The following is a 72,089-nucleotide window of genomic DNA, read 5'->3' as shown; positions in this document are numbered from 1 at the left end:
GGCCCTCAAAAAATGTTTAATTGAGTATTTAGAATTCGGGATGGATTGTTTAGTGAATTCCACAGTCTCACCCATAAATAATAACACGTTAATCGCTTTAGGCATGATTTTAATAATAATACATTCTTAAACACGGGTGCGCATTTATGCGACCCAAATCCAAATCCCAAAACATCAAATAAAATATGTTTCGTATTGTGGGTGCATTTCATGTGACACAATCCAAAGATATGTTTTAAGCGATGTTCACATTCCTAAAAAATAATAATTATAATAATAAAGCGGTAAAAGATAAAATTTGCACATGGTTCATAATTGTATTAAAAATCAGATAAATAAGCCGAATATAACAGTTGAGCGACCGTGCTAGAACCACGGAACTCGGGAATGCCTAACACCTTCTCCCGGGTTAACAGAATTCCTTATCCGGATTTCTGGTACGCAGACTGTAATATAGAGTCATTCTTTTCCTCGATTCGGGATTAAAATTGGTGACTTGGGACACCCTAAATCTCCCAAGTGGCGACTCTGAAATACATAAATAAATCCCGTTTCGATTGTCCTTTAATTGGAAAAACTCCTTTGCACCCCTCGCGGGGGCGGAAAAAGGAGGTGTGACACTTATGTTGGAACTCCAGTATATTATACTGGAATTCCAATATATTATACTGGAGTATTTTCCGAATTTTGAATAGTATTTTCGTTCAGATTTATCTTTACATGAAAAGTGGCTAAATTTCGATTACTTTTGAAACTGTGGCTATTTTAGAATGATCACTTGTAAATCTAGCTAATTTTGAATTTCTGCCCATTTTGCTACCGGCTCATTAAGGGGGAAAAAATGGGGCAAGTGTATTTCCCAAAGATGCTATTTAGAGATTGGTCAATACTTATTTTTGTTCTGAAATTTTAAATAAAAAATCTTAATATCAGGACAATTAATGACATTTTTGTTCTAAAAAATTGAATTGAAAAACTGAAATTCATTACGCACCGTCTAATTCCAAAATAACTATTATCTTTTAAAGTGGCTAAGTGGTGTCATTTCCACTCACAAAAAAAAAATCACCTACTTTACATTATATATCGAAATATGTACATTAAGTTATTTCACCAAAAAGGCCAATAACTAGTATATGTTTTTATCCTCTAGTTACGATTCTTGTATTGAATTATAACAATGTAACTGAATCGTTCTTTCTACTATAAGGAAAAGAACAAAGTAATTGTTACATCGTTAACCTATATTCCTTGTTTCTTTCTCTCTGTCTATAACAGAATATATAGCTTTCTCTTGAAGCTTACTTTTGTACTAAAAAAACATAAGTTATAGTCTAAATTTTAGGACATGATTCCCCTAAATATCTTTTTGTTCACGAGAACAATGAGGCATCCCTCTTGTTCGAACATTTACATTTAAATGTCAGCTAGCACACTAGAGATATATAAATGAAATTGAAAGTGAGGTACAAGATGCCAAAGAATATTTATTTGGTGATTCACTCTAGGTCTCCACCTTGAGCCCCTCCCAAAATAAATTCAAGAATATGCAAAATTTGGCATTGACATGATATACTAAAGTAAAAGAAGAAATATAAAGCAACCTTTGGCTATAGAATAGTGAATCAAATTCTTCACTAACTTGAAAGAAACAATGAATTTTCACAAAGAAGGAAAAAGTGACTACCAATATCGTAGAGCTGCTTTTAAAAAAATGGACCTTTTATTTGTGCTGATCTCACTAGAATATCACATGTTTTTGTTTTTATTTTATGTACTATTTGTTGATAATGCTTTTAAAGGAAAAAAAGTTGATATAAATTCATTTGGTTTTGGCAGTATTTAGAAATCAAAAGCAAATGATGGCATGGGGCAATTAGTGAGTGACATCTTCAACAACAAAAGGAAAATGTAATAACCTTAAGCTAAGATTTCTTTCTTACAAATTACTATTGCTACAGCTAAAAAGAGTAAGCAACAATAATAAGAGTTTCCAACTTGAGAATCAATTTTTCCGACCTTCGAAAAGTTGGCATAATAACAAGATCAATATTTTTTATTTTGTTCTTGTTTGTTCTGAGTACACTCATTTACCAAGAAATAAAAACTATTTCTCTTTAATTAATTCATTGTTTGTTTCACACCAACTAAAAAGAAAGGGAATTAATTTCGTCTATTCTTGTATCTTTCCTTCTAGTTTCCCTTCCCTTTCTCTTCCTATCTGTAGTTTCTAAACATAGAGTTATGAATCTGCCTGGCTCGTGAGTAGCAACCCACGGGGTTGAAATTAAATCTGGCTTAATTGTCTTAATATTGTAATAGAGTTGCTAGCATTTTTAAAAATTATTTCAATGAATAAAAAATCACCACAAAGTTCAGAATATGTGGAGATTGGGAAAGTCATACCATCTAAATTAATTTGTTAGTTTTCTCAGTGAAGTACAAGTCTTACCACCTCATATTGAATTAGTAACATTATAAAATAAAAATAAATGGGAAGCATCTTGTAGGAATGTTTAGAAAAATAGTGAATATTCGACTTAATAACCACTATGAGAAACATTGGAATTGGTCCAACAATATCAAGAGAAATCAATGCAAGCTTCGAATTCAGCCATTATTTAAATCTATTATTGATTTGAAAACTGATTTCAGCCTAGATTTAGTTAATCTCTACCATTCATCAATAACAAAGCCCTCATACTATTCAAGATAAGATTAAGATAGAATAAATGCAAGAATAATAATTGTAATTACTTTCACTGTTAAAAAGCTAAGGTACTAGATCTCAACCTTGTCAAGTCAATTATATATCCACCCTTCTCTTGAATGAAAGAAGCTAATTCCAAAAGAGAAACATATGCAAAATAAAGTATATACGTAGCAAAGGAATCGTTCCTTTTAGTGGAATAGAAAGTCGTTTGTTTTTTCTGTCAAAAGGTTAGTAACCTCAAACTCGTTGAAATTCGGCGCCCAAAATGAAGAATAATAATAATACTATAAAACCTCATGTCTTTTCATGAAAATTCATGTACAGTGTTGAAATATTCTTGGAAATTAACGGACGCAAAATTTTATGTAAATGATGTTGATCTATTATTACAATACAAAAGAGGAACTACAAAATGTAGTATCTAGGTGTGTTTTCATCTGGCAACCATATTTTGTCAACCGATTTACGAGATTTTTACACAAATAGCCCGTCGAATTTACTGTTTATTTTTCCTAATCGATATATATAGATTATACACTGATTATATATAATTAAACACATATCATTCATCACTTTTTTTAAATTTAAATGTTGGGTGGGCGCTTATATAGATTAATTCTTCATAGTAAAATTTGCCTTTTATAATACTTTCCAGTAAGATTGTCTATTTGTCCGACTATCCAACCACACAGATCAATCACATTAACCAATTCCAAAAGGCGTATTGGGCCTAGAGAAATGATAAACTAAACGAGAGGTACATGATGCCTAAGAATATGTACATTTTTCTGATCCACCCAAAAGTGAAAAAAATTGTATTTCAAGAACATTGCAAAAAACGCTGAGCACCGTACTTCTTCGATATAACAAAGATTCACACAATATCTATAAACAAAAGGAAAAATAAAGTAAGCACTGGCTAAAGAAGAAATGAATCAAATTCTTCACTAGCTTGAAAAACAAAATAAATTGTCACAAAGAAAACAAAGTGACCACAAACATCGTAGTGCTGCTTCTTTTTAAGAGAAAAAAAAAGGTGGACTCTTACTATTGTGATATCACTAGAATATCACATCTTGTTTTCATGATTTTTTCATATACGTATATGATAAAAATGATTTATGAGGAAAAATTATGTGCGAAACAAAAGGGTTGATTTATGTTCAATTAGTTTGGTTATGATTTTGGCTAGGGGTGTACAAACGAAAATGACAAATCGCACCAACCCGATAATCCGAGTCAACCCGAGAAAACAAAAATCTGACTATGGTTTGGTTTGATTTAGTTTGGTGTTGGAAAAAAAAACCCCCGACCATAATTGGTTTGTTTTGGTTTTAACTAAAGAAAGTCAAACCGAAACCAACCCAACCCAAAATTACATATATAAAAAATTTATATATATTTAATATATAAATATACTTTTTGTAATGTAATTTATAAATATTCCTTAAAAAATTTCATAATTTTATCTTTTAAGGTATTATTTCAAGGTTGGACATAGAACTTTTGAATGTTTCAATAAATTTTATAGTCATTAATATTAGTAAATTAAATAATGCTAACAAAGACCAAACCAAAATCAAATCAATATTAATGCTAACAAAAAACATTCAATTCAATATTACAAAAGGGAATGTATTGAATATTTTTTTTTTTGTTTTGCAATAATTTAGATAAAAATGCATAATCTATTTTTATTTTTTCTTTAGCGTTTAGTCATGTAAATATTACTCCCTTATTAGTCTACTTATTTTAGCATGACTTAGTACTTTTAGATTATGTTTATTTTTATTATGGCTTTTTAATTAGCAATATTTATATTTCATAATTTATTGTCTTTATTGTTGAATATTTTAGGATAATGCCATGGACACATCTCATATTTTGTATTATTTTCTAGGAAAATACTTTATATAGTTGTATCTTACTAGGATTAAAGAAATATTTTGAGCACAAGTTATATGTTTTGTTCTACGAAGATTTTACCGGAAAAAAACCCGAGAAAAATCGAAAAACCCGAAAATCCGAGAAAACCCGAGAAAAACCGAAATTGAAAAATTCGAGTTTTATTGGTTTGGTTTGGTCTTTAGATTTAATAACCCGACACAATTGGTTCAATTTGATAATTGTAAAACCCGAACCAACCCGACCTTTGTACACCCTTAATTTTTGCAATCAAAAGCAAATGATTGCATGGGGCAATTTGTAAGTCTATCAACTTAAAAAGAAAACAAGATTTTCGAACGCGTCAACTGGTATAATTTTGAAATAAAAAATTGAAATATTTGGAGGATTTCATATATGTATGAGAATCGATAATAATCAATAGGTCAACTCCTTAATTTCTTTTAAATTAAAGAAAGTCAAATTGATGTTGGACGTGGTCCACGGGAAGCAAGACCTACTCTAGTCGTTATTCTATCGATCGCCTTCTTCCTATCAGTGGTTGAAGTGTCTTTTCTTAAGAAAAAAATCTCAAATTTCAAATAACTTTAATTCAAATTGTAATATACCGGAAAAAAAATCACATTGTAATATATTATGACTCCTTCTGTAGTTTTGTTGAAAAATAAAAATTTAATTTAACTCTTATTCAACTGTAAGAAAACAATAGTTAAACATATATAGTATTAAAACGTACATATTTTTGTTTGGAAACTAGAGTTAAAAAGGAAAAGCTTAAGATTTTCCTATCTCATGTCTGGTTTGACTTGAAAATGATGGAAGATATATTAAAAGAGAGAAGTCATTTTCTCTTGGGTCCACACTCCACAAATTTAAATGATGAGGAAAATAGTCAAACTTAGGTTTTCCCCCTGATCATCCAAACTAAACAAAAGAAAGAGTTTTTTTAATTTTATTTTCTTGGATATTCTACAAGTCTAAGTCTTACCACGAAACATCTAATAAGTCGTTACTCACTAGCAACTGAATACAAAATGAACAAGTTTCATACCCCTATTAACAATAAATGAAAAATATTGTTATCAACAGAAACAGGTAATGGAAAAAAATATAAAAAACTGAAGAGCGAAAACCTCGCAAACGTTATATATATATATATATATATAAAAGCACGAGTATATTTAGGATCTTATCTATCTATACTATATTAAAAGCACGAAGGACTTTAACGAAATATCGTTCATCTTTTTCACCCTTGAAAAAAGAGTTTATATTGGACAAAATTGTAATTTAAGTTACTTTCCTACTATGTAAAATTTTAAAATTAATTCTCATGAATATACTTGGCCTAATATTGAGGACCTTCCTTAAATTGAAATTTCTCTACGTTAAGCAGTATAATAAAATCTTTAAATAATAGATGTCATATCCAAAATAATTAATGATTCTTTATTAGATGCGTATTTTCTTTTGTTATTTATGTTAAGAAATCTAGGAATGCTTTCCTTTTTACTTTTTCTTATTTTAAGAAATTATACAATACTTTATATTATTAAGAAAACAATTGACTAAACATAGAATTAAAAGTAAATTACAATATGTTCCTCTAATTCCATGTCATCGAAGTTACACTTTATTTAAAACAAGTGACTAAACATAAAATAAAAAGTAAGTACAACTCTTTGTTTAGTTAGTTAAATATCATTAACCTTTTTCATATTCAGAGATTTAAATTTTTATTTAATCTTTATTTTACATCTTTATATCTCACATACATTACTTAATAATATTTATGCAATTTTAAGAAAATATAAATTCATTGTAAGGTATACGCGCAATGCGCGTAGCCTAAGACTAGTACTATATTAAAAGCACGAACGCCCTTAGCGAAATATCGTTCGACTTTTTACCTTTTTAAAATAGAGTTCACATTGGATAAAATAGTCATTTGATTATTTACCTAATATATTTAGGTTCTTATAATCACCTAAAATTTTGTATATTAAATCCTTCCTTATTTAAAATACTACTATAGAAGTCCAAATATTTAGGACTTTTAAAACAATTTATAACCCGTCGGCCCAAACATATATCACCCGATAGCCACAAATTGACTCATACAAGTCATAGCCTAAAAACAATAACAAGGGCCAGCAACAGAAAACCTGAAAGTGGAAGATACACGGCACGAAAACTTCTCACACCAGATTTATATCCCCCTGCCAGTGATTAAATATTTTAGTAAGGCAATATCAACGTGGGTACACAATTGATGCTGAAGATGAAGACGCTGCAGAAGTTGTGTTATTCAAAGAATCAGTGCTATCTCTGTTCACTGAATACTGGATTTAGGCGACAATGATCTGAGGATGATTGGTGTCATAAGATGATGACAATGAAGCAGTTGACAGAAACTGCGATGGACTGCAATATGTTGGCACGGGCATGTTTGGAGGGAGGGTGGGTGTTTACCGTGAAAATGGTAATAACAATTAAAGTTGATTTTATGGTTCTAAAAATATGTGATCTATTTGTATGCTAGTTGTTAGGTAATGGATGCTAAAGTAAAAGGTTAGAAGGCAAGATTATAGCTCAAAAATGATGTAATAGTCAAACCAAACGGCTGGAGATTGGGGCCTCGAACTGTCGTATACGAGGCTTTGAGGTCGAGTTGGATGCCCAGCTTGGAGCAATCGAAGGAGGACTAACAGTTATGTGAGCTAAGACAATGGCTCTTTATGATCCATGATAAGTAATAAATGAAGAATAATAACTAGAACACAATAAATATAAGCAATAAATGGGAGTAATGAAAGCAAGAGAATATGTTAGAGAGCAAAAAGAATGTTCTTGTATATTCAATATTGAGCATTAGATGACTACAAAATGATAATGATCCCCTTTATATATGAGGAGATTCCAACATAGTACAAATACATTTTCTTCTTTATATTGATAGCTACAAGTACAAAATATTGATTGAAACCCTCAATTATCAAGAATCAAAATCAAAGTATCTTTATTTTCTTCAGTTGACGATATCAACAAACAACTAATTGAACGTTGAATAACCTTCTCTTTTCGTGTCGTTATTTACTAAAGTATCACGCAATAGACAAAAGAGAAAAGCGTGACATCTTGTTTTCCACTTTTTTAAAATATTTGCTCTTATGAAAATTCTAAAATTTGGACTAGATAAGGGCAAAAGCATACTTCCACCGCGGTTACGCCGGGACCGCGGCCAAATAGGCCCTCTGAATCTGCAGCCCTGCTCTCGCGCGGTCTTACCGTAACCGCAATTGTTTACCCTGTTCCGTTTGGAATTTGGAAAACATGAAAATTGTAGCCCTTTAAGTTATCTTTCCAACCATATATTATGGAGCCCAAATAGAGTTCTGAGCAAAAAGCTATGTCTATTTTACTAGACAGTGCGCAATATGCCTCTTCGAGTCTTCGTTCGTACTTAATTATCAAATTTGACCTCCGAACGCGATCCCGGCTTAATTCCTTGAGCTCTTACTCAGACTTCAAAGCTCCAAATTACTTAATTTCATTCTATAATATCTATATAGCTCGGAATCACTCCTACAAGGCATAAAACACACCGTTAGTGCAAAACACTAGCGATTAAAGCGCAAACTCAACTAAAGTGCAGTAAATTAGAGTGTAAATTAGCCTATCATCAACACCCCACACTTAAACCATTACTCGTCCTCGAGTAATCAAACTACATTTTTTTTTATAGACACGACCTTTTTAAACAATTCTCCTAATTCATCACACCAAGAGTATTTAAAATTGACTAAGCACAAAAGCGTAACATTTTCACCTCAAGATTTAACTCACAAGTACCATGCATTATTCACAACTCACCTACTTACTCAAACATAGAGGTCACTGACATTACCCTTCATTCATGAATCAAGTGCTCTCACACAACAAAAGAGAGTAGTTCCACACAATAAAATTTAAGAACACTTAGGAACTCAAGATAGAAAGAATTCACTCACTCTCAGAAATAACATTCATATGCCACAAAAATGCACCATAAGCTTGCCCGTAGTGTACTACTCCACTAATCGAGCTCATTCAATCTTGGATCAATTAGGACTTTATTTGGTTGTAATGTAGGCTACGGGACATGTAGGATACATTTAGATATAAGAGTGACTACACCTCCCTAAGCACTTTAATACATATACTTTAAAATTCAAACCCCATATTTATGTCAATCCAAACTCCACCTTCATATCCATGTATATTACCCCATACTTCTTTAAGCACACTTACATCAAGAGCCACCACTTATCAAGGATATTTTTTTTACAACAATCCAGCTATTTTTTTTTCAATTCAAGTGGCTTTTACTTTTTTAAAACAGTGCACCTTTCTCCTTATTTCATTAGTTCCACTCAAAAGCCAAACCAATCACCCCACACTTTAACTTTTACAAAGTTCATAACAATTCAAGTGCTCCTGAGAGGTTATAATGGTTCAAATAGATGGTTAATTCAAACAAATGGCCAAGGCTTGTAATGTGGTTGCCAAAGAAATAGGATTACAGGCTCAAAGGGGTTAACTACAATACATAACAATTAGGTGGGTAAAATATACATATATGGCTCAACAAAGAAACGCTTATATCACTTCCAAGACTGAACAACACTACTATTTCGCTTTGAAAACACACGAGGCAAGTTCTAGACATCAAATGCAATGCACTGAATAACGCATGTCGCACCTCCTTTTTCCGCCCCCGCGAGGGTACAAGGAGTTTTTTCAATTAAAGGACAATCGAAACGGGATTTGTTTGTTTATTTCAGAGTCGCCACTTGGGAGATTTTAGGGTGTCCCAAGTCACCAATTTAATCCCGAATCGAGGAAAAGAATGACTCCATATTACAGTCTGCGTACCAGAAATCCGGATAAGGAATTCTGTTAACCCGGGAGAATGTGTTAGGCATTCCCGAGTTCCGTGGTTCTAGCACGATCGCTCAACTGTCATATTCGGCTTGATTATCTGATTTTATACAAATATGAACTTATGTGCAAATTTTAACTCTTTATCACTTTTATTATTATATTTTTAAAAGAATGTGAACATCGTTTAAAAACATGTCTTGGGATTGCGTCACATGAAAAGCACCCGCAATCCGGAACACAGTTTTATTCAATGTTTTGGGATTTGGATTTGGGTCGCATGAAATGCGCACCCGAGTTTAAGAAGGTAAGATTATTAAAATGCGCGCCTAAAGCAATTAGCGTATTTATTATTTTGGATAAGGCCGTGGAGTTTGCTAAGCGGCCGATCCCGAATTCTAAGTAATTAACTCATGCATTTGTGAGGGCCCCGCAATCTGTGTGTTTTATTTGGCGATGCTCGTCTCATTTATTTTAAATGGACAAATCCTAAAGTGACTACATTTTTCTATTAAATTTAGTCTCTAAAATAAAGAAAGAAAATCCTAATTAATTACGAGTTTTTATTTTATTTATTTAAGAAAGCATGACATACTAATTGCCAGATTAATACAAATATTGATGAAAAGGAATTTTACTAAAAAAAAAATTTCGAAATTATAAATAAAATAAAAATTTGACAACTAATATTCAAAAGAATCAAATACAGCTAGATTAAAACTCAGCATTGTTAAAAAAAACTATTGAGATTAATTATTCACAACCATTTGAAACTAGATTTAACCATAATTAAAGCTTATTAGAAAGTTTATTAGACTTAAACGTTCTTCTAATCTTGCCTGAACTCAAATCATGCCTTAATGCCTAATTTACGAAATTTAATTTAAATTCATGCTTTAGCTAAATTTAGCTACTTGTTCATGATTAACCTACTGTTGATAATCTTGAAACCTTCATAACTAGTGAATTAACCCGTTTTGCCAAACCGATTCATTAAAGACTAACTTATGTTATTTTTTCTTGTTCCAATTATTATTCAGTAATACATGAAATAGCTTAAATACAATCAATAAAAGAAAAAAAACGAAATTAAAACTTCAAAATTTCATTCTTCATATGTATTCATGCTTCCACATTATTAGCTTGCAATAGCTAGTATTACAGTCGTGTACCTGGTATTGGAAACAAAAGAAAATGAAGATGAGAATCAGCGGCAGTAATAACAATACAACACAGCAACAACAGCCCAGCAACAGTAATAACCCAGGAACAGAGTTTGCAAACCGGTGGAGTAGTAATCCCAAAAAAAAAGCTTCAAGCTTCGATGAAACAACAATAATTAATGTTGATTTCAAACAAGGAAGGAAAGTAGAAAATTTTTTTTCCAGTTTTTGTTCTCTCCTTTAGTTTTAAAATTTCTCCAATTTTTATCTCTTTTCCCTTCTGTTTTGTATTCTCTGTTCTCTCTTTTCTTTTTCTGTTTTCCCAGATAATCTCCTCTTTTTTTTCTTCTTCCACTCTATGTATATATATATAAACCAAACAGATCCTCCCTCCTTTGAAAAAAACTTCACTTACCCGACCAAAATCCCAAAAAATCTGCCAATTTTCAACAAAATCCCACTAAGGAATACTTTTCCTTATTTTATTCCGTAAATTAAGGCATGATATAAGGGTTTGTCCTCCACTAACATTAAACTAATATATAAGTTTTTGTCTCATTAGTGCTTGACTAACGGACCATTAATTTAGTCAATTCTGCCTATTTTTCATTCCCAAAATACCCCTTTTAATCCCACTACCTAATGTTTTGTCCCCCACCTTATTAAACAAATATCCCATTATATCTTGTCCCCCATGCTTATATTAAACAAATGCATTAATCCCCACCATTATATCTTGTTCCCCCATTATTAATTACTTTAATATTATCTTAATTTTAATGGAAAGAACACTCAAAATAAATAATTATTCAGAATTTAAATTCCAAAAATACCCCTCTGCCCTTACCGAAATTACCCTTTTACCCCTGAACGTACTACAAATTACCAACCTACCCCCATCAGCTATAACCAATTTACTTAATCAATTTCAACTAAAATATAGCAAATATGACCAATTTCTAACAATGTTCAACAACAAATTCAAACTGAATGATGAACAACAAAGAAACAACTAAAATTATCTTGATTGAACAATATCTTTAACAACAAACAAACCTACTTTCAGATTCAACAACAACAACAACAAACAAGTATATTCAGATCTTTAAATGCAATAATCATTTGAACTTAAAATTAAATCTAACACATTACAACCAATAATTTCTATATTAAAACTAAATAAGATCATGAAACAAACTGAAGAAATAATCATAATGATAAACAACAAACAAGAAAATCAAACTTATACTAATTTCGGATTCAAGAACAATCAAACAAAGTATGGACATAAATGAAAAGATTCATCAACAATAACAAACAAATTTTATTCAAATTCGAATTAAACTTGAACAAAACAAATAAACATATTCAAATCACTAAACTTCAAATAATCAATTGATCTTTTTTATTAACTCCAATAAAATTATAACAAAGATACATGATTCAAAAAATTAAAAACCAAAACATAATTTCTCATTAAATCACTAAATTAACGACGAACTTTAAACAAAATGAACACGAATTTAAACTACAACAAACAACGGATTCAAACGATTTAAACTAACATTCTTTTATATTAACATTAAATCCTCTTAAAATTAATAAAAACAAACTGAAAAATAATTTAATTGAATCTTCAACTTAAATCTAACAACAATATAATTAAACTAACCATTTTTGTCTAAAAATAAATAAGAAAAATGAAACAAACTTATACTAATTTCAAATCTGAAAATATCAAACAAATTACGGATGAAATAAAATTTAAACCAACTAACCGGATCGGAACGACGAAGAACATGAATGAAAACAAATCCATCCGAAAGCGATTACCGCACCAAAACGATTCGACGCCGAAGACGACCCCGAACGGATCATCGAAGATTTTGAATAAAGAAAGTCGCGGATAGCAGCAGTGAACGGAGCAGCAGTGAACGGAGCAGCAACATTTACATGTCGGAGTAGCAGCAGCAACAGCAGCACGGCGAGCTGAAGAAGCAAACAACGCAGCAGCAGCACGAGCAACAGCGACACGGAGCAGCAGTTAACAACACGTCGGAGTAGCAGCAACGACAGCAACAGCGGCGACATAGCAACGACAGCAGCAGCGGCGACGCAGCAGCGGCAGCAATAGCAACGACACGGAGCAGCGGTCATGACGACGATGGTCGTTTGGAGCTGGGTGTTCATGGTGCGACGAAGAAGATGAAGCAACAACAATAGGGTTGGTCGTTTATGGATGTGAGGGAGCTAGCCATGGCAGACGCAGTAGCAGTAAAAGAAACAACGACGCAACAAAGAAGAAGGAGAAGAAGATGCGCAGCCATGGGAGCTTGGCGAGCTCGTCGATGGCGGATGTTGTTTGACGATGAAGATGAAGTTTGGGACGAAGAAAGCTGAAGACGGGGCAGCCATGGATGGAGATCATTTGGAGCTTGAAGAAGAAGAAAGAAAATGAGGGGGGGTGGCGGATGGTTAGTGTTAGGGTTTTCTTGGGTTTCTTTTTTGTTTTATTTTGTTTTATGAAAAATGAAAGAAAAGGGGGTTTGGGTCTCTTTGGGTTATGGACTGGGTCGACCCAGTTCGAAATGGACTGGGTCGTTTGGGAAGATTGGGCATTCTTTGGGCTTGTGGCTTGAATTTGAAGAAGAGGCCCAATTTCGATTTTCTTTGTATATTCTTGCTCTCTTTTCTTTTACTTCCTAATTAATAAAACTAAAATTCTAAATTAACTTATAAACTAAATTAACTTATAAAAAATACTAATTAATTCCAAATAACTATTATCGCACATTTAAATAGTAATTAACGATAAAATTGCACAATTTAGACGTTAAATGCTAAAAATGCAACGTACATTATTTTTTTTATGATTTTCTCATTTTTGTAAAACAAACTTAAATTAATACTAAATGAAAATGCGACATATTTTACATTTTTATTAATTTAAACGAATAAACATGCACAAACAAAAATACAAATGATTATACAAAAATACCACAAAAATAAAAACATTGCACATAAAGGAAAATTGTTTTATTTTGAATTTTTGGGAGTGATTCTCATATAGGGCAAAAATCACGTGCTCACAGCTGCCCCTCTTTGTTCGAAAACACGAAGGGTTTTCGTGCAAAGATAAAGTGAGCGGATACGAGCAATTTTTGCCCGTTCGAGTACTCCGTGTGAAGCACTTTTTGAAAGATCTGACTGAACCTCTGCTTCAAAGGTTTCCTACATATCCCGAGCTGAACAGGAATCAGGTCAATGTAGTTCGGGAAGTTTTGGTAGCTGGGACTACCATGGGACTGCAATGTTACTGCTGTTGGATGCTACTTTTACTGTTTGCTGACCTCCTTATTACACCATGCTTGAAAGAAAAATCAAGAAGTTAGGTTAGACTACGGATTACAAGATCTTATCTGTCTTCCCCTTTCTCTGGTTTCCTTGCTTTCTTGTCGGCTTGTGTTTCCTTTGGTGCCTTTCTTTCGAAAACTGCTGGGGACGACACTGGCCTTTTGCCTTTTCGAGTATAAGTTTTATTATTTCGTTCTGTCTGCTGGGGACGCTGCTTTCTGTATTAAAGCTTGTTATGCTGAGGATTTTTGTTGTAACCCTCCTCATTACTGCCTTCTGCTTGATCTTGACATGTATTCCTCTATTCTGTAGGCGGGCTCCTGACTTCAACAAATCCTTAAAAATAACACCTCCATTCTCCAGGCGGGCTCCTGACTTCTTCAATCCTTAAAAATAACATCTTCATTCTCCAGGCGGACTCCTGACTTCAACAACTTTAAAAATATAACAACCTCCGTTCTTCAGGCGGGCTCCTCACTTCAACAACTTTAAAAATATAACAACATTCATTCTCCAGGCGGGCTCCTGACTTCAATAACTTCTTAAATTTTATCACCTCCATTCTCCATGCGGGCTCCTGACTTCTTCAACCTCTTCAAAATTTTATCACCTCCATTCTCCAGGCGGGCTCCTGACTTCTTCAACTTAAAAGTAACACCTCCATTCTCCAGGCGGGCTCTTGACTTCTTCAATTCCTTAAAAATAACACATTCATTCTCCAGGCGGGCTCCTGACTTCTTCAATTCCTTAAAAATAACACCTTCATTCTCCAGGCGGGCTCCTGACTTCTTCAATCCTTAAAAATAACACCTACATTCTCCTGGCGGGCTCCTGACTTTAACAACTTTAAAAAATATAACAACCTTCGTTTTCCAGGCGGGCTCCTAACTTCAATAACTTCTTAAATTTTATCACCTCCATTCTCCAGGCGGGCTCCTGACTTCTCAACTGCTTCCTTCAAAATTGGTGTTTTATTCCTCTGAAAATTGTTGGGGATAACACCGATATTTTATTTCATCAATGTGTCATTTTCCTTTTTTAAAGACTATTTCCTTTAAAGCTGGTGCTTTCACTTCCCTGAAACCTGCCGGGAATAACACTGTTGGGGAATTATCTTTCTCCTTTTAACAATGGTGGGGATGATATTGATTATCTTGCTTCTTCAAAGATTGTTTTTCTCTTAAAACTTGTATCTCCCTTCTCGTTTACTGTTGGGGATTTTTTCTTCCTTCAACACTTGTGTTATTTTTTCTCTTTCCCAAATGACTATCTGATTTTAAGAAAATTTTCGTAATGAGAGAAAATTTTCTGCCCCAGTTTGATGATCTTCTCTATGACCCTATCTTCCTGCGGTCAAAAATATTTCTTTTCCCTGTTTCATATCAAAGAAAAATTTATTAGTTTAAAATGGGGGCGAGTGATCGTGCCACTTCTGTTGAGGATGGTTTTACCCTTTTTCTTTTCCTTTCATTGCTATAAAACTTGCTAGGGAGAATATTGATTGTTGGGGCTGATATTCCTGCTGGGGATGGTTGTCGTTCCTCTTCCTTCCCCGCTCCGTGTCGTCCGACCATTGTGGAGCTTGGTCGAGAATCTGTCGGAGTTGTCCCTGTATCTCGCAAATCTGCTGAGGATCATCTTGGAATTTGATCCATAACTTCCCTTGGAAATTTGGGCCTCTTAGGATCTAAACCCATTCATCACTTGGTCTTGCGACAAATTTCCTTTCGTTTTGTCGCCTTATCTTTGGCTTGTCCTTTTCGCATTTCGCCTTGCACCATTTTGGCAGTTGGTAGTAAACTCTGAAAATCCTTTTCAAAAATAAACTACTGGGGAAATGAAATCTTTTAAAACTAAGAAATGAAAGAGTGATAATTTTAAAGATAGAAAAAGAAGTCTTTCTGAACAAACGCTGGGGAAAAAGAAAAGAAAAGAACTTATCTGAAAGATATAACCAATCCCAACGATCATGTCGTACATTCCGGATCGATCAACCCAGTCTATTTGTATCAATCAATCTTTCGGATGGGCTCATCTCGCTGGGGATAAATAAATACTCAACTTTTTCCAAAGGTGGACCTTTTCCGCCAACCTCGCCTTGTCGCCTCATAGTGCCCTTCGAGGGGTTTTCACTAATAATACTCTCTCATTTCTCTCAACTCCTATCCCCCCATGGTGCCTGAGAAGGTTTTCACCAATAAGACTCTCTCATTTTATTTTATTTTTCAGCTGGGGATTGGAGCGTGTCGATACGACGCTCTTTGTTGGGGGATTCTTTCGGCTATCAATTCATTTCTAGTTTATGATCCTCTTCTCTGCTGGGGATCAGAGTGTTGTTCCCAACATCCATGTGCATGAACTTGGCACTTCTCGGATACTGATCGGGAGGTCTTTTTTGGACATCAATAGGGATTTTTGTGTGGGGTTAAAAGAAAAGGCTATCAAAAAGCTCAAAATAATTTTGACGGGTAAAACATTACAACTCTTGGAATCAAACTTTCTTTCCCAAAATTTCAAACACAACTTCTGCCCTAGTTTTTTTTTACTTGGGGAATCTTATTATTTTTGTTACACTATGACCGAGCCGCGAGGCATCTACGTATCCTTCTTTGAGGAATCAGGTCAAACGTAGTTCCCACGTTCTTTGTTTTTCTTGTGATTTTCTTTTGTCTTTATTATTGTTTTTCTCTCTTTTTATCCTTTATTTTAATTACTGACTCCAAAAGAGGGATATGAAAGAATAACTAAGGCTCAAAAGGGTAAGCAAAGGTTAAAGTGTTTTGATAGAAGAAAAATTGCCTCCGTCATTTCATTCTCCGATAAATGCCAAGCACAAACAAATGGCAATTACAATCAAAAGAAATCATACATAATATCTCTTAACTGCGTCGGAATTTATAGCCATGTCGACGCATTTTCCTTCGACATCTGTTAAACATAAGGCGTCATTGGACAATACTCTGGTTACAATGAATGGTCCTTGTCAATTCGGGGCGAACTTGCCCTTTGCTTCTACTTGGTGTGGCAGGATTCGTTTCAACACCTGTTGCCCCACTTCAAATTTTCTGGGGCGCACCCTCTCATTGTAGGCTCTTGCCATTCTCCTTTGGTATAACTGGCCATGACACACAGCTGCCAACCTCTTTTAATCAATCAAGCTCAACTGTTCTAAACGGGTTTTGACCCACTCATCATCATCAATCTCAGCCTCGGCGACAATCCGAAGGGATGGAATTTCCACTTCTGCCGGTATTACTGCTTCAGTTCCATAAACCAACAAATAAGGGGTGGCACCTACTGGAGTCCGGACGGTAGTGCGATAACCCAGCAACGCAAATGGTAATTTTTCATGCCATTGCCTGGATCCTTCTACCATCTTCCTCAATATCTTCTTGATGTTTTTGTTGGCTGATTCAACAGCTCCATTTGCCTTGGGATGATAAGGTGTGGAGTTACGGTGTGTAATCTTAAACTATTCACATACTTCTCTCATTAAATTGCTGTTAAGATTAGCACCATTGTCCGTGATTATCACTTTCGGGATCCCAAATCTACAGATGATATGGGAATGGACAAAATCCACTACTGCCTTCTTGGTTACTGACTTGAAAGTTTTGGCTTCAACCCACTTAGTAAAATAGTCGATGGCCACCAGAATGAACCTGTGACCGTTCGAAGCTGCCGGCTCAATAGGCCCAATGACATCCATGCCCCATGCCACAAATGGCCATGGTGCTGACATTGTGTGCAATTCCGTTGGTGGAGAATGAATCAGATCTCCGTGTATCTGACACTGATGGCATTTTCGTACGAAACTGATACAATCATGCTCCATAGTGAGCCAATAATATCCCGCTCGCAGAATCTTCTTTGCCAACACATATCCGCTCATATGGGGCCCACAGACTCCAGCATGTACCTCTGTCATCACTATCGTGGCTTGACCTGCATCAATACATCTCAGCAATCCCAGATCTGGGGTTCTTTTGTACAACATTCCTCCACTGAGGAAAAATCCATTTGCCAGTCGTCGAATGGCTCTCTTTTGATCTCCGGTTGCCTGCTCCGGGTATATCCCCATCCTGAGGTATTCCTTGATATCATAAAACCATGGCTCGCCATCCATTTCTTCTTCTATTATGTTGCAGTAGGCATGCTGATCACGAACCTGAATATACAATGGGTCAACATGGATTTTGTCTGGATGGTGCAACATCGATGCTAAAGTGGCCAAAGCATCGGCAACCTCATTGTGAACTCTCGGGATGTGTCTGAACTCCACTGATCGAAATCGCTTGCTCAAATCGTGCAAACATTGTCGATATGGTATGAGCTTCAAATCCCGTGTTTCCCATTCACCCTGAATTTGATGCACCAGGAGGTCCGAGTCCCCCAAGACCAAGACGTCTTGGACATCCATGTCTGCCGCTAATCGCAAACCCAAAATGCATGCCTCATACTCAGCCATGTTGTTGGTACAATAGAAATGCAATTGAGCTGTAACAGGATAATGATGTCCTGTTTCAGAAATAAGCACTGCTCCTATTCCAACTCCCTTCGCATTTGCAGCTCCATCAAAGAAAAGCTTCCAACCTGGTTCCTCAGGTAAGTTCAACTCATCTATATTCGTTACTTCCTCGTCAGGAAAATACGTCCTCAACAGCTCGTATTCTTCATCAACAGGATTCTCAGCCAAGTGATCTGCCAATGCTTGGGCCTTCACAGCTGTCCTCGTCACATAAACGATGTCAAACTCCGTGAGTAATATTTGCTATTTTGCTAACCTTCCTGTGGGCATAGGCTTCTGGAAAATATACTTTAACGGATCCAACCGGGAAATAAGATAAGTAATATATGAGGATAAATAATGTTTCAACTTCTGGGCTACCCAGGTTAGGGCACAATATGTCTTCTCGAGTTGAGTGTACTTAACCTCATATACTATAAACTTCTTGTTGAGATAATAGATGGCTTGCTCTTTTCTTCCTGTAATGTCGTGTTGCCCCAACACGCAACCAAAAGAATTCTCCAAGACTGTTAGATAAAGAATTAATGGTATTCCCGGCTCAGGAGGGAACTAATACAGGTGGATTTGATAAATATTCTTTGATCTGGTCGAATGCCTCCATGCATTCCGCCGTCCATCCTATTGCAGCATCCTTCTTTAACAGCCGAAAAATTGGTTCACAGGTTGCTGTGAGTTGAGCAATAAATCTGCTGATGTAATTCAATCTTCTCAACAGACTCATTACTTCTGTCTTATTCTTCGGCGGTGGCAACTCTTGGATAGATTTGATTTTTGATGGATCCAGTTCAATACCTCGCCGACTGACGATGAATCCCAAAATCTTCCCAGATAGGACACCAAATGCACATTTAGCCGGGTTGAGCTTAATATCATACCTTCGAAGTCTTTGAAAGAACTTCCTTAGGTCTGCTACGTGGTCTTCCTGATGCTTGGACTTTATGATTACATCGTCTACGTACACTTCGATTTCTTTGTGGATCATGTCATGAAACACAGTGGTCATTGCTCTCATGTACGTTGCCCCAGCATTCTTCAAACCAAATGGCATTACCCGGTAGCAATAAGTTCCCCACGGCGTAATGAAGGCTGTCTTTTCCGCATCTTCTTCATCCATCAGAATCTGATGATACCCAGCATAGCAATCCACAAAAGATCCGATCTCACGTCCGGCACAATTGTCGATCAATATATGGATGTTGGGTAGAGGAAAGTTGTCTTTAGGGCTTGCCCTATTCAGATTGCGGTAATCGACACACACCCTGATCTTTCCATCTTTCTTTGGTACCGACACCACATTAGCTAACCAATCAGGATATCGAGTGACACGAATAACCTTTTCTTGCAGCTGCTTGGTTACTTCTTCTTTAATCTTCACACTCATATCTGTTTTGAACTTCCTCAATTTTTGCTTGACGGGAGGGCATGCCGGGTCAGTGGGCAATTTATGAACCACTAAATTTGTGCTTAACCCCGGCATATCATCATATGACCATGCAAAAACAACTTTGAATTCAATAAGTGTTTTGATCAATTCCTCCCTGATATTTGGTGCAATGTGGATGCTTATTTTAGTTTCTCTGATATCGCCGGCATCCCCTAAATTGATGGCTTCTGTGTCATTTAAGTTGGGTTTGTATTTTTCTTCAAACTGGCTCAACTCCCTATTTATCTCCTCGAATGCTTCATCCTCATCGTATTCCGATTCATTATCATAATCGACCTCTTGCATGGTTAATTCGGAATCAGATTGATCTTTTAGACTAGGTTGAAGATCCGTTGTGCATGCCATATCATTAGAACCAGTATGAAAAGAACTGTTCAGAAAAAGAAACGAAAGAAACAAAATTAAGATAATAGAAAATAATAAAGAAGAAACTTTTCGTTTTATTGAATCAAGGTTTTACACTGTATTTGATATAATAAAAGGAAATCTGGATTAAAACCCTGGAATAATCCAGAAAACAGAAAAGGAAAATCAGAATCAACTACCAAGACTCCCTCCAAATAGGAAGATGAGTAGCCGTCCAATTGTTGACCTTGACTTTGGGACCCACAAACTATATGTCTGCCTTACTGGAGCCCTCTCCAGCTTCTATCATGTTGACGTCGGCAAACACTCTTCCAAAGCATTCATTCAAATCTCCGTTTGGCCCCATCAGAGGTCCAAGAACTTCCGGGACTGGCAACTTTCTGCATCCTGCTCTTACAAATGATCTGGACAGGCGTGGGACTGGTTTAGGAAGGACCCAAACTCTTTTCTTCAATTTGCGGGCTCGCTTCACATCCGCTGCGGTAGGCTTAAATCCTAACCCAAAAGTTTCCAGGTTCTTGGGCAAAGAAACTGGCTGGATCATTCCCTGCAAATCAACCCCAGACCTTTCCCTGGTACAAACCCATTATTCAACATTTCTGCTGCTATCATGAAGGCTGCAGCTGTGATTCTGGGAAGTGGAAGGCCCTCGCCCTCAGGAATTTTGTCTACCGAGACTGCATCAAAAACTTGATAAACCCACGGGCCCTTATCATCGTCGGTTTCTATGAAGGGCACAATAGCATCACTGATGGCATGTGTGCCATCATCCCCGTGTATCACAATTTCTTGCCTATCCCATTCAAATTTGACCACTTGATGCAGTGTAGAAGGCATTGCCTTAGCTGCATAGATCCATGGTCGCCCCAACAAAAGATTGTACGACACTGCCACATCTATTACTTGAAATTCCATGGTGAACTCGACTGGACCAATGGTTAGTTCCAGTATGATATCACCTACTGTGTTAATGCCGCCCCCATCAAAACCTCGGACACAGACACTGTTCTGGTGGATCCTGTCATCAGCAACCTTTAGCTTGTTGAGAGTAGCCAAAGGACAGATATTGGCACTTGACCCGTTATCAATTAATGCTCGAGTGACCACCGATTCTTCGCATTTTACCATCAGATAGAGTGCTTTGTTGTGCTCAGTACCCTCTACAGGTAACTCATCATCAGAGAATGTCACTCGGTTTACTTCAAAGATCTTGTGCGTTACCTTCTCCAAGTTGTTCACTGAGAGTTTGTCCGGGATATAGGCCTCGTTCAGAATCTTCATTAAGGCCTGACAGTGATCGCTTGAATGGATTAACAAGGATAACAATGAAATCTGGGCTGGGGTCTTTCTCAATTGCTCTATAATTGAGTAATCCTGCGCCTTCATCTTCTTCAAAAATTCCTCTGCCTCTTCCTCTGTTACAGGTTTCTTTATTGTTTCAGGATTAACCCTTCTCAACTCTGCGGGAGCAAAACACCTTCCCGATTGAGTTAATCCTTGTGCCTCGCATACGTCTTCTACAACCTCCTTCCCCTTATGCGTTACCGTCACTTGACTGTAGCTCCACGGCACAGCCTTCTCACTTGTTATCGACAACTGTATGACCGGCTTGATAACAACTGGTCCCACATGGACCCCTTTTACTACCAACCATGGTTTGTGTGCTACTCCTTGCAACACTGCTTTGACTGACTCTGGCCTCTTCGCTGTAATAGATGGCCTTTTCCCTGCTACCACAAAAGGGCTTGTCATATACCTTTCCCGACTGTACCACTGCCTTTCCAATGGTTGACTCTTTATTAGTACTGGCGCGAATCATCATTACCGTTTGTGAGGGTGTTTTTGGTTTCCCTCCCTCGTGCACTAACTCGATCATGTGGGCTTCATGGTGCACCGGTAACGGATTTTCATTGATGTTGGGGGCCCTTGGTGCCTGAACCTCGATCCTATTTGTGTCAATAAGATCTTGTATAGCAGTCTTTAGCTTCCAACATTTCTCAGTATCGTGCCCGGGAGCACCCGAACAATATTCGCAGCTCACTGAATGGTCCAGATATCTGGGAAGGGGATTTGGCAATTTGGTTTCAACAGGACTTAGTAGGCCTATCTGCTTCAACTTGTGAAATAGAGTAGTATAGTTTTCTCCCAACGGAGTGAATGTTCTTGGCTTCTGTATCCTTTCGTTTCGGAAAGCCTGATTCCCGCGGAAGCCTGGCCCTGAAGGATTCCTGTAGGCCCTCGGTGGTGGATATGTGCTTTGTGGAGGTGGATATGTATGTTGGGGAGCCGGTACATGCCATTGTGGATGAACTGGAGGCTGGGTATAAGTTTGGGCGTGATGTATGAAAAAATGTTGTTCTTGTGGTGGGTAGTAGGGTTATGGAGGGTTGTATGGATTGTGTGGGTAGTTTAGATGATTGGGTTTGGGTTGGTAATGAGGGGAAGGGCCTTTAGATCTGGACCAATTGCCCGCCTCTACTGTTGTGACCTCCTCTCTCCTTTTCTTTCCGAGCGCACCTCCCGTGCCGCTCTGAATGGCCTGAGTTGTTGCCTTAATTGCCGAGTAACTCAGGATCTTATTGGACTTAAGTCTCTCTTCTATCATGCTTCCCATTTTCACCACTTCATTGAAGGATTTTCCAACTGACATCACCAAGTGACCGAAGTAAGTCGGCTCTAGAGTTTGTAGAAAGTAATCTACCATTTCTCCTTCTCTCATTGGAGGGTCAACTCTGGCTGCCTGCTCTCTCCATCGGAACCCAAATTCCCTGAAGCTCTCTCCGGGTTTCTTCTCAAACTTTAGCAATATGAGACGGTCTGGGACTATCTCATGGTTGTATTGGAAGTGTCCTGCGAAAGCCTGTGCCAAGTCATCCCAGGTGTACCACCTGCTCGGATCTTGTCTTGTATACCACTCCAGTGCCGACCCGCTCAAACTCTGGCCAAAGTAAGCTATCAGCAGCTCATCTTTTCCCCCTGCTCCCCTCATTTTGCTACAAAATCCCCGTAGATGCGCCATAGGATCGCCATGCCCTTCGTACAAATCGAACTTGAGCATTTTGAACCCTGCTGGTAATTGAACGTCAGGGAAAAGGCATAGATCCTTGTAGGCCACGCTGACCTGGTTGCCTAACCCGTGTATGTTCCTGAAGGACTGCTCCATGCTTTTAAATTTCCGCATCACCTCGTCCTGCTCAGGGCTCTTTGCCGGCTTTTCAATCTCCGTCGGGACCTCAAAGTGGGGATTATAGGTATGTGGCTCGGGTGCTTTGAATGTGAGTTCAGGGGGGTAATATTGTGTGTCGTGAGCCTGAAACAGTAGCTCACTGGATGATCTGTGCAATGGGGCTGGGGGAGGTGCCACAAAGACGGGAACATTTGGTGGAGGAGGGTTTTGAGTGGGTGGTGGAGCTTGGGGATCATAAACCTCTCTTCCCTGATAATAGTGATGGCTTGGGAAACTTGTTGAAGGACCGGGAAAGGGGTATTCTGACGTGTGTCCTGGTTGGAGAGTAGGAGTAACAGGTAGTTCCTGCCCCTTTTGGGCTCTAGCCAAGGCTATTTGCATTTCATTCATTTCCAGCCTCATTTTTCCATTTTTTCCATCGCCTCCTTTAGCATCTGATGTGCCGTCTTTTCCGACTCAACACTGTTATCTGATCCAGTCATGCTTTATGGTATAGGACCTTTCGATCTTGTTTGATAATGGTACGGTACCAGTACGCTCTAACAACTAACTGGTATTGATTGGAAAAACAACAAACTTGTCAGTGTTAGAGTCTTAACAGATATTGTAATTGCACGTTGGGGGGATGCAATGCTCTTAGGCAGTTAATCATTTCTAACATGCTTTTGCTCTGACCACATGCATCATCCCGACTTATTTTTGTTCTGACAGATATATATATATATTTATTCCATTTTTTTTCTTTTTTCATAATTACGGTCGAATTCTATGGAGATTGCCTACGTATCGTGACCCCGCACGAATCAGACCAAGCGTAGTTCGTGCCATAAGTAAAATAAAGACCCAATTTTTATTTTTTTTTTTACTCAAAATAATGCTATTACAAGCCATCACAAAAAAACAAACGAAAATACATACTTCATATTTTTTTTTTGAGAATGTTTGAAAAGAACATATGGGTAGACAACAAACTCGAAAAACAAACAAGCGCAAGATTGAACTAGGGATACATTAAAGCTTTGAATTTTGGTGCCCGCGAGGCATCGTTCGGCCTTTCCGCGGGCTTAGGGGCCAGGCTTCTTTGCAAGCTTTTTAGTTCCTCCATGATCCGGTGGACATAATCCATGACTGAGGAAAAAAGAATATCACGGGGTATCTCTTCACATGTTAGGCACTTCGTGGTGATATAGCGCCCTATCTCATTGATCCTACCCCTGATTCTATCCCTCTCTATGCACAGCTGTTCTATCTGTTGATTCTTTAGTCCCAATATTCGAGTATTGTCAATGAGATGATCTTGGAACATCTCCATTTGTTCTTCCATCCGGGCTATTGACTCATAGCAGCGTTCTCTATCTATTCTAGCATCCTGGGTTCGTTTAAGGACTCGATTATTGAGAATGGAGTTTATCTCTCTCAATGTCGCAATACTCATTTCGTAGTCCCTTTTTACTTGCCATAGGTTCTCTCTCTGTGCTGCTGTAACTTTGGCCCACCTGACCCGCATTTTTGTTATACAAGCCTTGGATCTCTCCAAGTCTTCGCGGCTTTTGTCGACCTGACTCCTCAACTCTGCTATCAACCTTTCACTTGACCAAATTTTCTGTTGGTCGCCGGCATTCCTTCTGTTTTGGCGGATTCGGGCTCTCAAGGCCTTATTCTCTTGAATCAACTTGCTTTTCTCTCCTGTATCAGCATCAATTTGCAAGCTGCTTTGGTATTTTAGCCCCTCAATTTGCTGTTTTAACTTGCCAATCTCGACCCGATATTCCTTCTCTTTTGCTAGCCAACCCCATTGTGCTTGCGATGATTCTGCAAAGTCTTGGACGTGAGCTCTCTTAGTTGGTCTCTGGTGCTCAAGCTCTCTTCTGTACCATGTGAGGTATTTTGGCGATACTTCGCCTTTGGCCCGGTCTTGTATACGAGTATCTACTTTCAGGGTTTGACATTTATTCCAGATTCTCCGAACGACTGCTTCAGGGAACTGCCCACCAGGCCCGATTTCGATTACCTGGCCACTGAGATCCTCTTCCTTCGGGACTATTTGGTATCACCCCAACTGTCTCAACACTCTGTATGGTGCGTAAGGCTGGATACTTTGGAGGCCCATCAACAACAAATGAGATTCGGTGGCTGACATGTGTACGACTTCATCTATGGGTAGCCACCCAAATGCCCATTCTATCTAGTTTGCTGTGACTGAACGCAACAAAGTGACCCATTCGGCGACCCCTTCTGGCAGGCTAAACCCATTGACCCTTGTGGAAAACTCTTCTATACAAGTCTTTTGTGACGACTCATATTTCAAGAACTGAGGGTGATGACATAGGTGTTCTATCATCCACATTTGCAGTAATACATTGCAACCCTCAAAGAAACCTCCTCCGGTTTTGCAAACAGTGAGAGCGCGGAAGATGTCTACTATAATCATTGGCGCCAGAGTGCTGTTGTTCTGCTTGAATGAAGTGCTGACGACCCCAGCGACTTGTAAGTTGATTTTCGCATCTTTTCTAGGGAATACCAGAAGGACCAGAAAGGCTACCATGAAAGCAATACACCTATGTTCTTCCCATTTCAACTGATTTTCCCCACTGCAGATCTTTCCCTCAGGATTGTTGAACCCTCCAAAATGACCGTATCTGTCGTACAAGAATGCAAAACTACAAAAACCTTCAGATAATTCTGGGTTGTGTATAACTCTGCGGATCTTCACGGTGTCTAGAAATTTGTGTATGGTCACGGTCCTTGGTGTAATAAGATACTGCTCTCTCATAGGGACTTTGGGACTCCCGATGTACCCTGCCAGTTCTTCCAGTGTTGGTGTGAGCTCAAAGTCTGAGAAATGAAGTATATTGTGTGCTGGGTCCCAGAATGAGATTAGTGCCCTTATAATGTCCCCTCTCGGAACAATGTCCAGTAGCCCAACTAAGTTTCCTAAGTACATCTTGACTGTATCTCGCCCTGATTCTTCTAAGTCGTTCCACCACATGCGTAAGCCTAAAGGGATCCCATTTACCATGGCCTCAGATGAATTCCTACTCGTGCTCATTCTACACATTTATTAAGGGATTTAGACAAAGCAAAATCTTTATTTGACTCATAACTAATTTTCCTATTTTTCCTAATTTTGAGGAAAAGAAAAATTGATTCTTTAAATACGACCTTTTTTATCAATTTTTGGCATTTTTGTAGATAAATAAACAAAAAAAAAAATCATTTTAAAAACAAAACTTTTTTTCATGGTAATACAAACTATTATTTTTTTTCTCTAAAATAGGCAATTAATTCTCTACACTGTTACTTCGTCCAGGTAATACCAACTATTTTTTTTTCTTCTAAAATAGGCAATTAATTCTCTACACTGTTACTTCGTCCAGGTAATACAAACAATTTTTTTTCCTAAAATAGGCAATTAATTCTCTACACTATTACTTCGTCCCTTTTTTTTCAATTTTCAATATCTCTGATTTTCCAAAGCCGGTCAGCATGCAAGTCTAAAGAAATTAAATGCATAAAGCAAACAGGATGCAGCGGGGTGGTCTTTACATTTCAGGTTGCTAGTCCTAGACGGACCATACCCCTGTGTTGAGTCCCCTAAGTCAGATGCAACGTGATGCAAATAAGCGTTTTCCTACTAGGGATCCGACATGAAGTCATGTTTTACTAAGTTTCAAACTGGGCTTTGTTCTAGACCTGGCTTACCCGAGCGGACAACTCGAGTCGAGGAGGGGGCTACGTACCGGGGACCCGCGGGGTCATCCGGCTTTGTAACTTATCCGAGCCTCTTTCTTATTTCGGGTATTGACACTAACAGAATAGGGAGTCTCGACCAGCGAGCTTCTCCCCGGAGGTAAGAAGAGAAGGGTTTCGGCACAGTTTATATACAATTCACATAATATCAAAGCGGTAAAGGCAATTAATTAGCACATTTAATCCCAAACATGTAATAAAATCAGATAATAAATAAAGCCAAATAATAACAATTATTCTAAGCTCGAACTTCTAACCCTGAACCAATGGTTCTGGATATAACTCCCCAGCAGAGTCGCCAGAGCTGTCGCACCTCCTTTTTCCGCCCCCGCGAGGGTACAAGGAGTTTTTTCCAATTAAAGGACAATCGAAACGGGATTTGTTTGTTTATTTCAGAGTCGCCACTTGGGAGATTTTAGGGTGTCCCAAGTCACCAATTTAATTCGAATCGAGGAAAAGAATGACTCCATATTACAGTCTGCGTACCAGAAATCCGGATAAGGAATTCTGTTAACCCGGGAGAAGGTGTTAGGCATTCCCGAGTTCCGTGGTTCTAGCACGATCGCTCAACTGTCATATTCGGCTTGATTATCTGATTTTATACAAATATGAACTTATGTGCAAATTTTAACTCTTTACCGCTATTATTATTATATTTTTAAAAGAATGTGAACATCGTTTAAAAATATGTCTTGGGATTGCGTCACATGAAATGCACCCGCAATCCAGAACACAGTTTTATTCAATGTTTTGGGATTTGGATTTGGGTCGCATGAAATGCGCACCCGAGTTTAAGAAGGTAAGATTATTAAAATGCGCGCCTAAAGCAATTAGCGTATTTATTATTTTGGATAAGGCCGTGGAGTTTGCTAAGCGGCCGATCCCGAATTCTAAGTAATTAACTCATGCATTTGTGAGGGCCCCGCAATCTGTGTATTTTATTTGGCGAGGCTCGTCTCATTTATTTTAAATGGACAAATCCTAAAGTGACTACATTTTTTCTATTAAATTTAGTCTCTAAAATAAAGAAAGAAAATCCTAATTAATTACGAGTTTTTATTTTATTTATTTAAGAAAGCATGACATACTAATTGCTAGATTAATACAAATATTGATGAAAAGGAATTTTACTCAAAAAAAATTCGAAATTATAAATAAAATAAAAATTCGACAACTAATATTCAAAAGAATCAAATACAGCTAGATTAAAACTCAGCATTGTTAAAAAAAACTATTGAGATTAATTATTCACAACCATTTGAAACTAGATTTAACCATAATTAAAGCTTATTAGAAAGTTTATTAGACTTAAACGTTCTTCTAATCTTGTCTGAACTCAAATCATGCCTTAATGCCTAATTTACGAAATTTAATTTAAATTCATGTCTTAGCTAAATTTAGCTACTTGTTCATGATTAATCTACTGTTGATAATCTTGAAACCTTCATAACTAGTGAATTAACCCGTTTTGCCAAACCGATTCATTAAAGACTAACTTATGTTATATTTTCTTGTTCCAATTATTATTCAGTAATACATGAAATAGCTTAAATACAATCAATAAAAGAAAAAAACGAAATTAAAACTTCAAAATTTCATTCTTCATATGTATTCATGCTTCCACATATTAGCTTGCAATAGCTAGTATTACAGTCGTGTACCTGGTATTGGAAACAAAAGAAGATGAAAATGAGAATAAGCGGCAGTAATAACAATACAACACAGCAACAACAGCCCAGCAACAGTAACAACCCAGGAACAAAGTTTGCAAACCGGTGGAGTAGTAATCCCAAAAAAAAAAGCTTCAAGCTTCGATGAAACAACAATAATTAATGTTGATTTCAAACAAGGAAGGAAAGTAGAAGATTTGTTTTTCAGTTTTTGTTCTCTCCTTTAGTTTTAAAATTTCTCCAATTTTTATCTCTTTTCCCTTCTGTTTTGTATTCTCTGTTCTCTCTTTTCTTTTTCTGTTTCCCCAGATAATCTCCTTTTTTTTTCTTCTCTCTCTATGTATATATATATATATATATATATATATATATATATATATATATAAACCAAACAGATCCGCCCTCCTTTGAAAAAAACTTCACTTACTCGACCAAAATCCCAAAAAATCTGCCAATTTTCAACAAAATCCCACTAAGGAATACTTTTCCTTATTTTATTCCGTAAATTAAGGCATGATATAAGGGTCTGTCCTCCACTAACATTAAACTAATATATAAGCTTTTGTCTCATTAGTGCTTGACTAACGGACCATTAATTTAGTCAATTCTACCCATTTTCCATTCCCAAAATACCCCTTTTAATCTCACTACCTAATATTTTGTCCCCCACCTTATTAAACAAATAACCCATTATATCTTGTCCCCCATGCTTATATTAAACAAATGCATTAACCCCCACCATTATATCTTGTCCCCCCATTATTAATTACTTTAATATTATCTTAATTTTAATGGAAAAAACACTCACAATAAATAATTATTTAGAATTTAAATTCCAAAAATACCCCTCTGCCCTTACCGAAATTACCCTTTTGCCCCTGAACGTACTGCAAATTACCAACCTACCCCCATTAGCTATAACCAATTTACTTAATCAATTTCAACCAAAATATAGCAAATATGACCAATTTCTAACAATGTTCAACAACAAATTCAAACTGAATGATGAACAACAAAGAAACAACTAAAATTATCTTGATTGAACAACATCTTTAACAACAAACAAACCTACTTTCAGATTCAACAACAACAACAACAACAACAACAACAACAAACAAGTATATTCAGATCTTTAAATCCAATAATCATTTGAATTTAAAATTAAATCTAACACATTACAACCAATAATTTCTATATTAAAACTAAATAAGATCATGAAACAAACTGAAGAAACAATCATAAATGATAAACAACAAACAAGAAAATCAAACTTATACTAATTTCGAATTCAAGAACAATCAAACAAAGTATGGACATAAATGAAAAGGTTCATCAACAATAACAAGCAAATTTTATTCAAATTCGAATTAAACTTGAACAAAACAAATAAACATATTCAAATCACTAAACTTCAAATAATCAATTGATCTTTTTAATTAACTCCAATAAAATTATAACAAAGATACATGATTCAAAAAATTAAAAACCAAAACATAATTTCTCATTAAATCACTAAATTAACGACGAACTTTAAACAAAATGAACACGAATTTAATCTACAACAAACAACGGATTCAAACGATTTAAACTAATATTCTTTTATATTAACATTAAATCCTCTTAAAATTAATAAAAACAAACTGAAAAATAATTTAATTGAATCTTCAACTTAAATCTAACAACAATATAATTAAACTAACCATTTTTATCTAAAAATAAATAAGAAAAATGAAACAAACTTATACTAATTTCAAATCTAAAAATATCAAACAAATTACAGATGAAATAAAATTTAAACCAACTAACTGGATAGGAACGACGAAGAACTTGAATGAAAAAAAATCCATCCGAAAGCGATTACCGCACCAAAACGATTCGACGCCGAAGACGACCCCGAACGGACCATCGAAGATTTTGAATAAAGAAAGCCGCAGATAGCAGCAGTGAACGGAGCAGCAGTGAACGGAGCAGCAACATTTACATGTCGGAGTAGCAGCAACAACAGCAGCACGACGAGCTGAAGAAGCAAACGACGCAGCAGCAGCACGAGCAACAGCGACATGGAGCAGCAGTGAACAACACGTCGGAGTAGCAGCAGTAACGCAGCAGCAACAACAGCAGCGGCGACACAGCAACGGCAGCAGCAGCGGCGATGCAGCAGCAGCGATGCAGCAGCAACAACGACATGGAGCAGCGGTCATGACGACGATGGTCGTTTGGAGCTGGGTGTTCATGGTGCGACGAAAAAGATGAAGCAACAACGACAGAGCTGGTCGTTTATGGATGTGAGGGAGCTAGCCATGGCAGACGCAGTAGCAGTAGAAGAAACAACGACGCAACAAAGAAGAAGGAGAAGAAGATGCGCAGCCATGGGAGCTTGGCGAGCTCGTCGATGGCGGATGTTGTTTGACGATGAAGATGAAGCTTGGGACGAAGAAAGCTAAAGACGGGGCAGCCATGGATGGAGATCATTTGGAGCTTGAAGAAGAAGAAAGAAAATGAGGGGGGGTGGCGGATGGTTAGTGTTAGGGTTTTCTTGGTTTTTTTTTGTTTTATTTTATTTTATGAAAAATGAAAGAAAATGGGGTTTGGGTCTCTTTGGGTTATGGACTGGGTCGACCCAGTTCGAAATGGACTGGGTCGTTTGGGAAGATTGGGCATTCTTTGGGCTTGTGGCTTGAATTTGAAGAAGAGGCCCAATTTCGATTTTCTTTGTATATTCTTGCTCTCTTTTCTTTTACTTCCTAATTAATAAAACTAAAATTCTAAATTAACTTATAAACTAAATTAACTTATAAAAAATACTAATTAATTCCAAATAACTATTATCGCACATTTAAATAGTAATTAACGATAAAATTGCACAATTTAGACGTTAAATGCTAAAAATGCAACGTACATTATTTATTTTTTATGATTTTCTCATTTTTGTAAAACAAACTTAAATAAATACTAAATGAAAATGCGACATATTTTACATTTTTATTAATTTAAACGAATAAACATGCACAGACAAAAATACAAATGATTATACAAAAATACCACAAAAATAAAAACATTGCACATAAAGGAAAATTATTTTATTTTGAATTTTTGGGAGTGATTTTCATATAGGGCAAAAATCACGTGCTCACAACACAAAACCTTGCACACACATGGCACATAACTCACTCAGGATTGGATTCATCAAGACACTCTAGTCAAAGCAGTTAAGCAAATTTAAAATCATACAATTTAAGGTACTTATACAAGAGTCAAAACTGAGCTTAAGCGTCACAACCAAAGTACTCACTATTCTCAAGTCATAAAAGAGTCAAGAGATATTGCTTCACTTCAAAACACAACACAATGGCTCCTACTCCCAAAAAAAAAACTAACTACACCCGGTTCAAATAAAACTCTTGGAAAGAACCGTGGTTTAAAGAAAAACCAAGGGGGAATTGCTACACTACCTAGCAATAGAAAATCTTTTTTTTCTTTAGATTTAAATCCATCAAGAAAATTGTCTAATAGATCCATCGTCGGGAAAAGTTCATTCTTTTCTATTTTAAAAAATAATAATTATTCAATTACTAACACAACTAAAATAGCATAGAAAGTCACTCAGACAATCTCCTCACTCCACACTTAAAATTATGCATTGTCCCCAATGCACACCATAACTAATAAAAGGGTAAAAGAGACTCCCTGATAGGCCAAAGGCCGAAGCATTAGCAGCTCATGGGTAACTCAGACTTCTCCCAAGCTTGGTCCTTCGTGCGGGTACCTCACACTTAGTTCCAACCATTTGGTTTGCTGTTGCATTCTTCCAATAGCTTTGCTTTCCATGCTCCTAGAAAATTAAAAATCGACACTACAAACATAATACAATTAAAAATAAAAAAATAAAAAAATAAAGCAGTAAAGTTGGGTTGCCTCCCAACAAGCGCTTGATTTAACGTCGCGGCATGACATGAATCACTTTTTGCCTCCACTTTGAACATATGAATTGGACCCCTAGTTTTGATTCAAGCTTATGATTATGGTCATGGGGCGGTGGAATGAATCTAACTGGCCCAAGGAAATAATGTAGTATTCTGCACTCCTTGGCCTTTGTATGAGGTATGTAATCCCGACTTTCTGGCAAGAAGAATTCCAGAATGTAAGCACTTTGTTCCTCATTCCTTGACTCCTCAAATGGCTCGGACGACTCTATTTCCATATCATCATCTAAACACAATGTGGAAAAATACTTGGAGTGAGGACCAATGCGCTCAACTACATGAACATTGGGACTGTCTATATTTTCAACACTAATGACAATAGAGTCAACTAAATATGTATCCTCAATATCCTTGGTTGACTCTAGTATCTCTCTTACAACATCGACATCCTCAAACTCTAGTGCGATTGATTGTTGGTGTTCTACTCTAGCCTCCTCCTCTAGCTCATCCTCGTATTTTTTTAAATCCTCCAGTAATATGGCAATTTCTACAGCCCTTTCTTGCTCATATTGGCTACTATCCACAATGTCAACTTGTTGCGCTTTACCAGGTTCAATTAATTTATTCGCTTGAGCCTCCAAGTTGTGAATAGTTGCCCCTTGCCTTTGTACCCGCAGTTGTATCTCATCATATTGTTTCGTAAGGCACTTTAGCATATCCTGGATCTCTTTCAGGTCCTCATATCTGGGTTCTTTGTTCCTATTAACTTCACCAGAAAAAGAAGAATCATCAAAGTAAGGGGTTGAGGGAAGGTAAGAAATATAAGCACAACCGTGAAAGTGACCATCTTGACCACCACACATATCACACACATTCCACACATAAGATTTAGTTGGTGCACAAAACTCGCTCTCGGAAATATTTTGATAATTTTGCCAAGGGTGGTTTTCATCATAATATGCATAAGGAGGATTAAAAGTAGAATTACCAACATCAAAACTTTCATAATTCCATGATGCCATGTTTTTTTTAAATCAACAAGTAAAACAAAAAATAAAAGAAAAAAAATCAAATACAAAAAAAATAAAAATAAAAGTTCAAAATTGAAACCTAGCAATATGTACACCCACAGCTACACCGTTAGTTCCCCGGCAACGGCGCCAAAATTTGATCACGCCCAACTATGCCTTATAAAAGGACAATGAGGTCGTTGCAAATATAATCCGGTTTACAAGTCCGGAGTCGAATCCCACAGAGAACTAAGGTTTAGCTACAGCTGTTCACTATCACCAAGAAGACAAGCTTGAACAATTCCTAAATTATAGATATTTAGATTTTTGTGTTTAACTAATTAACTAACAAATTAAAATAGTAAATTAACAACTAAATATACTAAGGGTTAGAGACAAGAATAAGGAGGTCTGGAGTTAGGATTTCCCCAATTGTCGGAATCCTTCCCGCTATGTCTTCTATAATTTCGCCTAAGTATTCTCTACCGATCATGAGCACTTTGCATGTTGTAATTCTCTCCCGAGTAATCACGACAATTTACTAGGCGCACTCTCCCGAGCTACGCTAGCTGGCTTTTAATACAGCTCACTTCAGATCGCACCCAAGGCTTCGTTATCCCTAATCCCACCTTTAAACCCTCGGTTATTAATCCCTCATATACTCTGGGAGTGTCGTTGTTCAACAATTGCCTAAATATTCACTTTCTCCCGAGTTATGCATACTAAATAGGCACAGTTAATTGAGAGCTCTTCAATCAACCAGAATATAAACGTAGTTGTACAAATAGAGAAAAGCTATGGCTCAATTATATAAAAACATAACAAGAATTTATCCTACAAAAGGTTCTATCAAAACTCTAGATAACAATTTAGCTATTCATAATAGTATGTAAAACTACAATACTAAAAGTCATAACCAACAATGAAAAATAGGAAAAGGAAGGAAAAACTCGTGGAAGAATTCTCCGCCTTGCTCCCAATGCGTTCTTGCCTCCTTAAGTCGAATCTGTGTCTCAAATCTATCCCCTCCCCTTTTTTGGCCGGCTTCCTTGGTTTAATATAGGTTTAGGGCTTAAAATCCCGTGTTTTGCACTTTGGTCCCTGAAATTTACGCGTCCTGCCGCGGTCCCACCGCGGTTACGCCGGGACCGCGGCCAAATAGGCCCTCTGAATCTGCAGCTCTGCTCTGCCGCGGTCCTACCGTAACCGCAATTGTTTACCCTATTCCGTTTGGAATTTGGAAAACATGAAAATTGTAGCCCTTTGAGTTATCTTTCCAACCATATATTATGGAGCCCAAATAGAGTTCTGAGCAAAAAGTTATGTCTATTTTACTAGACAGTGCGCAATATGCCTCTTCGAGTCTTCGTTCGTACTTAATTATCAAATTTGACCCCCGAACGCGATCCCGGCTTAATTTCTTGAGCTCTTACTCAGACTTCAAAGCTCCAAATTACTTAATTTCATTCTATAATATCTATATAGCTCGGAATCACTCCTACAAGACATAAAACACACCGTTAGTGCAAAACACTAGCGATTAAAGCACAAACTCAACTAAAGTGCAGTAAATTAGAGTGTAATTATCGACTAAAATACGTAATTATAGCCTATCATCACTCATATATGATTATTGGTTTGAAATTGACTCATTTATGAATGTTATACATAGTATTTGGCTCGATGTATTCATCACATAAAATTGGTTAGATATTCTAACTCATATCAATTAAATATTTTATTAATTTGAAATTATTTTCTCTCTATGAATGTTATGCCAACTTAAATAGTTCATATTTGTAAGAAAAAATTAAATTTGATTACCTCTTTCAATTGACTATATTATACATATCATAATTGTAAAATTTGGTTATTAAAGAATAGCCTTTGGTAATTAGCGTCCTTGCATCTAACCATAATTTTGATAGTTTTCATTAGTTCAAGTAAATAATTCTCCTTGTTGATCTCATAAATAATATTTTATAAAATCTCATTATTGTGGAGTAATGTAATATGTTCTGAAAGTTATATAGTTTTATTGCGTCAATTATGATTTTTCTTTTACTCTTTGAGCTTTGAGATTGAGATATTCCGTAATATTGAATTACATAAACTATATATGCTAATTTAACTGCTTTAGCTTTATATGATATTTATGCTACTATTGAAGAGTTAGTTTTACTGCATGTAAAAATTATGCCTGATAAATGAGATGTATTCTTGCATATGTCATAAAAAGCACATTCTGGTTGGATTAAAATACATCAGTGCATTAGCAATCTTTATTATTTGTCCAAGTATCAAAATCTTTTTTGAAATAAAATTTTTAAAATTTTGATTGACTTTGATGACTCTACTGCTCTTTTTGTATTAAATCACTTGTATGCACTTGATATCATGTACTTACAATAGCAACTGAAATTGAAGTTGTGAATGAATGTGTGCTACTTAATTGTTTGAGCAAATCTTATTCTCGCAAGGAATAAAAGTCTTACTTATTCAATACGGAGTAGTTAAGAAATTTACAAATGCAACAAATCAAGGCTTAGATAGATTCTGACATTTGTAGATGATGAGGTATTATTATTTTTATTTTTATATTATATTCAATATTTTTCGCATTATATTTAGTCACGATATTAAATTATAGTAAAAAAAATTAATGAGAATAAAATTTCAAGCTATATTTTTCATTGGTCAAGTTAATACGTGCAAGTAACATTTAGAAAAAGGCAACATCTATTACATCATAAATGATCGCATAAATAATCGTAATCTCTAATTTTCAATGAGTGCACAAAAAATTTAAAATTGTGTTTTGTAATAATACTATAGTCAAGAAATGCAACAATTAATTTTTCACTAATAGCTTTTTCAAACAGTTTCGTTTCATTCGAAGAGGTAGTCTAACCAATGGAACAATATTTGGTAATTTCTTCAAATTTCATTAATTAATCTTACATTATGAATAATATTCTACTCCTATTTGCTATATAATTCTTAGTAGTAATTATTTACATAATTAGCCAAATAGAGGCAACAATTATCAGTTTCATAATTTTATAATTTTTTCGTTAACTTTTATTTTATAATTCAAATATAAAATTTAAAATAATAATATGTGATATTTAAAATAAAAAATCTTGAATTGAGGTTCACGCGCTATCCTGACACTAGTATATATATATATATATATATGTATGTCTTTGAAATCCAACCGCATAACTCATATGTCCGCAAAAATGTAGGCGCTAGCAACTTTTCAGACCAATTTTTTTAAAAGTATCTAGTATTTTAAAATTTATTGGAAAGTAGCCACCTTTGATGTGGAAATATCATGACAATGTCATGAATTTCGAACTTAGAAAAAAATCTCGGACATTTTAGCTACGAAATTTTCAACCATTAAAAAACATATGAATATAATAGCACCCAATTATTTACATATCACGCTAAGTCCCAGCGAAAAACTGATCTCACATCTTGACCATAAAGAACATGGTGTTGACTTCATCAATGTTTTTTCGTTCCTTCGGTCTGCTCTCAAGAACCAGTAATGCAGTCATGGCCTAATATACACTGCAATCCCCAAAAAACCATCCTATGGAGATACGCAGATGAATACATTTTTTGCATCTGCTTTTTAGGGCGTGTAACAGAAAGTCGATGCAAATAGAGAGATATGGGGTAGGGGATAAGAGAAATTTGAGGGGATATGAGAGAGAAAAATAATACAAAGCTTATTTTATGGCTTAAAGGTAGGAGGTGACCATAAATAGATATTTGGGAAAAAGTCAAAAGGTAGTTATGGAATATAATTTTTTAAAAGGGTATTTATTTAAAATAAATAAGATATCAACTTTTACTATAGGAGGTTACTAATCCTTTTAAAATTGTAGCTATTTTTCAATTACAAAATCTGAAAAAATGGCCATGTTTGAGCTTTACCCTTAAGTCCATCACTTTCAACGATATGAAAAGGCCTAATGGGCTTAATATTCATATTTGGGCTACATCTTAATATTGACCACCATTCCTCGAAAAGGTGCAAATATGAGGAGGAAAAAACATAAGTAGGCACTATTTTAGAAAAATTAACATAATCATAGCAGTAGGCCATGATTAACAAAAATGGCAGCAACTTAATTTCATTCTGCAGCCGTTAAGCATTTATTATGGCAACTAAACATAGACAAACACGTGATAGATTCCTAAATCAAAGGAGGGAATCAGGAATAACAACTCCAAACTTTTCTTTCGTATTTTTCAGCTCAACATATTATCTTCCAAATATGTTTTATAAACAAAATACAGTTAAAGAAAAGATAATATCCTAAAAATATTAACGAAAAACCCCATAGGGGGCGCATGATTAGCAAGGTTAGCTAACATACGCCATCGGCCATGGCTAGACAACGGAAGAAGCTCCCATCGCCATTGGGAGAGAAGGATAATGATGCAAGTTTAGTAACACCAGCTCAGGTACAAAAAGGACGGTGGTTAACTGGTATGGGCAGTGCCCCTACAGTGTTTCAAAACCCAGCTCAAGGTGAGAAGATAGTAACGCCAGATACTGGGTTTCAACAGGACACCTTTGGTACCCATTTTAAGTTCTCCTTGTTCTTGTTCTTCTGTTTCTGTGGTTGCTTCCTAATTTCTTCTCCCCCTTCCTGCTTGTTCTTCAACCAACAGTCTTCAGAGTTATGACCAAACCTTACACAATCACAGCAAAACTTTGGTTTCCAATCGTACTCAATTTGTTGATTGATTATCCCTCTAGAAGTTTGGAGATTCACACTATCTGGCAGGGGTCGGGATATATCAGCTTCAACAAGTACTCGTGCAAATGATATCTTCTCTAACTCAGCAGTAAATTTATCAGTGTACAGAGGTTTTCCCACTGCACTGCCTAATTTTGCTCAATACATCTGTGGCCCAGAATCTCAATGGTAGACCTCGAAATTTGACCCATAGTGGAATTTTACTCATACAGCTTGGGTCAAATTTGAAATCCACACTCCAACACTGCAGAATAAGAGGTTTATTGTGGTATGTATATGGACCATTATGAAGAACTAGGTCCCTATCTACCATATTTTGGAATCTAAACACAAAATATCCTTCATCATGATAAAGGATTTGAGGTTGGTCAGCAAAATCCCAGACATTTACAATGTAATTTTCCATCGCTTTCTCATATGGATTATCCCCCAAAACATAGCCAATTAGGGCTGTACTCCAGTAATTCTCCTGTTCTTTTGTTTCTTCATCATCAATTTGCACTACAACAGTACCATCGCGAATAATAGGGGGTATGTAATTCAATGCCTTACCCTTTTGAGAACTCCTATTGTGATACCTAGCTGGCACCGCTTCCTCCTCTTTGTTCCCAATTTCTCTGGTAGGTTGCACATTCCCTGTTGCTGAGAAATTCAGTCTGCGATGAACTACTTCAGTGTTTTCCTTCATAGCAGGTTTCACTGCAGATTCCCCCTTTTCATTCTCACTTTCCTCCACGATTGGTTGAAATTTTTGTGGTAGGAAGCTTCCAAACGTCAAAGATGATGAGAATACTGGGATGCAAGTAGAGAAGAATACTCATACCAATCCTATACCAAATGGAATGGGAACTGAAGCACCCAAACAAAATGTAGCTGCTGAGGGCACTCAAGGAGAGATGGGGAATGATGAAGGGACAAAGTATGTTAACAAAGGAAAAGCTATAGAGACATCTATAGTTTTTACTTCTGCCAATAGATTTGAGGTCCTACAGATGAATGATCCACAAACACTCCAAGGGGACGCTGGCCTATCCAGCTTCACCCAGAAATGAACCTTTGTACTTGGAATATAAGGGGGCTAAATAAGCCCCACAAACAGAAGGAGCTTAGGCTTTTTCTGAGGAAGTATAAGGTGGATGTAATGGGATGTTTGGAGACAAGAGTAAATGAGAGAAAATCTGCTAGAATTATCAGTCAAGTAGCAAGGGAATGAAATGTATGCTGCAATTACAATGCACATCTAAATGGTAGGATTTGGCTATTATGGAAAGGGAATGTAAATGTCCAGATTATACAGATTGAGGATCAGTTTATTCACTTTGAAGTACATGAGCCAAATTCTAACTTTAGAACTACAGTAACCATGATATATGCGAGTAATGACAGCAACCAGAGAAGTCAATTGTGGAGGACACTTATTCAGTTAGGGACTACAATTCAAGATTGTTGGTTATTATGTGGTGACTTTAACAATGTTTTGTACACGGATGACAGAATTGGAACCCTAGTTACACAAGGTGAGACACAAGGATTGCAAGATTAACTAAACACATTGCAACTTACCCAATTGAAAAGTTTGGGGTGGTATTATACTTGGTATAACAAGCAAGAACCTGATAAAAGAGTTTAAAGCATGATTGACTGGGCATTTGGGAATTTCGATTGGCTGCAACAATATGGTCATATTGAAGCTGAGTTCTTAAATCCAGAGGTGTCTGATCACTCTCCTATTTTGATCAAGTGCAGTCAAGGACATCAGATGGGGAGTCTACACCCTAAACCATTCAAATTGTATAGTTCAGTTATGGAGAATGTTGAGTTTAAAAAGATTGTCAACAGAGTTTGGGAGCAAAATATACAGGCAGAACCAATGCATAAAGTTTGGTAAAGATTGAAGATGTTAAAGGGAGACTTGAAGAAATTGAATGCTTATATGGCTTCCTACAAACAACACCTAAACCATGCGAGGCATAAGCTTGAAGTTATACAGACAAAACTTATGGTTCAACACTTGGATCAAGATCTGATAGAGCAGGAAAGAAGGGCCTTGGCAGAGGTTGAAAAATGGAGCAATATAGAGGAACAAGTACTTAAACAGAAGTCCAGAGTTGATTGGATCACATGTGGTGATTCAAACTCAAAGTACTTTCATGCTCAATGGAAGATGAGGACTAGTAGGAATGCAATCACAACTATCTATAGAGAGGATGGAACAAAAGTGACAGATCCTATACAATTGGAGAATGAGTTCATCTCCTTTTTTTACTAAACTCATGGGGAAAGAGGCAGTATTCACAGGTGTCCAAATACAAAAGTTATTCAATAAGGTCCATGCCTCACTTTAAGTCAAAAAGAGAAGCTCATTCAGGAGATTACATTAGTGGAGATCCAAAGTGCAATAAAGGATATGCCTCATGAAAAGGCCCCTGGGTGGATGGATTTCCAGTTGAGTTTTTTACTAAACATTGGCAGGAAAAGGGTGATGATGTTTGTGATGCTGTCAAGCAATTTTTTGCAACTGGGAAGATGCACAAATGGATTAGTAGTACTGCAGTGACACTAATTCCTAAAGTGCAGAATCCTAGTTATGTCAAGGACTATAGACCAATAGCATGCTGCACAACCTTATACAAGATCATTACAAAGGTCATCACAGCAAGAATAAAGAGAGTAATTGGAGGTCTGGTAGGGGAATCATAATTAGTTTTTATTGGGGGCAGATGTATCACAGATAATATTCTCTTTACACATGAATTGTTCAAAGGCTACAATAGGAAAGGTATCTCTCCAAGATGTGTCCTGAAAGTTGATCTGAGGAAAGCTTATGACACCTTAGAATGGACATTCCTGGAGAGAGTGCTATTGGACTTGGGATTCCCTTATAAATTTACAAGGTGGATTATGGAATGTATCTCTTCAGTAACATATTCTCTAAACATAAATGGGGGTCTGACTAAGCCATTTAAAGGAAGAAGGGGGATAAGACAAGGTGACCCCATGTCATCTTATCTTTTTGTCTTGGCAATGGAATACCTAGAAAGGGAATTTGCTCAGATGATGAAGAATAAAGTGTTCAAGTTCCATCCCAGATGTTAAAAACTTGGAGTGGTGCATGTTTGTTTTGCTGACGACCTTCTCATGTTTTGCAGGGCTGACTTATAATCCATCAGATTGTTAAGACAAACTTTTCAAAAGTTTTCTGAAGCTTCCGGTCTTCAAGCAAATGCAGAGAAAAGTGCAGCTTACCGAGCAGGTGTCTCAGTGAACCAGAAACAGGATATACTACAAGAACTGGGGTTCCCTGAAGGTACACTTCCATTCAAATATTTGGGGGTACCTTTGGCAGCCAGAAAACTTATAGTTATTCAATGCTGGCCACTAGTGGAGAGGATTACTCAGAGGATCAACTGTTGGACAGCACGACTCTTATCTTATCCAGGATGAGTTCAACTGATAAAGTCAGTTTTGTTTGGAATACAGTCCTACTGGGCACAGACCTTCCTACTACCAAAAAAGGTGATGAAGATGGTAGAAGCTATTTGCAGATCATTTTTATGGACTGGTTCATCAACAATTTCAAAAAAGGCCTTGGTCTCTTGGGAAAAAGTCTGTTTACCACAAGTAGCGGGGGGTTTAAATGTAATGAACTTGGTATTTTGGAATAGAGCTGCAGTGGAAAAACACCTCTAGGCAGTGGCTAAAAAGAAGGACTGCTTATGGATCAAATGGATCCATACTTTCTACATAAAGCATCACACACTCGAACATATGCCAATACCTAAGAATGCAGCTTGGGTAGTCAGGAAAATTTGGAGTCAAGGAAGCTCATTGAGGATGTTCAAGGTATTCAAGGAAACCTGTTGAATAGGTTGGATCAATTACAGAATGGCAACTCTTTTAGTATTAGGAAACTTTACATGCTACGATTCTCCCAACTGCCAAAGGTTCCATGGAAAGGCATAGTATTGCAGCCAAGATTGCATCCCAGATTCAAATTCGTTCTGCATTACAGAGAAGATTAGCTACAGTTGACAGGCTACTGAAGTTTGGTGTTCAAATAGATCAACAATGTGCATTCTGTAAGCTAGCTGGTGAAACATTCGACCATTTATTCTTTGAATGCTATGGTGACAAAGGAAGTGTGGTCGAGACTCTTGATATGGTTAGGACATTGCAGACCTATTCAAGATTGGCAACGAGAGGTGGAATGGATAAGTCATTATGCCACAAGAAAAAGTGGACAATGGGAAATTGTTACCTGTGTCTTTGGCATGATGGTTTACACTATATGGAGGGATAGGAACAAAGTTCGATTCTAGGGAGGTGCAGTAAATGTGAACAGCATATGCAGGGAAATAACAATTCATATACACACGAGAGGGCAGGAAATACAACACTGGCAGGGAGCACTTTCAACACTCAACAGATACCCATAAAGGATAGATAAGTTCTTGATGTATTTCAATTAGCTGTTAGTCTAGTTAGTTACTTAGACTTCAGTGGGGAATTCACTGAATCTATAGATAGAAGACATGTAATGAGGAGTAGATGGTCTGCGTCTACATGATCTGTAAATTTCTTTGGAATGAAATAGAGAAACATCGTATAAATTTTTATATATATAAAAAAAACATATATTAAATTTATAATTTGATAGGAAACATGTATCTTATTTTTTAGCCTATCTTGTATACTAATACATGTGATATCCCATACATATCCACATATTTTGTATTTAACAATTGCATATTATATTATATACCATCTTGTATATTTTAAAAAAAGATACGCAAGGTATATATGTGGGATATATACATTATATACCATTTATACATATGGTATATATTATTTATACAGTATAAGCTGGTATGTTCTGAAAAGTGTGTGTATATATATATGACTCATGAATGCTTCACGTTTAAAGCCTTTCAATTTATTTAGTGATTGAATTTTGTGGCAGGGCGAGAAAATAGTGAAAAGGAAGAAAAAATCGTGGAATAAAGGTTTTTTAAATTTATTTTGACAAATTTATATTAAAGAGGGATTACTTTTTAGATATTCTTTTTTCAAAATCTTTGATATATTTGGGTAAGTGTTATTTATGAAAGAGAAGAAAAAAATTATGGAAGAGAGAGGGAAAAGGAAATGTAATAAAAGTGTATTGATGAAGATGGATCCTTTAGTTAATGATCTAACAATGTGAAAGTGCTAAAAAAGTAAAAAAATGTGCCAGTTTTGAAATAAACAAAGATTATTATCATTTATGAGAATAATTTTTAAAAAGGGAGCAACCATGTAAAAATCTCAAATATGAGAGGGCCTATTGTATTGTGGCTTCTCTGGGTCTATTGTTGAGCCCATTTGGAAATAACCTATTTGTTTTGGGCTTCATAATAAGGAAAATTTTCTTGAACAATTGAATATAGAATCCCAAAGAAAAAGAAGATTTACCCTAAATAGCTGTCCACTTAATCGCTTAAACTAAAAATAGTTGACATATGCATACTATATATATACAATTTATATATGATATGTATCTAACCGTGTATAATCAATATACTATATATACCGGCTAGGAAAAATAAACAATGTACCTAACCGGCTATTTGTGTAAAGATCCTAAGAAAAGCTCCTTATCTTATGACACTTATTGAGTATTACGGAGTTCAATCATTTTCTTGGTTCCAACAAATGAATAATTTATGGGAAGTAATAATTCCTTTGCACAAACATTGTCTACAGTTTATTGATACCAATGGGAACGTTTTTCAAATTTCAAATAAAGAAAAATTTCACTCCTTTAGTATCCAAGGTTATGACTGTACCGAGAATAGATGTTGGATTTAATTATAATGAGATTTGACCAAAGGTGATAATTGTGTTTGTGGATGTGGAAAAATGACCAAGGAGAACGTTGTATAAAAGACCCCACATTTCAATTATTCCTCCCCATTAAAATGCTGACAATAATTGCACGGCCTAATCATTTACTTTTAGGTAATTTGAATGGTTAAAAATTATTCCCTCTTCCACTTTTTCTGGCACGTATATTAAAAGTTAATTTTCATTTTTAGTTCTCACCCTTACGCATATCAAGAAAAGATAAATTTTTTTTCTTGTTATACTCACAATATTTATTATTTATTTTAAATTATTTTTTCAAATTCAATAAAATATACATCAATTAATATGAATGTCATCGTAAATTATACACTTCATTTATTATTTCGTAAGGAGCGTGAAAAGTCAAAGTGTACCAAGTAAAAGTGCAGATAGGGAGTATAAGCATGTTAGAGTTACGACATTTCATTTGAAAAGAAAATAAATACTGTAGTGTAGTATTACACAACGGTCTACAGAATTGCCAACTTTTGAAACGGCTAAAATATTGAACGCATTGATTGTGTTTTCTTTCAAGGAACCCATTGATGGAAATGAAGAATTTATAGCACCTTTAAAAGATATTAACTTATATACTGTGATGGTATCAAATAATTTTTTTTATCAGATCATATAAAAGATAATATAGTGATAATGAAAAAGTTCTTCATTGTAAACAAGTCAAATCGATTTGACAATAGTTGACACTATTGCACTAATGATATCATTTAGATGTATTTTTCACGCTTTTTTAGAGGCTCTTCACATAAGAACCCCATATTGGAGTCGGATAAATACACTATTTTAAAGAGTACTCCTTTAGTTCAATTTTACTTGTTTATCTATATTATTATAAAAGCATGAATAAAATATTAGATTACAAAAATAAGCTTTTAATATTAAGCATAATAACTCATAATAAAATGACATAATCAGAATTCTAGACATTAGCCTTGTAATCCTATTAGTTTTAGGACATAATACTACACATTAGGAATACTATACGATTACCTTTAGGAATCCTATTAGTATAATTATTTTTGGGAATATATATTAGCCTTGTGATCCTATTACTTTTAGGATATACTTCTTAAAAAATTCCTATTATTAATTCAATTTGAAAATGTATTATATTGTCCAAAACCATTTAAAAATATGAGAGTCTATATTATTATAAAAGCACGAATATAATATTGACAAACCAAAATAGCTCTAAAATATTAAACAGAAGAACTCATAGGGAAAGGACATAGCTGTAGTAACTTATTTTTTTTTGAACTGCAATAACTTCTATGTTAATTTTTTAATATTTAATATTTTAAAATTAATACAATCTTGTATATTAAATTCTTATTAAAATATGTAGGAAGGTTTAATAAAATCTATTTCATAAAATCTTCCATATCGATAATATATTACCACTCTATAATATTCAATACCAAAAAAAATAAAGTGACGCTAAACGGACTGCATAAAGCGTTGAAATTGAGAAAAAAATTCCACAATAATATATTATTATATTATATTTGAACTGCTTTGCTCAAATAATATTTTTTATTATTAATTTTTCGCGTAATATAGAAAAATATACCCAATTATTAAAGAACAATTAAGAAAAAGTTTAAGAATATAAATGTGTGAGAAAAGAAAGAAAAAGGTTGGTAAGAGCCAATACCACTAATAATTTTGCAAACATAAAGATCTATGGAATGTCATCGATCTTTTTACTCTTTAAAAAAAATTATGGTGGAAAAAATTTATAATCACGGTTAAAGATTCAAACATGAGATGACTAATATTAAGAATCTAAATCAACAGAAAATAAATTATATTTTATGTTAAAATCAAATAATCAAATCTTTCAATTAATTATTAGCAAGAGAATCTAATTACATTATTTTTTAAATTCATCATATGAGTAAAATTATTTTTCAAGTTAAAAACAAATCTTACGGTACATAAATTTATTCCATAAAAAGAGTGTTAGATTTTTTTTTAAAAAAAAAATAGACCACAAAGTAAAAAATATTAATATAATACTAAAAAGGCCATACAAGTGTTTGAGGAGGCACAGTCAAAGCTAAATCCTGAACAAGAATAAGCTTTTAAGACTATATTATAAATAATCGACTCTGGTATAGCGGGATTATCCTTTGTGGATGCCTCCGACAGAATCGAAATAATATTCTTATGTCATGCATTACTTGCAAATGTCATATCAAGGTGCATGATATTGTTAACAATATGAACAAGTGGTGTACTAGCAACGATTTTAGTATGAGGACGTACAACTCAATTCAAATTTGATATGTCTATTCAAATAACTGAAATAACCATCAAATATATCAAATCAGAGCAATAGTGCTAAATTTATAAGGAAAGCAAAAGTGATAATATGAGATGAAGCATTTTTGGCTAAACGTCAAACGATCGAAACAATCGCCTAGAGTTTTAGAGATATATTGGATATCGATGAACCGTTTGGTGAAAAAGTAATAGTTTGGGAAGTGATTTCTGTAAAGTACGATTAGTAGTTCCAAAATTGACCAAAGCAGAAACTGTAAAAGCTAGTTTGCCAAAATTATACTTATGACCTCAAATGAAAAATATTCAAATGACAAGAAATATAAAAGTAAGAACAAATGCAACATTCAATGACTTCTTGATTCGTGTCAGAAACAAAGAAGAGCATCCAATAAAAGATGATTTGATTCTTCTAGAACACTTGGCTATAACTCCAATGGTAATAGTAGTGCATTTAATAAGGAAAATATAGATTTTCATCATTAGATTAGAACGCAATTTGTGCAAATTACATGATAGAATTTAAAGAGTTATCTTAGCTAGCAGAAATGAATATGTTGATTAACTAAATAAAAGATTGACTGCTAAGTTTTATGGTAAAAATAAAATATTTTTCAGTTTTCACTCATCAGAAGATGATACCTACAATAACTACTAAGAAGAATAATTAAATATTTTAATACCAAATGGCCTTCTACCGTACATGTTTGTTCTCAGATTCATTATTTATTATGTATGTTAGTGTCACCATATATATATAATAGACTAAGTTAAAATTAATCGTCCATTGCATATAGGTTGATTTTGAAGAAAAATATGTTTGTCATGCTACTAAAAACTTAGATCCGTTGAATAGCTTATGTAATAGTGCACATATGGTATATAGAAGTTTTTGACAATAACGTCATACATGAAGAACTTATGATACTGGTCAATATGCTTCTAAGTATAAATTTATCTCCGAATTCAGTTTTCATCTTCCAAAACTAAAGAATATCCTTTTAAATTTGTGTGAAAATAAGTTTCAGTTTGTTTATATTTTGTAGTTATAATAAATAAAGCACAAGGATAAACATCCTAAATATTGAACTATATTTACCACAATATATTTTTTCTTACACGAATAACTTTATGTTGCGCTTTCAAGAGAGATATCAATATCAACAACAAGAGTTCTGGTTATGGTAGAGTAACAAAGCATGAAGGAAATATATACAAAACAAACACCGTCTATAAAGAAGTATTCAATAAGATATCATCACATTAAATACCTTTAAACAACAATACATAATTATCTACTTAATATGACTAAAATTGATCATTTATGTAATCTCTGATGATATCCTTTCATTTTGAATTCACTTATTATGGTAATGTAATAATATTTTTCGCCATTTAGATGATTGTTATAGTATGATATATAAAATTTCTCTCATTAATTAAATTTATTATTCCTTCATATAAATAAATATTTAAACCATCATGTGTCATTATTAACGTACAACGCACGTTTATAGATATTAGTTATATTAAAAATACATTTTCACTTTTACTTGTTTACTATACAAAATCAAGAGAAAGACAATCTATTTTTTCTGTTTTATCCTTATTATTAACTCCTCATTCCCCCATATTATTTCCCAAGACTTTTGAAAATGATATCATTATTATTAGATAAAATTATAAAATATATATTTTATTTATTTTATCTTAAAGGGAATGCAAAGTCAAAAGTGGAACTAAAAATGAACAAAGGAAGTATTAATTAACGTTTGTTATTAATATATTATATTATGGATGTTCATTTAGTACTCCGTTGTAAATCAGCTTTCTAAAAAAGCTTATCCATAGGGGACTCCGCCCTAAATATGTTTATCTATTTAGTACTCTATTGAAAAAAAAGCTTCGTGAAGAAGCTTATCACTTTGGTACCTGGTTAAGGATAAACATTACCCTTGGTAGAAGATTATCCATACCGGGTATAATGAGCTTATTCTTTCAGTACTCCGTTATGGATAAACATTACTCCCAGTAGAAGATTATCTATACCTGGTACAATGAGCTTATTCTTTCAGTACTCCGTTATGGATAAACATTACTCTCAGTAGAAGATTATCCATATCTGGTATAGTAGCAACTTACACAGCAGCTTGCAGTAGCAGCTTACACAACAGCTTCCTTCTATAAATAGAGGAGATTTCAGTTTATTATGTACATCGGTTTGAATTCGAATAATATATCAGTTTCTCTCTATACATTTTTTTTACTTTACAATCTTTATTTTATAACACGTTATCAGTACGAGACTCTACTATTTTGAGCAATTACTTCGAATTTAATTTCTATTTCAGTGATTGCTTCATTCCTTCTCTACTTGTCTGATGTGGAAGAAGGTGGAGAAACCACGTTTCCATTTGTAGTAAGATAAGCTATGAGTTAAATGTGTTCTACTAGTTGCATGTAAACCTAAGAATCTGTAAGTATAAGGAAACAGAAGCAAAGAAAGAAGTCACAAGGGGAAAAAATTCTAAAGAGATAAAACAAGAGAAGAGCGGCTGAAGTAAAAGAAAAGGGTATTCATCATCTATACCATTTACTTGGAGTGAATTTTGTTGGAGAAATGGCTCAAATATGGGCATGGATTATGATTAAGCCGCTTGCATTAAGTTAAGCCTCGCCAAGGAGATGGACTTGTGTGATTTATTCAGTATTTTCATATGGAAGAATTGATAAGTGTTCATCTCCGATGTAAGATGACGCTCTTACGTCCGTGGTTAGATCTTGTTCATTGCGAGCATCATAAGATTGATTATATCCTTGAGGTGATGAGTTTTTCTTTTTGGCAGTAGTGGTTGTTTATATTTGGTTTAATATTTTTATCATCGCTTGCTTGGTTATATGCTACGTATACACTACTTATTTTGATATTTGTTTTTATCCGTATTATCTTAATAAAGGGTTACAAAGTGGATAACATCGTTAGATCCACTTAAACTCCAACAGATTTTGCAAAAAATATACAACCACCAGAAGTGATTATATTCGTATATATCATTGTAACTAAATTTTGTTAACCACTAGAAGTAGTATATGTCTATGACCACCAGAAATGATAATTTAGGCTTTCTATGGTTACAATTGAATATAAGCTAGAGAAATATACTCTATAGTACATGCATACCCCGATTTGCTCCTAAAGTAGTAAATATTTTAAAAGAGGTTGAAACATCACAAGTTGATGTGATTAATGCGTGTTTAGATAATTATGTTTCATTCCCTTGAGGATGTGACTTTTGATAATATTAATCCATTCCCTGAAGTGAATATGACAATATTAAATATGAACGCGCTCTTGATGCAAATATATTACGATTCACCTCGAGAAGAGGTAATATGATTGAGAGAATATATACTCAATATTTCTCCTGAAGTAGTACAACAATTGGAATTTTCTCCTGAAGCAGGAAATATTCTGAAACTGTGTCTTTCTGTGCTTAAATAAAATAATAAGTTATTCAAAGTTATTTTTGAAGTATATTTTCATTCCCTGGAGTGAAATGAAGAAATACCACAACTCACCTCCTGAAGAGGTAGAATAACAAAGGATATAAATCTTGTTTTTATGGCATAAAAATCATTGTCGCACGTACCCATTGTAAGTAAAATATCTTGGATAATTTTATTAAATATCACTACAACCATATTAATATGTTATGATTAGTTATTGAGTTCCTCAAAGGAAATAACAACTCATGTATCTTTCCCTAAAGGATATAATGATTATGTGGTTGCCACTTTGATATAAAATATTCAGTTGTTAATGGTGTTTCTCCCTGAAGGAGACATTTGTCACAAAGTTGGTGGTAAAAATACTGAAATTCTTAATTTCTTACATTTATAAATATAGAGTTGTCTTTATATTGTTCATTTAATTATGATTTTCTGTCCTGACACCTGAAGTGTCTGAGCACTATTTGGTAATACAAAATTTATCAAAAGCTCCTGAAGAGCTAATTGTTGCTCTAGAAGACACATGATACAAGTAGTGTCTTCATAATATTTGATTGTGAAAAATAAATTGAAGGCTCCCAAAGAGCTTGTATGCAAATTTGTCATTCATATTATATATGATTGTGGTCAAACATATATTGCAGTAAATCCGAAGTTTACTAATACAAATGGCTATCATATTGAGACTACAAATGATTGGAAGATTGAAAATCTTCACGTTTTCACAATCATAGGGGGTAAAATAATATAGTACCTGCTTTATTCTTCAATTTGTACTACATCATGTATCACGGTAAACCAGAAGTGTACTAATACAAAAGCAGTCACAGTAAACCGGAAGTTTTACCGAGGCAAAAGTAGCTACAATAAACCAGAAATTTACTAATACAAAAGTAGCCATAGTAAATCAGAAGTTTACTAATGCAAAAGTTTATGTCATAGTAAACTAGAAGTTTACTAAGAGATAGCACATGGCATGATAAACTTGAAGTTTTCATTTGCCATTTTTAAATGAGCTATTTGAGAATTCAGATAAGCATATACTGAAGAACTATAAGATTCTTCAGGAATTCTCATGTGTTGCTTGTTCTCATAATAAATTGATTATACCAGCTAAAGTTGGGACTAAGACCCCTGATTCTGAAATATATAAAAGGTGAATATGGGCTCGTTCACCTATTATGTAAACCACTTATAGATGCATATATGAGATGGTTACATGTGTAATAATTGTCAACCTGCAGTTTGGCATTTGAAATTGCTTTTCTCGATTAAGAGTATAATTTTCAGATTATGAAATCAAGACAGTTCATCTTGATAATGCTGGTTTATATCCAAGCTGGTTTAGCATTAAATACCTCCTATTAATGGCTAAACCATTGCTTATGAGAACAAAGCTTCATGTGTTGGTCTAAAATTTTCTAAATTGCATATAGCAGCACTTGTATGCATCAGACCAACAATATATGATAAGTCCTCTCCTCACAATTGGTTTAAGATCAGAAACCAAATATTTTTACTATCTTTTGTTGTGTGGTATATGATTAATATCTTTACCATAATACACAAAGATATGTTTTCCAAAGATGATTGGGGATATATGTTAGTTTTTCTAACATTTGGGGGATGGAATAAACAGCTGAAAAATATGCTATATGAATTGAATTATCATTAATATGATCCTCACTTAGAAGATAATTCAAGTCGAATGCCAGAAGTATTTGTTTACCCAAAATTAAATATCATATTTCAGCTGCAAATGCTCCTATTAAAATTAACGTCCCTAAAGGATAAAGTTTACTACACACATGAAGCGTAGTAAATTGATCGGTTCCAAAGGTAACCATCCCTGAAAAATGATAGGAGCAAATGATCAAAATGATCATAATGAGGATGAAATGAGCTCTAGAAGATCCTACGACATAACATTTCATGAAACTCCAGAAGAAGTTCAGGTACCTGAAAATAAAGAAAGCTATGAGATCTCAACAAGTTATGCTGCTTCGAAACTGATACAAAATGATCGTCGATGATATATTTGATACAATATAATGCACAATATTGTAAAAGATTGTGAGGATCAGACCTGTAGTCCAGACACTTGGAGATGTCATTCCATTTAAATGCAATGCATAACCTATATGACTCATTTGATTAAGTCTATATGAAGATCCCTGAAGGATTTAAAATGCCTGAAGCATATAATTCAAAGTCTCGAAAAATGTACTCGATCAAATTACAAAGATCTTTGTACGGTTTAAAGCAATCTGGGCGCATGTGGTATAATCGCCATAAATCTTATTGGAACTCCAAAAGAGCTCCAAAAGGGTCTTAAAAATGCTTTTACATAGACAAAGTGTACCCATTAAGTAAACCAATGGATATTCAATCACTTGAAGTGAATAAGGATCCGTTCCAACCTCTAGAAGAGGATGCAGAACTCCTTGGTCCTGAAATACTCTATCTAGGTGTAGATGGTGCACTTATCTTGCTAATGCTAACAAAACTGGTGCAGATCGTATTGGTTATGCAGATGCAGGTTATTTATCTGATCTCCATAAAGCTCGATCTCAAACCGGCAAGCAGGAAATGCATATGATCGAGATCAGTGATTCATTCGAGAAACATGTTGATTGGAATGTGATAAAAGACCCACAATATTATACAGAGACAATGTTTCATGCATAACCTAATTAAAAGGGAGGATATATAAATGTGATAACCCAAAAGGTCATCACTTGTTTTAGAATTAAATTCCGTGCTCTGAGGCCTTAAAAGCCACTTTCAACATCACCTCTATTTGTGTGCGCAGTCCAGCCGCATATCCGGAAGCCATTTTGTGAAAATCTGTGAAAAATGATGAATTTTCACTTTAAAATGAATTTAAGTTGACTTCGGTCAATATTTTGGGTAAATAGATCCGGACCCGTAATTTGACGGTCCCGAAGAATCCGTAGGAAAATATGGGACTTGGGCGTATGCCCGGAATCGAATCCCGAGAAATGAATTTTTTAAAAAAAATATTTTCTAGAATTATTTATGAGTTTTGGAAATGAAATGTTTTTAAAATTTGATGGTATTGGTCCCGTATTATGGTTTCAGAGCCCGGTACAGGTCTTATATATAGTTTAAGTCGAGTCTGTGAAATTTGGTAAGAAACGGACTTGAAATGACGTGAATCATACCGTATTTGAGAAAATCGGAAAAATAGAAGTTCTTAAGTGATTTCATAATTTTGATGTTAAATTCATAGTTGTTGATGTTATTTTGGTGATTTGAATGCACGAGTAAGTCTGTAGAGTGTTTTTGAGGTAGTGTACATGTTAGGTTTGGAGTCTCGAGGGCTCGGATGAGTTTCGGATAGGCGTCGGAGAGTTTTTGGACTTAGAAATCTGGTATTTCTGCTGTCTTCTGGTGTCCAGGGTTTTACTCTATGCGAACGCAAAGAACAAACGGCGCAGGGGACAGGTTTGCACTATGCGAACGCACAGACCTGGATGCGAACGCAGAGCTTTGGGAAGTTTCTCTATGTGAACGCACTGGGTCAGTAGCGAACGCATAGAGTGGGAATGGGTCCGGGGGCAGGGTAGTTTTAACCTTATGCGAACGCGGCCCTTAGCTTGCGAACACGTAGGTTAAGAGAGTCAAACCTATGTGATCGCATAGGCTTGTTCGCGATCGCATAGCTTATTTTTGCCGAGTCATTTAAACAGAACAGAACACATACAGGATCAAACCAAAAAATCATAACTTCTTCTTCCAAACACTAAATTGGGCGATTTTTGAAAGAGAACTTCACCACAAATTCATAGGTATGTAATCTTAGACTCATTTTCTTCAATTTCTATTAACACCCATTAGATTTCTAGGCTTAAATCATGTTCTTAAGGGTAAAAAATTAGGGATTTGGGTAGAGTTAGAGCTTATTGTATAAATGGAATTTAGTCCTCGTTTTGGGGTCGGATTTCGAAACTAATTACATATTCGGGCTTCTGGGCGAATGGGTGATCGGGTTTTGGTCCGAACCTTGTGTTTTGACCAAGCGGGCCCGGGGTCGATTTTTGACTTTTTGGGAAGAATGATAGGAAATCTACAATTAAGCATTGAAATGGAATTGTTTAGTGTTTACCGATGTTATTAAGTCAATTATGTCTAGATACAATTAATTTGGAGCCAAATTCAAAAGGAAAAGCGGTGTTTGAGGCTTGAATTGGCCGTGGAAGTTTGAGGTAAGTGTTTGGTCTAACCTTAGCTTGAAGGATTAGGAGTCGAGTCCTATTTGCTATGTGGTATTTGTTTGGTACGACGTATAAACATTGTGACGAGTATCTATACGTTGGTGATAAGCATACTCATGAGTCTTATATTGTGATTATTATGACTTCGTTGTATTATTCATGCTTTGGTGAGGATTTCTATTGTTGGCCAAAGTTTGTGGAAGTAATTGTGACATTTGAACATTGAGGAGCATTGGCTCAAGTTGTATAATGAAATGTGAAAGTATAAGTGGTAATTGAACCTTTTAGAGCATTGACTCAACTTGTGAAGTGAGTTGTGAAGTAAAAGTGAGAAAAAGAAGAGAATTATTACGTAGCCTCCCTTGCCAGGACATTGTTGATTTTAATGTTATCTCTCTTGCTGGAATGTTGATATTTCTTTTGATATTGTTCCATTGCCGAGATTCTTATTGTAATTTCATTTATTCTCTTGCACTATTGTTTGTGATTGTTGTTTGGGTGAGGAAGTGTTAAAGCATGAACGGTGATGACGTGCATTGTTTTGGTGTGAGAGTGTTAAAGCACAAAGGGTGATGCCATGTATGATTTGTGAGGAAGAGTGTAAATCACGAAGGGTGATGTTGTGCCGCATGATGTACAATTCCGTGCCGATTATATTGATTGTATAGTGAGGACGAGGTAAAAGCACGAAGGGTGATGCCGTGCACATTTTCATTACTTGATTGCTTTGGTGAGGACGAGAGTAAAAGCACGAAGGGTGATACGTGCACTTATTGATTCCTGATTTCTTTATTGATATCTGAGATATGTTGTTCCTTTTAATTACCCGTTGTCTTTCTATTCTAAATTGATAACTCCCCACAACATGTCTCCCTTTCCATACTTGACTGTATATTACTGTTCTTCTTTTCCGCTGTATATGGTTAAACTGCACAGGTTTATCTGGTAGTCTGGTTCTAGCCTCGTCACTACTTTGCCAAGGTTAGGCTAGGCACTTACCAGCACATGGGGTCGGTTGTGCTGATATTACACTCTGCACTGTGTGCAGATCCCGAGCAGCAGCTTTTGGACATTAGCTTGGGTGGCTGTCTTCAGTCCATACAGAGATCCAAGGTAGTCTTGCAGGCGTCCGCAGGCCCTGGCGTCTCTCCCTATCCCTTTATCCTGTTTCATTTACGTATTTCGAGACAGTGTATTATTTACCTTTCAGACTTTGTTTGTAGTACTATTAGACTGTCTGTGAAGCTGTGACTCCAATTCTGGGTAATCTTGTTTAAACAATTGTATTGAATAGATATTGAGATAGTTTATTATTTTTCTTCCGCTTATTATAAATTTCGCTGTCTATATATTATTGCTTCATAACTGTTAAAGGATATAAAATGGGTAAAAAGGTAATTTGTTCAAACAGTCGGCTTGCCTAGCTCACATTAGTAGGCGCCATCACGACTCCTGAAGGCGGAAAATCCGGGTCGTGACAATAAAAGGAGATAGAACGAAGAACATTTCACCAGAATTATTATACACACATGATCTTCAGGAAAATTGTGACATTGATGTGCATCAAATTAGTTCAAGTGACAATCTAGCAGATTGTCTTTACCAACTTCAACTTTTGAGAATATGGTACACAAGATTGGAGTGCGGAGACTCAAATATTTGAAATAAGATTTTCTTAAGGGGGAGTAAAATGCGTATAGTACTCTTTTTCCCTTACTAAGATTTTTCCCACAGGGTTTTCCTTATAATGTTTTTAATGAGGCAGCCAGCAATGCGTATTACTAAATATGTGTACTCTTTTTCCTTCACTGAATTTTTTCCCATGGGATTTTTTTTCTAGTAAGGTTTTAATGAGGCACATTATCTTTTAATGAACATCCAAGGGAGAGTGATATGAATATATTATATTATGGATGTTCATTTGGTACTCCGTTGTAAATAAGAAGCTTATCCATATGGGACTCCGCCGTAAATATGTTTATCCATTTAGTACTCTATTGGAAATAAGCCTCCTAAAGAAGCTTATCACTTTGGTATCCGGTTATGGATAAATATTTTCCTCGGTAGAAGATTATCCATACCGGGTATAATGAGCTTATTCTTTAAGTACTCCATTATGGATAAACATTAACTCCAGTAGAAGATTATCTATACCTGGTCCAATGAGTTTATCCTTTCAGTACTCCGTTATGGATAAACATTACTTTCAGTAAAAGATTATCCATATCTGATATAGTAGCAGTTTACACAGCAGCTTGCAGTAGCAGCTTACACAGCAGTTTCCTTTCTTCTATAAATAAAGAAGATTTCAGTTCATTATGTACATTAGTTTGAATTCGAATAATATATCAGTTTCTCTCTATATTTGTCTTTACTTTACGGTCTTTATTTTATAACAACTTTATATTAATATGGGAGTCACAATTCAAAGATAATTAAGAAGCCACTGGATTAAGGGTTGTAGAACCGCAAGCACAGGATGACATGTATCTCTCATTAAACTTCACACGCGACCATTCATATGCAAACTTCGTACAAGGCTTCACAAATTAAATGCGTAATTATTAAACTAGGAACTTGATGTTGATGGGACTTCAATTTTTCCCCCAGATGGCATACCGTAAAACCACAATTTTTTCATACTCCGTCGGTCCAAATTTGTCAATTTTCATTTTGAAATTTGAATAGTTATAAAGAAATTTCTTAAATACTACTGATATATATAATTTATAGAGAATTAAAATTTTAAAAAGATAAGAAGCGCAACGGCAAATCATAGAGAAAGTAGGGAAGTCATAGTTTTAAAAATAACTTATTTCCAAAATATGATATTTCTTCAAATACGAATTCAAACTCTCGAGCTCGAAAGCCATCTAAATAGGGGTGGGAATAAGTTGATTCGGTTCGATTGTGAATGCTATCAATTTGGCATATCGGTTATCGATTTTATAAATACGCCAAGTCGATAATTGAAACGAGAAAATATCGATTATCAAGTATCGGTTAACTCAATTTGGAGGGATGAAGTGTAGTGTGTAATGCTAATTGATATTATAACCTTGATCCCTTTTAATTATATTTTAAAGAATGAACAAAAGTTTCATAATACATATCTATCCTCATCAAAAAAGTTTGTTCAATTGTAAATAGCAACAAAATTTGTTCAAATTACTTCATATATTCGCACATAGATGAACATCAATGAGATTATAAAATGAAAGAGAATGACTTTACCTTATTAACTAGAATTCTTGCATGAACTCTTCATTAGTTCTTTTTTATATCAAATGTAACAATGCTTGAATGGAGAGAAACATTATATATCATAAAATGCACTGATCCAAAATTGTAGCAAGAACAACATGCTCAGAAAATGTGGCACGATTACTCCAGAAAATACTGAATATTGAAAATGTTGGGGGACCATAATTAGAAAAGTTGTTTTCATATTAGAAATTAAGAGATTTGCTCAAGTCAAATTATCCAAACACATCAAAAACAACAAGAAATAATAGCAATTACACCTTGAAAAATAAAAAGTCCACATATCGTATTAATAGAATGAAGCTTTAAAGTGAATTATATATACCTACATAAGAGTAAAATTGGAATTTTGATAAAGCTTTATTGGGTTATCGATTAACAGCTTGTTTTGATGCTTGCTACTCATTATATCGTATTGTATTGTTGTTATTCCAAAATAATGTTTATTTTGATTGTTTATGTTGAATTGAATGTATTGTTAATTTTATTGTTCCGGAAAAATGAAATGTCCCATTTTATGAAACAATGGATTTGGTGTGTTGAGATCGTTTCCTATTTTTCTTTCTAATTATGCCCTTACTTTTTAGTCCATAATTATATTTTACTCTTTACTTTTTTTTAACCCCAAATCTCCACCCTATTAACATACTTTATCTTCATCCAATACAATATTATAAAATGATGGGTAACAATGATCTAAACAAAGTGTAAATCGTTAATAGTGTTAGCAAACTAAGACCCAAACGATAACCCAATAACTCCATACCGACAATCTCACCAATTTATTAAGCCCTTCTGTATGTATTGATGTCGCATATATGTCACCCTCGGGAGTCGTGATAGCACCTGCTAATGAGAGCTAGGCAAGCCAAACCTTACTACTTACTTCACTTTCATATTACCTCTTTTTAGCAAACATAAGGCGATAACATAATAACAACGGAACTTAAATAATTAAGCGGAAGTTAACAATTAAAATATCTGAAGCCTACATCCATTACAACTTTTAAAACCTCAAATACCCAAAACCTTGTGTCACAATGTCACAGACTATCTAAGATTTACTACATACAAGGTCTGAAGTAATAACAGTACACTGTTTCTGAATAGAGGGAAGTGAAACAGGAAATGGAGATAGAGGGAGACGCCAGACCCTGTGGTCGCCTGCAGGTCTATCTTGGGTCTCCGAGTGGATTGAAGGAAGCACTCCAACTACTGTCCAAAAGCTGCTCCGGGATCTGGACACAATGCAAAGTGTAATATCAGCACAACCAACCCCATGTGCTGGTAAGTGTCTAGCCTAACCTCGGCGAAGTAGTGACGAGGCTAGGACCAGACTACCAAATAAACCTGTGCAGTTATATGATATACAACAAAAAATAAAGCAGAAATAAACAAGTAAAGATGGGAGGGGAAAACATGTTTCGGGAAATAACAGGTAAGAACAGATTATCAAAAGAACTATAAAGAAATCAAAATCCAACCACTAACAAGAGTAAGAAAAATAAAGGCAGATTTCACTTTCTTTTCACATCTTGCGGTAGGCGTACTACCCACTCCCTTTTCGTTATATCTTGTGGTAGGCGTACCACCCGCTCCTATTTTATTATATTGTTGCGGCGTGCAACCCGATCCACATATAATATTGTTGCGGCGTGCAACCCGATCCACATATAATACCGTTGCGACATGCAACCCGATCCACATATAATACCGTTGCGACGTGCAACCCGATCCATATATAATACCGTTGAGGCATGCATCCCGATCCATATATAATACTGTTGCGGCGTGCAACCCGATCCATATATAATATTGCTGCGGCGTGCAACCCGATCCATATATAATACTGTTGCGGCGTGCAACCCGATCCATATATAATATTGTTGCGGCGTGCAACCTAATCCATATATAATATTGTTGCAGCGTGCAACCCGATCCATATATAATATTTGCAATTATAACGAGAGTCCCGACAAGGGATCAATAAGGTCTACACTATCTCGGCAAAGGAGAAACAACTATAACCAAACTTGTTCCGACATCTAACTACCTCAACTATAACCAACTCTCGCGTATATCTTCGCGATGGTCAAGCTGGATAAGCCTTCGCGTTCGCGTATACGGGCTAGCATTCGCGGAGAGTAATCTCCTCGAGCCCTAGCGCTCGTATCCAACAGGTCGCGTTCGCGTAGGTTAATTACCCCACCCCTGCCCAGGCCACTTGACCTTCGCGTTCACGTGGACAGGACCGCGTTTGTGAAGATATAGCCCCCCCATTGCCTCGCGTTCACGTAGAAGGAAATTCCTTCAGCAACAATTAACCCATCGTGTTCGCGTGGGTACTCCCGCGAACGCGAAGAAGGTAACACCAGAAACCCAACAGCTGAGAAACCTGCAACATTTACTAAGTTCGAAACCTTCCGAAACAAATATGAATCACACCCGAGCCCTCGGGGCTCCTAACCAAACACACGTACTAACTCAACATCATACGAACTTTTTCGTGCGATCAAATCGCCAAAATAACATCATAAACAACGAATTAAACCTCCAAATCAAAGAAATATTTCAAAACTTCTTAAACCTCAACTTTTGCAAATTAGGTCCGAAACACGTCAAACTACATCCGTTTTTCACCAAATTTTATTAAAATGTCTTAAATCATATATAAGACCTGTACCGGGTGCCGAAACCAAAATACGAGCCCGATACCATCATGTTCTAATCAAATTTCATTTCAAATTTCCTTAAACAATTTCAGAAAACAATTTCACTTAAAAATTCATTTCTCGGGCTAGGGACCTCGGAATTCAATTCCGGGCATACTCCCAAGTCCCATATTTTCCTACGGACCCTCCGGGACTGTCGGATCACGGGTCTGAGTCTGTTTACCCAAAATGTTAATCGAAGTCAAATTTATTCAATTTATAATCAAAACTTAGCATTTTTCACAGATTTTCATATTTAAGCTTTCCGGCTACGCGCCCGGACTGCGCACGTAAATCGAGGTGATGATAAATGAGGTTTTCAAGGCCTTGAAGATACATAATTCAATTAAAAGTAAGTGATAATCCTTTGGGTCGTCACAATATAATTTGTGGGAAGACTCTTAAATTCTTTTGTTCAAAATCATGTAACCCCTTAACAATATTATGCGTTATTAATTCCTTTCGTACTATAGAATTCTTTTATGGTGATATTTTATTACTTGGAGGATTGAATGTAATAAACAAACAATGAAGTGTTATCTGTTTCAGAAAACTAAAGTGTGTTATCCATTTGTATTGGTACTCAATCTTTTCTTTATTTTAAATAAAAAGAATACTCGTTATATCTTATATTACAAAAACAAAAAAAGCTAATTAGTGAAAACATCTGAGACCAAAATATGAAATTTGAAGCTTCATTTAATAAAAAAGTTTATTTAATAATTACAATAGTAGATACTTTCTCCGGTTCAAAATAAGTAATTTTTTAACTGTTTTCACACATATTAAAAAATTCAATCTTTTAACATTAATTAGTATTAAAATTGATCATATTAACCTTTACTATTTCTTTACCTAACACACACTCCAACACTATTTATTCCAAGGACAATGTAGAAAAAAATAATTAATTCATGAAATCTGAAAAAATCACTTATTTTAGATCATAAAAAGGCCAAAAAATTATTTATTTTAAACAGGAGGGAATATAAAAGAATAAATTCTCCTCTTATAATTGAATCTGATCAAATCAATGTGAAGGTAATCTTTTATCGAATAAGGTAAAGGATATATACATGGAACTTTTTCCAAGATTCACAAAATTGTTCAACGTGGGATGTTGGTTATGCAGAGGTTATAACATCAAGATTACTTTTCACTCCACCTTTGATTTTCTCTTCAATTGTTTTTTCCTTTTTCTTTATTTAGCTGTAAAATATGTCGACATGTTCCTGGGAAATGCTAGGCATAAGGTAAAAAGCCTTAAACATCAGATCTTACACGCATTAAAAGTCACATCATGCTGTACCTATATGTGCCGCAGGAATAATTTTTTAAAAAAAAGAAATGACAACATAAATGCTCTTAAATACTCCTAACATTATTTGTTCAGAGGTAATTGTATCATAAAACCAACCAAGCCAAAGATGACCAAAGCAAGCAAGCCTAACACTACTACATTATCATTAAATATTAAAATTCACAAAAACAAGAAAAGCAAAAGTAACAACAAACAAGAATTGAAAGTCTCAAAACACTCCCAGTTCCCAACAATCTAGTACTACTATAGCTTATCACTTTCCCAGTTCCCAAACAATCCAATCTCTCCTCACTACTGCTTGCACGGCAGATTCTTTGAGGGCTCAAAAGCAAAAGGTCCAACATTAAAGAGCTTAACCCCAGTCTCAGAATCCACTGGCTTTGATGTCATTGGTGCTGGTGGTGGCAGTGATGCAGGGATCAACATGGCTCCAGCTTGTCCATTGTGGAAATTTGTTGGGACACTGCACTCTGGTTTTGGTGATTTTGCTAAGAACACCTTGCACTTATGGTAACCTGCTGTGGTCAACCACTTTGGTTGGATGAAGAAGTAACCATTCTTGTCTGTTGTGCCTAGGGCTGTTAGGTGGTACTTTGTGTTGTTGCATGCCAGCTTCACCACCGCTCCTGCACCATAAAAAGATGGTTTACTTTTAGAAAGAAAAACTGAAATACTTCTAGAACTTTTGATTTTAAAATGTGATGGCTTTTTTTTTTACTAGAACATATCATAAGGTAAAGTGTTAATTTCAAAGTTAAATACTCCTAAAGCACCCGATTTTTGAACATGTAATAAGTAAAATTTTAGGTTCCAACTTCCAAGTTAATAGTTCTCAAGTACACTGTTTGTTCCATTTTATGTGATACTCCTACTATTTTACTTTTTAACTTTTTTATCTTAAATATTATGCCTCAGTCAAATAAGTTACCATAAAAATGGAACATATATATAAAAAGAGTGTCACATATTATGAAATAACAGGAATAGTTAAAAAGAGAAGGGACCCAGAATTGGAGAAGCTCCCAAGAGAGTGTCAATCCCCCTGTACTTGCAAGATTTACAGTAAACAACTCCTCTTACACCAACAAACTTCCTGGTTGGAAGAGGAGATGGTGGTTTAACTGGTGGATGAGCAGGCGGAGTTGGTGGTTTACTAGGCGAATGAGCAGGTGGAGTTGGTGGTTTAACAGGCGGAGACGGTGGTTTGACTGGTGGTGAAGAGTGAGAGGGAGAAGAAGCTGGGGCTTGGCCGTGCTTGTGGTGGTGGTGGTGGTGGTGTTGGCCGCCATTATGAGGCTTAGGGGTTTCAACGGGTGGGAAGCTAACAAGGGAATGAGGAGCTAGTTCTGAAGTGACAATGCCTTCGTTTTGGCCAAGAACTGTAAATGAGCTAAGTACTATAACTAGAATGACCCCAAAGGCAGCCATTTTTGCCAAATGGTCTGTTTGAACTGAGTTCTGAGTTGGAGTGAAGGGAAAATGGATTACATTTATAGGGGATTGGAAGAGGCATATTCTATAGTATTATGAACAAAAAAAATATAAAAGAAAGAAAAAGAGCACGAATCATAAATGTAGGGGCCAGTTAAATGGGGTCAGAATGAGGATTAGGACAAAAGGGAGTATATCATGTTCAAGAAATAAAGATTTTGTACAGGTGGCTAAATGCTTCACATGCAGAGGGCAGGAGGGGGCATGCTAATTTTGGTCATTTTGCACATCTAACCATGCGTCGTACAAGTTTCCAATGACCTCCGTTTTCATGTAATAGTAACATCTTAGTCCTCTAAATGGTTATAAAGGAGACAGCACTACATTCCAATGGTTAATCGTGATTAAAGTCAATTAAGGCACAGATAATTTGAAACAGTACGCATCAGCTTTATCTTTCTTTTTCAGTTTTGCCCTTAGCTTTGTAGTTTGAATTCAGAATTGGAGGAGTCTTGTGTACGCTAGTTACTAGTACCCATTTGTTTTGTTTATAGGTCAGTGTTCTGTCATAAGTCTCTGTCTGTATGTGAATACTGGTTCTGGTTCTGGAGGGAGTCCTACAACCCAAAACTCCAGAGGTAACGGCTAGCTGAAAAGCCTGCCTCTTAAGTCTTGGTTTTCTTCTCGAGGAATTTCGGTTCTAGACTAACTTGTGTAGGGGTAACTCAAGGATTTTATAAATTTTGTGGTTAACTTCTATAATGTGTAATATTTTATACCATAATATTAAATTATCTTCAACAATTGCCATAACAGTTGATATTTTATAACCAATATGATTTGATAACTTAAAAACTAAGTAAACAAACTATGTTAAATTATCTTGATGATATCAACAGAGTATATGACTCATAAACCCTCCCATTCTTTTAAGTTCTTCATTAATGAGAAATTAATTCTTTTTACTACTTGCACATATATTTTTTTATCTAGGCATGAGAAGCTGAAGCTAACAAGCATTCGCAGCAGGCAAAAAATAGTTGGGATTAGTGCGAAAGTTGCAGGAACCATGATAATAACACTGGCATGAGGCCTATTATTGAATTATTTTGAGATAATAGTATTGTATAGCCGCGCAAATAGTTTCAGACGCGGACTAAAAGTGAAAAAAGTGATTATCTTTGCCGTACTAAAATCATTATCATCGCTCCGGCAACCGCGGCAATAATCCCAATTATTTTGGGTTTGGATGTGAATTGTAAGTTCACCTTTTAATCAAGCTTAGGTATGCAAATTAAAAAAATATATATTAGTATCTCACTATTTGGGAATTCTTAATGATATGGGAATATTTTGGCTTGAATCTTGGTCTAGCAATGAAGGATATGGATTTGAAGCTAATTAAGAAGGGTTCAACATATAATCGACAAGTATATGGGATGTTCTTCTACTTGCATGGATCTACGGGATCGATTTTAGTCAATATAATTGAATGATTCTATTAGAGAGAGATCCCAAAATATAAAAATATGGTCTTATAATTTTGCTTTTTTCTTCATTGTTGAATATGCCTTGAGCTTTATGAAGTATTGATCAACTTCAAATATCATTCTTTTTGTGTGAAAATATTCAAGATCAATATAGCGATTTAAATTAGAAATTATGCGTAATTTGTGTCTACCTCAACTGTAATGAGCAAATTTATAAATATGGAGAGAAAGTCTTAGCCTTTAAAATGCATCGCAAAGAGAAATACTTCCTATAGATGTGAATAACATTTATATTTATATGGAAATGAACGGGCATACGATTTTGTGACATGAGATTGGAAGCTCATTACATATTGAACATAAAACTTGGCACATCAATTCACATAATACCTGAATTTTTCTTAATAAATTTCATAGATTATTAGTACAAAATTTCATGGATTTACTAAGGACTTCTTTTCAAAATGAAGGGACCAGTTGCAGCATATCTCAGTTTTTCACTTGCAGTATGTCTAATTGAAGGGAGTTTATCTTTGACTTGGTGACTCAAACTGGGAAGAACTGTTGAGTTAGCATCCCATTTGAAGAGCACACATTTACCTGCAACAAACATGCATAATCCGTCTTCATGTACATTCCAATAACAATATACATCAGGAGTGTGACAAATGTGAGTATTATTCAAGTTAAACAACTCGAAAAACCCGTGTTTCTCCCCTAATTTCACGTCACAAGAAAGGGTGTTATCTTCTCCAGGAATAATGCTCATATAGAATTCAACAATATGACCTGGAGTCATTATGTATTCGTCGCGAACATCAATTCCATGTATATAACATCTTGCCGAGGCTGTACTTGGAGTTTCATTTTTCACAATAACATTGATCGGGTAATGAACGGGGCTCTGTGAATTAACTGATGAAACTGCCAAGAAACTAAGCAAGAAGAAGCAAATTACTAAGTAGTGTGATGAGGATGGCATGTTGGTTATGTTTCTTGTTATTGTCGGTCCAATTTATAGTGATTATTGTATGTTCATATGGTTTTGGATAAACTTCTTCATTAGTATAACAACTTTTTAATGAAACTGTTTTGCCAGTCTTACCAAGAAGTCTTACCATCTGCGAGATTTTAGTGTGAGGTTAGTAACTTTTGCCCCTTATTTGGAAACTTCTGAAAACTATGCTTAAAAAAGGGAAAACTGGTAGAACTTTGCATATCTTGTTCAGTTTGACAAAGCATAAAAGGAAGGTAATTAGTGTTCCTAATTGATATTTTAGTGACATAAATAAATGCATATTGTTGGAACACAAGGTCAATACCTGTAACTTTTCAACAAACAGTCAAACAACAAAGCACTACATATGAACACATAGGCCTAAAATAACTCATGTTAATTGTGAGAAACCTACATCAGCATAATACTAACTCTCCACTTCTGTTGAGTAAATTAGGACATATTAAATCAATATTTGCGACAGAAACCATTTCCATATCTGGAGTGGATACAGAGTGATTCTGAGAACTAGGAGCTGGCATCAGTACTATTGAATGTAAACAATATCATAACATAGATAAATCTTACCAAAATGTCAGAGCAGGGAAGCAGTCATCTTCTGAAATATTTTCAGTTTGAAGTTACTGCACTCATTTGTTGCATAAGTATTTCTTCAACTCTATCCACGAAGACTGAGATAGTCTGTCGTGAATTTGTATCCAACGAGTTTGCCACTTCCTAGAAACATAAAATGAAGCAAAGATCAGAAGGCCAAAAACCTTGAATCGTATCCTAACATCAGAGAGACAATAAGCCAGTCTTTCCTTTCTTTAATTTCCACAAGAAAAACCGCATTAGCATGGAATTTTTCATTTAAAATAAAGCCGATAACTGACCCACCCAAACCTTTTCCCTATCAATTGGAAAATGCTTTGCAGACCATTTGAATACTTTAACCTATTATTATGCAGGAAATACCCGATATCAGAAAATTTGGAATTTAGTGGGCTTGCTAGGTCAATCAGAATCAGGTTAACTAAAACGTCCTTCCACGTGAAAAATCTGAGGTTAATTCCCTTTTATGGCGTGCTAGATCGCAATCAGAGTTACATACTGCACAATCATTCAATTGAAATGACTTTTCATGTGAAAACTCAGGATTTAATTTGTTTCTTTGATCGCATGCTTAACAATCTTAGTGGAAGTCGGTGTTGTTAGAGGTATATGATAAGGAAAGAAAGACTTCTCATTCTTTCAAACTAGTCTAGCTCAGCACAGACGTTGGAGTCAAGCATGATAATGCCCATATACGTCAAAGGTCAAGTGTGAACTCAATCTTCCCTTCAAACATGTCGCTTCATGGTGCACATTACCTCATTGTATCGGTCTTTTATTAATTTTTAGTCATATTTTCCATTTCTCTTTAACCGTTATAGACCATACAAATTCAGGTCAAATTACCATTCACGATGTAAATTTACATCTATTTTTGGTTAACAATCCAAACCCAATAGGACTTCAACAGTCAACACAACACTTTTAAGCACTGATTTGAAACAGCTATAGTCTACAACAGCCCAACCAATGAACAACTTACCGGAACCGTGCAAAGGAGGGTCAAAGGTATTTCTTTTGAGGAGTGACTTGAGCTCTTGAGGGACATCAGGGTCAAGCCAGAGGTGGTTAGTAATAACCGCAGTAGCAAGTTATCTCCTACCGTATAGGACTTTTTGTTATTCTGTTTTTTAATATCTCTTTTGGTGCTTATCAAATTCCTTTTGTTTAGGATTGTTATTCACATAGGTTTTTCTGTATCCTAGATTTTCTTTAATTTGTTATACTATTCACAGCTTTTATGTACTACACTTGGCTATATAAAGTCAACCTTATAATCAATAACTCACACCCTTTTTTTACGACCTCATTAACCTTTTAAAATAATAAAAGAAAATGTAAAGCTCAAAAGGGTTTTCAATTTTGAAAGTGACAAAGTAATTTGTGTTTCGAAGGATTATTCAGAGTTGTCACCTGACATTTGATTTCGGTGTGTCCGGTCATCGTTTTTTAAAATAACAATTTTCTTTCAAAACGCGTTTGACTCTTAAACCAGTTGCACAAGAGAATCAGGGTAAGAGGGTTCATTTGACTCGGGGAGCAGGTGTTAGGCACTCCCCAAGCCCCGTGAAAGTCACGGTTGCGTACCCGATCTAGTTGGCTTTTAAAATATCCAAAATTAAGGTAAAAATACACAAAAAGAAAATAGACACAAAAGGTTCAAGGTTGTCCCTGCCTAAATAAAAGACAAACAAATGAAAAACAAAATGAAAATAGAAACAAAATAAGATATTACACCATGCTTCCTTCACAAGCTCGTCACGGCCTCCAAAATATTTACAAAATACTTCAGGGCATTCTCCGGATATTACAATCGACTAAAGGGACAACCTCTCACCTTAACAAAACTAAAATATAAACGTCCTAAAGGTTTGTCTACCCAAATGTGGTCGGCCTAAGCATACTCCTAGATGGGTAAACGAATAATAAAACTATAAACAATAGTAATGAAGATTTAAGATCCAAATTATCATTACTTTCAATGCCCCAAACCTTCGGCTTATTTCGCCATCCAATTTGATTAAATCACCAAACCACAAAAAAACACATATCCTATTTAACAAATGTCTAGCAAAAATTGCGTTATGAATGGCCAAACACATAAGAAAGGGAAACAAGACAGACAAAGACAAAATAAAGGAACATATATAAAGATAATATTAAATATCTAGATCAATGCATCATCCTAACACGCATAAGAGGAAACGAGCAGAATGCATACACGAGCCGTTTAAGACATAAGCGCCTACTGTACCATTTTTATAGATATCATTACTACATGAAATTGGTAAAACTCATTTAAGCTAACCCATATTATCTCAACAATGAATGTGGGTGGAACTGTAATGCAAAGGCAAGCCAGACTCCTTCCAAATATGCAAAGTAATCTAAAAGGACAAAAATAAACCCAGAATGTGCGATTGAAGAAAACAGACCTACATACTTATGAAATAGTTAAGCTAATACCAAATGACACAACTAGCTTAGACAACATTCAGGAAACATGCTTGTTACTTTCGATACAAATTGATGGATCCAAGCAGTGGTAAAGCAAATTCATGAAAATACAATGATTCTATCTTGCATTAAAAGTCTATAAAGGTTATTGAAAAAAAAACCTATCTATGTTTTAGAGTTTAGACCGAAAAAAGAATATCAAACCAATATGCTGTAATTTTCTTAGTGAATTGGCTTCAAATGTTAAAAACGAATCCAACACCATAGCTATATAAAATTGAACCAGAACACACTTTCAAGCTCATTTTGACTAAAAACAAAAACAGCAGAAAAGATTTAAGCAAGAACAAATCAATTGACACGATCATCACCAAAGAGAAACATATTAATAAATCCGTAATCATCACTAATTAATCCATCTTTTAATGGCTCAGTTAAGGCTCAATTCGTAAGCGAGATAAAGAGAAAGAGGAAAGAATTGAACATGTTGAGTAAGTTCTTCCACTATATAAAAATTCAACAAATACAGAGATTTCAACTCCTAAAATTTGAAACGAGAACAGCAACGCAATTGAGCAGAAACCGCGAGCTAAGCCACGAACCTCGAACGGAAACTCGAATCGGCACCGGAATTTCGAATCCAAACTCGGACTTCAACCAAATTCTATCTTTTAAAACGAAAATTGAAATTGGAAAGAAGAAGAAACATTTTTTTTTGTATTTTTCTGAGATTTAAATTAAACTAAAAAACTGGAAAAAAAATGAAATCCGAAGATGAAAAGGGCTAAACTGAATTTGTTTTTTTTTGTCTTTTCCTGGTTGTTCCAAGAAGACCAAAATCAGAGAAGGAGATTGCTGATTTTCCAAACCTTCCTTTTTCATCCCCCATCTATGTGCGTGACCTCTCTTTATTGTGCCCCAAATAGTGCTTAACTTTTCTATTGTCTTCCACTCACTCTCTCTTTTTTCCAAAAATCCTCCCTTCCTCTCAAAGTCTTGTCCCCATTATCTATTCTTCTTGCTTGGAGGAAGTTGCAAGAAATCCAAAAAAATGTGTGGTCCCCTTTCATAAAAATGGAGAATGCTTATATAAAAATGAAAATGTGTAGAGTGCTGATGAAGTGAGGCAAATGAAGATAAAACAATTAAGAGTGCACCGTGTGTATTGTGTATGTCTAAAATAAAAATAATTTATGGAAAAATAAAGTAAGTGGAGTGTGTCATTGTAGATTGAAAGGTAAAAAGGATTTGATTGTAGTATGCCATGTGAGTTGGTTAATTGATTTTTTCCTTCTCTTTTTATTTTTAGACAAAATAGCTAAGTAAAATATTACTACTTATCTAAAGTTTTAAAAGAAATATTAACATTGCTATATTAAAGAAAATATAAAATATTACTCAATGTTTACTGCATATGTACAACTTAAAATCAAAATAAATAAAAATATGTATTTTATTTTATATTTTAAAAAAACTTGCTTACTGTCTGTGAGCACGTGATTTTCGCCCTATATGAGAATCACTCCCAAAAATTCAAAATAAAACAATTTTCCTTTATGTGCAATGTTTTTATTTTTGTGGTATTTTTGTATAATCATTTGTATTTTTGTTTGTGCATGTTTATTCGTTTAAATTAATAAAAATATAAAATATGTCGCATTTTCATTTAGTATTTATTTAAGTTTGTTTTAAAAAAATGAGAAAATCATAAAAAAATAATGTACGTTGCATTTTTAGCATTTAACGTCTAAATTGTGCAATTTTATCGTTAATTGCTATTTAAATGTGCGATAATAGTTATTTGGAATTAATTAGTATTTTTTATAAGTTAATTTAGTTTATAAGTTAATTTAGAATTTTAGTTTTATTAATTAGGAAATAAAAGAAAAGAGAGCAAAAAATATAAAAGAAAATCGGAATTAGGCCTCTTCTTCAATTTTTAACCACAGGTCCAAATATACCCAACCTTCCTCTACGACCCGGTCCATTCCAAACCGGGTCGACCCAGTCCATAACCCAACACCCCTATTTCCCTATCTTTCATTTCAAAACAAAACCCTAAAATTTCACTGTTAAAAAAAAAAGCCCCACCTGCCCCCTTTCTTTCCTTCTTCTTCTTGAAGCATCCAAATAACCCCTCCCATGGCTGCCCAATGACCACCCCCTCCAGTCCTGACCTCCCCACCCATCATCCACCAGCAGTCCACCATCGTCCTCCAACACCCACGAAGCCCACACCATGAACGACCTCCCTTTCAACTTCATCTTCTCCAAAAACCCTCGAAGCTCGGCCATAGACGACGTGAAGCAGCTTCCATGGCTGCCCCATCTTTATCTTCTTCGTCTTCACCTTCTTTGTCGTCGTCACATCGCCGGAAAACCTTCGTCGAAACCCAGCTCCACCCCGACGCTGCTGCTTCTCCTCCTTCTGCTATGGCCGCGTTTCCTTCGTCTTCTCCATCGCTGCGGCTGCGTTGCTGCGTTCTTCTTCGTCCAACCTAGTCGACACTGCCCAGTCGACTTCCAGCTGCTCGACGAGCTCCTGCTGCGTCTTCTTCATGCGACGTGCCACTGCTGCCCGCTGCATCTTCTTCGCTGTTGCTCCGTCGCGGCTGACCATGGACGAGCTGCAAGCTCGTCGCTGCTGCGTCTTCTTCATCTTTCACCTCGACTGATGCTTGTTGCTTCTTCGTCTTCAAGTCCGTTTATGTCAAAGTTTCGTTGGTTTCGTTTAGAGTTCGTTCGATGTTCGTCGTTGGTCATTTACAGTTAGTTGTTCTAAGTTTTATTTCGTCCATAATTTGTTTGATATTTTCAAATTTGAAATAGGTATAAGTTTGTTTCATTTTTCTTATTTATTTTTAGATAAAAATGGTTAGTTTAATTATATTGTTGATAGATTTAAGTTGAAGATTCAATTAAATTATTTTTCAGTTTGTTTTATTAATTTTAAGAGGATTTATATAGAAAAGTGTTAGCTTAAATCGTTTGAATCCGTTGTTTGTTGTTAATATAGATTTAATTCGTGTTTCATCTTGTTTGAAGTTCGTTTTTAATTCAGTAATTTAATGTGAAGTTATGTTTTGGTTTTTAATTTTTTTGGAATCATGTATCTTTGTTATAATTTTGTTGGATTTAATTTTTAAAAAAAATCATT

General features: G+C 35.3%; 2 protein-coding genes across 2 annotated transcripts; both read right to left on the bottom strand.

Annotated features, from left to right (window-relative positions):
- Positions 1-38,513: 38,513 nt before the first annotated feature.
- Positions 38,514-39,402, bottom strand: LOC138884175 (uncharacterized). Its single transcript, XM_070165169.1, has 2 exons — positions 38,925-39,402; positions 38,514-38,842 (listed from the first exon to the last, which is right to left on the bottom strand). The coding sequence occupies exons 1-2, from the start codon at positions 39,400-39,402 to the stop codon at positions 38,514-38,516; spliced, it is 807 nt and encodes a 268-aa protein (XP_070021270.1).
- Positions 39,403-62,049: 22,647 nt separating this feature from the next.
- On the bottom strand, positions 62,050-63,418 carry LOC104216317 (non-classical arabinogalactan protein 31-like). Its single transcript, XM_009766338.2, has 2 exons — positions 62,947-63,418; positions 62,050-62,568 (listed from the first exon to the last, which is right to left on the bottom strand). The coding sequence occupies exons 1-2, from the start codon at positions 63,368-63,370 to the stop codon at positions 62,234-62,236; spliced, it is 759 nt and encodes a 252-aa protein (XP_009764640.1). The 5' UTR covers positions 63,371-63,418; the 3' UTR covers positions 62,050-62,233.
- Between the last annotated feature and the right edge of the window lie 8,671 nt (positions 63,419-72,089).

This window comes from Nicotiana sylvestris, chromosome 2, assembly GCF_000393655.2.
Source record: "Nicotiana sylvestris chromosome 2, ASM39365v2, whole genome shotgun sequence".
Classification (NCBI taxonomy): Eukaryota; Viridiplantae; Streptophyta; class Magnoliopsida; order Solanales; family Solanaceae; genus Nicotiana; species Nicotiana sylvestris.
This window is presented reverse-complemented; position numbering and strand designations above follow the sequence as displayed.

Excerpts from the sequence above, each read along its gene's own strand:
- LOC138884175 (XM_070165169.1), bottom strand. The coding sequence starts at position 39,402 with ATGAAGGAAAACACTGAAGTAGTTCATCGCAGACTGAATTTCTCAGCA. Across the intron at positions 38,843-38,924 it reads TTTCAAATTTGACCCAAGCT|GCAGTGCAGTGGGAAAACCT; the intron begins GTATGAGTAAAA and ends GAGCAAAATTAG.
- LOC104216317 (XM_009766338.2), bottom strand. The coding sequence starts at position 63,370 with ATGGCTGCCTTTGGGGTCATTCTAGTTATAGTACTTAGCTCATTTACA. Across the intron at positions 62,569-62,946 it reads GGGAGCTTCTCCAATTCTGG|GAGCGGTGGTGAAGCTGGCA; the intron begins GTCCCTTCTCTT and ends TTTATGGTGCAG.